The following is a 71,202-nucleotide window of genomic DNA, read 5'->3' on the forward strand; positions in this document are numbered from 1 at the left end:
CGCCCTTTGACCGAGTCTGTGTAGTATGTGGTCTCACCAGTCCCGTTTGTAATTGAAGACACCCATTCCAGTCCTTTCCCCGCAGACCTCCATGCCCAGTGCCAACTGTGGCTAGTGTACGTGTAGCCAGACACTTGACAGGAGAGTTTTGCAGAGTCTCCTGGCTTTTTAACTTCTGCTCCGGACTGGCTTAACTGGATTTATGACCAGACACCTGCAAATAGACAAATATTAAAGATCTAGGTTCTGATTCAGCAAAGCACCTAAGTACGTTCTTCAGTGCTTATTAATACTAAAAAGGGGGGGGGGGGGAACCCAACTGGTTTCAAGACTGAGCTTGAAAAATTTATGGTGGGTGGTGGTATGACGAGATGGCCACATGCCATTGTAGGCACATCTACAACTGCTGGTAGCAAATATCCCCAATGGCCAGTGATGGGAGACTAGGTGGGGCGGGCTCTGAGTTACTACAGAGAACTCTTTCCCCAGTGTCTGGCTGGTGGGTCTTGCCCACATTCTCAGGGTCCAACTGGCTGATATTTGGGGTCATGAAGGGATTTACTGCTACCTCCCCCTGCCAGAGCCTTTCGCTGCCGGGTTTAGCTACACAGACAGTGAGTGTGGAGGCAGCCTATGTATTACAGACCATGTCTCCAATTTGTCAAGTTCATGTTGAATTCTAATTCTGGTCTCTAAAGTGCTTGCAACCCCTCCCAGATTGGTATAATCTGAGAACTTTATAATGTTCTCTCTCTGCCATTATCCACGTCATTTAAGGGGCTATTGAATAGAAGTCGACCAAGGACAGATACCTGTGGGACCCCACTCGATATTCCCTTCCAGCTTGACTGTGAATCATTCATAACTATTCTCTGAGGACATTTTCTAACTAGTTCTGCACCTATCTTATAATAGGATCATCAGTCTATATTTCCCTGGTTTGCTTATGAGAAGGCTATCTGAGACTATATGAAATGTCTGACTAAAGATGAGATATACCACATCTACTGTTCTTGTCCCCGCCCCCATCCCCTAGTCTTGATGCCCTGTCAAAGGAGGATATGAGGTGGGTTTGACGTGATTTGTTCTTTACAAATCCATGTTGACTGTTAGTTGTCACCTTATCTTCTGGGTGCTTGCAAACTGATTATTTCCTCCATTCTTTCCGGGTACAGAAGTTAAATTTTTGGATTATAATTCCTGGGTTGCCCTTATTCTGCTTTTTGTTGAAAGGTACCACTTGCCCTCTTCCAGTCCTCTGGGATCTCTCCTGTCCTCCGAGAGTTCTCAGAAATAAATTGTTAATGGCTAAGGTCTCTTTGGCCCGTTCCTTAAGTATTCTCTGGTGTATTTCACCTGGCCCTGCTCACTTGAGGACGTCAAACTTGTCTACGTAATTCTTAACTTGTTGTTTCCCTATTTTAGGCTCAGATCCTACCCCATTTACACTGATGTTCACTGTTAGTCCTCTGATTACTGCTAACCTTTTTGGTGAAAACCTAAACAAAAATGGCATTTAATATTTTGGCAATTGCTGCATTGTCTTGTGACTGTTTCCCTCCTCTTTGAGCAGTTGTCCTTCCCTGTCCTTCATCTTTCTTTTGCTTCTAATGTATTTGTAAAATGTTTTCTTGTTACCCTAAATACTTCAATGGTTGTGATGCTCAAACACTACAGTAATGTGGATAATATAAAAACCTAAGATAGCTTGAGGGCTCGAGCTCAAACATGGCTTATAAAAAAAAAAAAGATATGCCAATGCATATCCTTAATGTCCTGCCTAAGTCATTTAATAGCTCTGCACCTGCATGGCTAGGACACAAGGAGGGGTCTGGGCAGCTAATATCTATACATCATGAGCACTTTATCCAGCATCAACCCCATATTTTGGCTGAATTGTCTCTTCAGTCTAGTGGCCTGTAAAGGAATTATGGTTTCTGACATTTTCTGGAGATATTGGGGAATATTGTGCATTATGGGCCTGATGCAAAGTTCACTAAAGGCAAGGGGAGGACTTCCATTGGTCTGAGTGGGATTTGGAGCAGGGCCTACTGGAATGTTGATTGACATTTTGAAGGGGACTTACGTAATGGGGTATCTAATTCCCCTTGACTTTACCCTTTGAAAATTCCAGATGTGATTCATGATACTTTTTCCCCCACTTGGAGCTCTGTCAAAGGTCCAGCTGGTGGAGTCTGGAGGGGATGTGAAAAAGCCCGGAGCCTCTCCTGCAAAGCCTCCGGCTTCTTCATCAGTAGCAACTGGCTGGATTGGATCCGTCATGTTCCTGGGAAGGGACTGGAGTGGGTCTCCAGCATAGATAGTGCAGGTACCCCATATTACCTGGACTCAGGGAAAGGGCAATTCACCATCTCCAGAGATGCCTCCATAACCTGGTGCATTTGCACATCAGCAGCCTGAAACCTGAAGATGCCAGTTTGTATCATTCTGCTAGACATATGGGATCCCACAGTGATTTACTTCACTACGAATAACTTCTGCCCCGGACTGGATTAACTGGATTTGAGGCAAGAGACACCTGGAAATAGACAAATATTAAAGATCTAGGCCATGATTCAGCAAAAACGTTCTTCAGTGCTCTAGAGAATCAACGATTCTTTTTGGCTGCATTTGTTTCCTTCTTTTATCCCAGGTGCCTCTGAGGTTCTTACCTGAGAAAGCTGCCAGCAGGGAAATAAAAATGAAACACAAATTTATTTTTGAATCAGAAACCTACCGGAACAGACGAAGGAATACAGCACAAAGTAAGTTACTTGGGGTGTGCCGGAGAAGGAGAAATTCTCTGGCTCTTAAAATAAAGAGGTTGCCCTCCTTAATTTGCATGAGGCCTGAGGCAGTTCAAAAAGCCTTTAAAGCCAGGCAGCAAACAAAGGGACAGGAGAGAGGGAAGAGGAGGTAACAATAGGGGTAGGTTTCCAGATGACTTGGGTTAAGATTTCCAAAACTGCCTTTCTTCCTAATATAAAACAGGCACCTAAATGCTTTTAGGTGGCTTTGAAAATCTCAGCCAGAATTAAACTAAAACATGGGGAGGGGGAACCGAACTGGTTTCAAGACTGAGCTTGATAAACTTATGTGGAGAGGGATGGTATGATGAAGTGGACACATCGACAACTGCTGGTAGCAAATGTCCCAAAAGGCCAGTGATGGGAGATTAGGCGGGGAGGGCTCTGAGTGACTACAGAGAACTCTTTCCCAGGTGTCTGGCTGGTGGGTCTTGCCCACATGCTCAAGGTCCAACTGACTGATATTTGGGGTTGGGAAGGAATTTACTGCTACTTCCCCCATCAGAACCTTTCCTTGCCGGGTTTAGCTACACAGACAGTGAGTGTGGAGGCAGCCTATGTATTTCAGACCATGTCTCCAATTTGTCAAGCTCATTCTCAATTCTAATCCTGGTCTCTAAAGTGCTTGCAACCCCTCCCAGATTGGTATAAGCTGCAAACTTTATACTCTCTCTGCCATTATCCAAGTCATTTATGGAGCTACTGAATAGAAGTCGACCCAGGACAGATCCCTGTGGGACCCTTCTCCGTATTCCCCGCCAGCTTGACTGTGAATCATTGATAACTACTCTCTGAGAATATTTTCTAAGTCATTTTGCACCTACCTTATAATAGCATCATCAGTCTATATTTCCCTGGTTTGCTGATGAGAAGGCTATCTGAGACTTTATGAAATGTCTGACTAAAGATGAGATATACCACATCTACTGTTCTTGTCCCCGCCCCCATCCACTCATCTTCTTACCCTGTCAAAGGAGGATATGAGGTGGGTTTTGTACGGGGAGACTTTGGAAAACCAGAAAAGTGCCTGAAACCACTATGGCTTATTGCTAAAAGCAGCTAAGTCAGCAGGCTGTAAATTGGCTATTCAGCACTCTCAGTTTAACCAAGGCAGGAGCTGGAGGGGGGGAGTTTTGTGTGCCACAGAGAGGGCAGCTTGACCCCATGTCCTTCCTGATAAGAATTGTGTTGAAGTTGCTGATACATGCACCTTAGAAGAGCAGAATGTGCCTCAGGAATGTCTACTGGGGCCTCGAGTCTGCAAACTCTGGAAAAACCCACACCTGGTTAATTGATAATCAGAAGGAACCTCTCGCTTGACCATTGAAACTGCTTACTTAACAAGTTTGCTTTAAGGGACATGTCATTCTATTACTAAGGTATAAATAAGGGGGGAAAGTTTTTATTGACTAACACCACCTCACACAAAGTAAAAGTTACCAAGATTTTTGGGTTGAAAGAACCCCGGGTAACAGGTTTGACGTGTTTTGTTCTTTACAAATCCATGTTGACTGTTAGTTGTCACCTTATCTTCTAGGTGCTTACAAATTGATTAATTGCTCCATTCTTTCCGGGTACAGAAGTTTAAGTTGAGTGACTTATAATTCCTGGATTGCTCTTATCTGCTTTTTATTGATAGGTACCACTTGCCCTCTTCCAGTCCTCTGGGATCTCCCCTGTCCTCTGAGAGTTCTCAAAAATATTCTTTAATCGCTAAGATCTCTTTGGCCAGTCCCTTAAGTATTCTCTGGTGTATTTCATCTGGCCCTGCTGACTTAAGAATTACTTAGACAAGATAGACATCCTCAACTTGTTGTTTCCCTATTTTAGCCTCAGATTCTACCCCATTTACACTGATGTTCACTGTTAGTCCTCTGATAACTGATAATCTTTTAGGTGAAAACCTCAACAAAAATGGCATTTAATATTTGGGCAATTCCTGCATTGTCTTGTGACTGTGTTTCCCTCCTCATTGAGCAGTTGTCCTTCCCTGTCCTTCATCTTCCTCTTGCTTCTAATGTATTTGTAAAATGTTTTCTTGTTACCCTAAATACTTCAATGGTTGTGATGCTCAAACACTACAGTAATGGGGACAATATAAAAACCTAAGATAGCTTGAGGGCTAGAGCTCAAACATGGCTTATTAAAAAAAGAGAAAAAAGATATGCCAATGCATATCCTTAATGCCCTGCCTAAGTCATTTAATAGGTCTGCACCTGCATGGCTAGGACACAAGGAGGGGTCTGGGCAGCTAATGCGGAGACACCATGAGCACTTTATCCAGCATCAACAGCATATTTTGGCTGAATTGTCTCTTTAGTCTAGTGGCCTTTAAAGGAATTATGGTTTCTGACATTTTCTGGAGATATTGGGGAATATTGTGCATTATGGGCCTGATGCAAAGTTCACTAAAGGCAAGGGGAGGACGTCCATTGGTCTGAGTGGGATTTGGAGCAGGGCCTGCTGTCAATCAACATTCCATTTTTGAAGGGGACTTAGGTAATGGGGTATCTAATTCCCCTTGACTTTACCCTTTGAAAATTCCAGGTGTGATTCATGAATATTCCCCCCTGCTCCCCGCCCCAGGAGCTCTGTCAGAGGTCCAGCTAGTGGAGTCTGGAGGGGATGTGAAAAAGCCTGGAGACTCTCTCAGCCTCTCCTGCAAAGCCTCCGGCTTCTTAATCAGTAGCAACTGCCTGGATTGGATCCGTCATGTTCCTGGGAAGGGACTGGAGTGGGTCTCCAGCATAGATAGTGCAGGTACCCCATATTACCTGGACTCAGGGAAAGGGCAATTCACCATCTCCAGAGACGCCTCAGGTAACCTGGTGCATTTGCACATCAGCAGCCTGAAAACTGAAGATGCCGGTGTGTATCCTTGTGCTAGAGATATGGGATCCTACAGTGATTCACTTCATTACAAATACCCTAATGGGATCCTGTGCTGGAGGAAGTCCCTACAGAAAGTGAAGTACTCTGACTGCCTTCTGCTTTAGTCACAGAGTACAAGAAATTCAGAGAATCCTAGAAAGGTAGGGCTGGAAGAGGGAGTGCAAGAGGTCAGTGAGCCGACCCCCCTGCACCGAGGCAGGATTAGATATACCGAGACCACCCCTGGTGGAACCTTTCCTCATCTGTTCTTAAAAACCTCCAGTGATGGGGATTTCACAACCTCCCTAGTTAACCGGTTCCAATGCGGATAGTTAGATCTGCTTATCCTTAGGAAGTCCTCTTCCCCCCCCCCCCCCCCCATATCTAACCTAAATCTCCCTTGATGGATTTTGCATTTGTTTATTTTCTAAAAGACACAGAATCATAGAGACGATAGTTGCTCGTGACGGAGAATCCACCATGACTCTTGATCAGTTGTTCCAATGGTTAATTCACCTCAATGTCTTTTAAAAAATCACCTTCTTTCCAGCTGGACATTATCTAGCTTCAGCTTCCAGCATCGGATCCTGTTGTACCCTTTGTCTGCCAGACTGAAGAGCCCGTTATCAAATTTCTCTTCCCCATCTAGGATCTACAACAGGCACCAGTGTAAAGACTCCTTGTTTATTCCCCCAGCCAGGGGACGGAAGAATAATCTAGTGGCTATAGCTTGAGTCTCGGTATGAACATTCCTGGGGTCTTTCCCACACACCCAGGGATGGGACCCGGGAGAGCCAACGTGCCAGGTCTCCGAGGGGAGAGCGACTCAGAACAGGACTCACTCCGGATTGCAGTTCACAGGTGAAGCGAGGGGTCTCTGCACCGCAGTTCAGCAGGGCTCTGGGCAGGAAGGGGAGAGACATTGCCCGGGAACCGAGAGTGGTAGCGGGCGGTGCCTTTGGGCTTCAGGCCGGTCATTTTCAGATGCAGCAGGTTGTTGGGATTGTCTCTGGAGATGGTGAATCTCAGTCAGTGGGAGCTGCGCTCTGTGACCCTCCTGCTCTGCACAGGCCTCTGCTTCTCCCTCGGCAGCCGCCTCCCTCTGAGCGACCCCATTAAATCCCACCGTGTCCCTGTCCACAGCCCTTAGCCCCCTGACTGTCCCCAGTGCCCGGCAGGCCAGCGCTGGGCTGAGTGATGCCATCGGGGCTGAGGGGGGGGCTTTTATCTCCATGGTGACTCTGTGACATGGGGGCACTGTATTGGGGGCAGGATCCTGAGCTGCACCGTTTACACAGGGGCTGTGATTTCCAGCTGTCAAATGGATTGGAAAAAATGCTCGAGTCTCTTTGGAAAGTCCCGGCAGTGCCACATCCCCAGGCGCAGGGGAGCGGGGTTTATTCCGGGGCCGGGTGATCTCTGCCCCCCAGCCTCGCCCGGACCCTGAATGGCCCATTTTCACACCCCGACCTCCATCTCTGGGGTAGGGAAATGGGCCATTCAGAGTCCGGGAATGGAAGGGTTAAAACTGGAGGGAGATTTGTGTTCTGTTCCCCCGGGTGCCGGGTCTCCTGCCCCAGCCCGAAGCGGGGGGTGTCGCTGCTGCCCCCGCGCGGCCGCCGGGAGAAGGGCGATTCCGCAGCCTGGGTTTTTGTACGATCACAAACCGGTTTCGTTTCACTGTGTCTCCCGCACAGTAATAGCGGGCGGTGTCCTCGGGCTTCAGGCCGGTCATTTGCAGATACAGCTCACTCTTGGAGTTATCCCTGGAGATGGTGAATCGCCCTTTCACTGAATCAAGGTAGTATGTAGTACTCCCATCATAGCTTATAGCAGCGACCCATTCTAATCCTTTCCCGGGAGCCTGGCGGACCCAGCTCATGTCGTAGCTGCTGAAGGTGAAGCCGGAGGCTTTGCAGGAGAGGCGGAGAGAGTCTCCGGGCTTTTTCACACCCCCTCCGGACTCCACCAGCGTCTGGGACCGGACACCTGGGAATAAAGACAGGTCATTAATATCGGTATAAAAAGAGCGAGAACACAATATTCTTCAAACTCTGCCAGGTCTTCAGAGGAGGAAAATACCTTCCAAAGCGGCTACAGCGACAATGACAAGGAGCAAAAATCCCATTTTGCCGGGTGCTGGAGGGGAAAGTTCTCAGGGGACTGGCTGGTGACTGCACAGAGCCAGGGGGCTGCGGATTGTGTCTCCGGCTGCAGCCTGGGGAGAGAGACTCAGAGATTTAAACAGGAAACTGTCTCCCTCATTTGCATGCCCCGCTTTATAAGAGACACAAACTCCTGCTGCCGGTGATCGGATTGACTCGCCCCAGGGCTCCGGCTGCAGGAGTCAGAGTGTCCCGTCCGGAGTGTCTGTGCAGAGCCGGGCACAGGGTGCTGGGGTCCCCCTCATACTTTTGCACACCTGGGAGGAATGAACAGCTCCCTGCAGTGACTGTATTTCCTCACATAGGAACTAAGGGCCTGACTACTGTAATGTGATATTGTGGATTTGGGGGGGATGGGTGGGTATTATCAGCTCTGAAGCCCCGTTCCACGCGCACAAGGGATATGCAATGTCCGGTCAGTGGGGTCAGTGTCTGGTGGCGGGGGGTCGTGTCCCAGGGATCCATTCGTCTGGGCCCCCACTGGAGAGGGAAGATTTCCCATGACGCCGGGAGGGATTTTGGAGGGAAGCCCCTTTCCCTTCCCAGTAGTGACCAGATACATTGACATGATCCATGACACAAGGAATGTAACCTTAGCAAGCCTGGCCCGTGGTTTGGACCAGGTCTGGGGACCCGCCTGTGGGTGCAGGTGGGAGAAGCTGGGCGGGGGGAGAGTCTGAGGACAGAGCTAAGGTTTTGCAGCGGAGCCTCTCTGACGTTAGAGGGCCGAGAGTGGCGTGTCTGAGAAGTTTTCTTGAGGGGGGAGTCGAGGATTCAGGCAACAGTGAAGGAAGATTATGATCCACTGTTGATATTTATATTCCTGTTTATATTCCTGTTCCCAGTCACACTCCACTTCCCATTTACACTCGGATTGCAAACTCGGTGGGACTGAGAGAAGTTTTATGGTCTGTGTTTTTACCGTGCCTAGGACTATGGGATCCTAGACTATAATTAAGAACATAAAACGGCCAGACCGGGTGAGACCAAAGGTCCGTCTAGTCCGCTATCTTGTCTCCCGGCAGTGGCCAACGCCAGGTGCCCCAGAGGGAACGAACAGAACAGGGAATCACCGAGTGATCCACCCCCTGTCGCCCACTCCCGGCTTCTGGAGACCCTGGGCACTGGGACCACAACCAGCACCAAATCCATCACCGCTGAGCATCATCATCAAGATCATTTACTTCGTTAATTATTAATTAGCAATAAAGTGCAGACAGAAGTTTTCTCCTGGTTGTGTTTAAAGAACTTGTGTGATAGGAACGCTACGTGTTTTCACAACATCCCCGTGATGTAATATTGAGGGATAACAACAAAAAGAACAAAACTATTTCCATTCCCACTTCCATTCAGACAAGTATAAGCATTCACACTGAAACACAGATTTCCATTCCCATTACCACTCATGTTCCCTTTCATATCCCCAAACTCATTCACACACACTGGGTAGGTAGATAGATAGATAGATAGACAAATGTCTCCAACAATGATAACATTCCTTAGGGGCATTTGTCACTGAACTTTATGTGCTTCATTACTGCTTATATTTCCTGCATTGGTAGCTCCAGAGCAATGATCCCTGCAAGAAGCAAAGGAATATAGAACATGAAACGATTTTATACAGTCCTCGGGACGTTCAATCAAATTCTAAATATTTCAGCTTCTCCATTCTGTAAAATAAAACTGAGCACAAATCGGTGCCTTTGGCATAACGTTGACTATTGGGGTTCATTCCTGTCTTTTCTTAGATTTGCCCATTTTAAAACCCAGACGCGGTGTGAACCCACCGTTGGTTTTGGTGATGGCCTTTGTGACTCTGGTCTAGTCTCTCACACAGTGATTCCGGCCTGTGTCCTCGGGTCTCCGGCTGCTGGTTTGTAAATACAGCCGGTTGTTGGGATTGTCTCGGGAGGCAATGAATGGCCCTTGTTTCGCTGAATCGGTGTCGTGTGAACTCTTTCCCGTGTACTCTGCCCTGGAGACCCGCTCCAGACGGACCCAGCGCTGAAGTGGAACCCGGAGACTTTACAGGCGAGGCGGAGTCAAAGGGCACCGGCGGGTCCTATGTCCAAAGCAGCAGTTTCTGTAGGTGCAGAGTTGGAAAATGATGTTTCTCAACCTCCGGTGCCCCTTTTCCGTCTTGTCCCCCAGGTTGGGCTGTGCTCTTTGCTCATTGCAGCCCCTGGTGGCGGACGGGAGAAGGGGCCTCTGCAGCCTTCCCTCTCTTTCTCTCACTGACCCCCTTCTTGTATTGCCATTTAAACCAGAAAATGAATAGTTTTGGAGTTATTTATTTATTCGTTTAACCCCGGATTTGTTTTCTCCTAGGAAAATGTTTCTTGTGCCAGAAAAGCCAGCTTTGGTGGGAAAAGTATTCAACTAACCAAAGGGGAAAAATCAATCAAACAAACAAAAGTTGGTGTAGACTGGTTCCCAAATCTGAGAGTTCAGGGTCCTTCTGCTCGAATGTGTCACTGACCGTGCTGATACTAAGAGGGTGCGAGACTGAACCCGAATGAACCAGGTTGAGGCTCTATGGCCTGTGTTATGCCGGAGGTCAAACTAGTTTATCATACTGCTCCTTTCCGGCTTGGAAGTCTATGCATCTGTGACTATCCGGGAGACTGGGGGTGGGTTCAGAATTTGTCCCCGGCAGAGGAAAGAAGGAGGAAGGGTCCCAAAAAAGAACGTTCTGTCTTTGTGGAAAGGTGTCAACTCCTTCACCTGCGGTAAAATTAAGGAGGAGGAACAATAATAAGAATAAAAAGGGTTTGTTGTTACTAGCCCCTTTCCCAGAACTGATCTCATTTTCACTTAGAGGCCTTGGGCGCCCCCAACACCAAACTACTTCTCTCATTACTGCAGGGGAAGCCTTTTGTCTGAGTTGAGACCGGCTTCCCTCACTGTGTCTCTCGCACAGTGATACCGGGTGGTGTCCTCGAGCTTCAGGACGGTCATTTGCAGATACAGCTCACTCTTGGAGTCATCCCTGGAGATAGTGAATCGCCCTTTCACTGAATCGAGGTAGCGTACAGGACTCCCACCGCTGCTGATATAAGCGACCCATTTTAATCCCTTCCCGGGAGCCTGGCGGACCCAGTTCATCCCGTAGCTGCTGAAGGTGAACCCGGAGGCTTTGCAGGAGAGGCGGAGAGAGTCTCCGGGCTTCTTCACATCCCCTCCAGACTCCACCAGCTGGACCTGCGACTGGACACCTGAGAATAAACCATGTTATAAATTATATGAGTACCCATAGCAATAATGCAATATTCCTCTGCCGCTGCAATGCATTTCGGGGGAGAAATTACTTTCCAAAGCTGCTATAATGAGAAAAAAGTGGAGCCAAAGCCTCATTTTCCCTGGTGTTGGAGAGGAAAGTTCTCACCGGATTGGCTGGTAAATGGACAGACACAGGGAGGCCGTGGATTGTGAATCTGGGTGTAGCCGGGCCAGAGAGAGGCTCAGATTTAAACAGGAAACTGACACCTTTATTTCCATATCCACTTCCTTATAAGAAACAGCAACTCCTTCCCCGAGTGGTCACACTGTCTGGGGCTGGGGATCGAAGACAAGGAGGAAGACCCGTAACTAGAGAAATAAGGATAGATAGATAGATAGATAGATAGATAGAGGGGGTGGATGGGGATAGATAGATAGATAGGAGCTAGTGTCATAACATAGTGTCCAGCTAGTGTCTTAACAAGGGACCAGGCGATTCTGGTCCTTCTATTTTGCCTGTTGCTGTGTGTTGCTGGGGGTCTGGCAACTCTGTTTAACCAGGTTGATATCATGACCAGGGCACCAGGAGAGCATGAAGATGATTTGACTGTGCTACCCACTGACAGTGTGGAAAATTTTAACACGAAGGAAATAATTCCAAAGCTTGTGTGTGTTGAGCTTGGTAACTTGCAGTGTTGCCAGCAAGAAGGGCTGCAAAGGGAAAGAGAGCGCCTCTAACCTTTTAACTATGGAGTCTAGCAGCTTGCCTGAAAGGGGGTTGTATAAAAATCCTCTAGATGGGCCAGAGGTGATTCTGGGTTTAAATGAAATTCAGAAGGAGTTGGTTGTGGCTCAGCAGAGCAATGCGTCTGTGGAGCAAGATAAAGGGGAATTGTTGCTTAAAGAAGCTCCTAAGGAGAAGAATCCTCATGGTAGTTTTTGCCATGGTAGATTTTGTGAGCAGTTTGCTGTAACTGAGAGGTGTGGAAGTGATTTGATTAAGGGACTTTCAGTTCCTAACTGCCAGAGTCTTTCAGATATGTATGGATCCATGACCTCGATTTTGAAAAATCCAGTGTGGATAGCCAAAAAGGTCTCAGATGGAATAAAAATTGTTTGGGATGTTGAACAGCCCTATAACCAAGTGACTGAGCTTGGCCAGCCTGTTGGGGAAACAATGTTGTTGGAACAGGAATGTCACCATGTTGACTCTTGGAGGGAAGAGTCTGTGTCTCAGGTTCGGAGAGAAGACTGCGTAGCTGAATCTACAGACCAAGACAGCGGTGAAGTTAATCTCTTGAGAACACAGGGGATAGCAGGCAAAATTTCATCTCTAAATACTTTAGATATATCTTTCGGTCTCTTAGTGAACCTAACATCTGATTCATGTGGAAGCAGAGGTTGGTAATGGAAGGACAAAAGAACCTTGGGTCTAACATGCTAGTGAAAATGGATGGTATCTCTTTAAGACAGAGTCCAGCCTTGGAATTGTTATTAGTTAAGGATCTGAAAACCAGCCAACAAATTAGTGTCTGTGCTGATGCAAATTGCCTGACAGACAGGGGGAGAAAGACTTGCCCACAGGCCTCAGCAAAGAGGACACACCCAGGCAGACAACGGATTCTGTTACACAAAAGAGCTCAGATTTTGACACCCGCCTCCCCCCCTCCCCTTCCCCCTCCCCCCAGAACAGGGGAGGAAGGGAAAGACTAAACCTTTCAAATAAAAGCCACCGGTTAACCCTAAAATGCCAAAACCCCAATGGTACTGAGCCAAAGGCGTGGCATGACAAAAATGATTGGAAACGTACACTTGTAATTAATTTAATGTTCATATTAATGCTAATGTTAATGCTTGTGACTAATGTTTTGCTGATACCAAAAACTGTGAAAATGTACAACGTGCCTAATCTTTTGGAAAAACCTTTGAACATGTTGGAAGTGATACATAAGAGCACACTTTGTGTTAAAAGACCTTGTGATATTGATATTTCACAGGTAGTGCCTGTAACTAGTCTTGAAACTGTACACAGGAGAAAAGACATTGCAGACCTAATGTGCTGTATGAAAAGGGAAACTGAGGCATGTTACCATCTTGCTTCCATGACTAAATGCCAAGATTCCTACACTACACTTTGGAGAACATTAATATCTACATTGACTTGATATGAATTGGGTTCCAAACATTTGCCAGAACTTGTATAAATAAATTAGCTATTTTCATTAGCTTAGGGCAAGATCACATGAAACATACAGGAATCATGCTGCAAGAGCAGATCCAATCCACTATTGATCTAACCAAGTTTTACCTTGGGTTTGTAAAGAAATTCAATCACCTCGTTACTTCCATAATGAACCTTACAAAGAAACATCCTGTTTTAGTCAAACATGATTTTAATAAGCCATTTGGCTAATTATCTTAGGTGCATGTACAGGAAAGCAAGAAGCCTGGGAAACAAGCAGGAAGAATTGGAAGTCCTGGCACAATCAAGGAACTATGATGTGATTGGAATAACAGAGACTTGGTGGGGCAGTTCACATGACTGGAGCAGTGTCACGGATGGGTATAAACTGTTCAGGAAGGACAGGCGGGGAGGAAAGGTGGAGGAGTTGCATTGTATGTAAGAGTTGCATTGTATGCTCAGAGCTCCAGTTTGAAAATGGAGAAAAGCCTGTTGAGAGTCTTTGGGTTAAGTTTAGAGGCGAGAGCAACAAGGGTGACGTCGTGGTGGGCGTGTGCTATAGACCACTGGATCAGAAGGATGAGGTAGAGGAGGCTTTCTTCAGACAACTAACTGAAGTTTCCAGATTACAGGCCCTGGTACTACTGGGGGACTTCAATCACCCTAACATCTGCTGGGAGAGCAATACTGCAGTGCACAGACAATCCTGGAAGTTTTTGGAGAGTGTTGGGGACAACTTCCTGGTACAAGTGCTGGAGCAACCGACTAGGGGCCGTGCTCCTCTTCACCTGCTGCTCACAAACAGGGAAGAATTGGTAGGGGAAGTAGAATTGGGAGGCAACGTAGGCAGCAGTGACCATGAGATGGTCGAGTTCAGGATCCTCACAAAAGGAAGAAAGGAGAGTAGCAAAATACGGACCTTGGACTTCAGAAAAGCAGACTTAGACTCCCTTAAGGAACTTAAGGATCTCCTGGGAGGCTAATATGAGGGGGAAAGGAGGCCAGGAGAGCTGGCTGTATTTTAAAGAAGCCTTAGTGAGGCGCAGGAACAAACCATCCCGATGTGCAGAAAGAATAGCAAATATGGCAGGTGACCAGCTTGGCTTCACAGTGAAATCTTCGGGGAGCTTAAAAGCAAAAAGGAAACTTACAAGAAGTGGAAATTTGGACAGATGATGAGGGAGGAGTATAAAAATATTGCTAGAGCAATGTAGGGGAGTAATCAGGAAGGCTAAGGCACAATTGGAGTTGCAGCTAGCAAGGGATGCGAAGGGGAACAAAGAAGGGTTCCTATGTTAGGAACAAGAAGAAGGTCAAGGATGTATGGGACCCTTCCTGAATGGGGGAGGCAACACAGTGACAGATGATGTGGAAAAAGCTGAAGTACTCAATGCTTTTTTTGCCTGGGTCTTCACAAATATGGTCAGCTCCCAGAATGCTGCACTGGGCAACACAGTATGGGAAGTGGGTGAGCAGCCCTCACTGGTGAAAGAACAGGTTAAGGACTATTTAGAAAAGCTGGACATGCAGAAGTCCCCGGGTCCAGATCTAATACATCCGAGGGTGCTGGGGGAGTTGGCTGATGTGATTGCAGAGCCATTGGCCATTCTCTTTGAAAATTTGTGGCAATAGGGGAAGGTCCCGGGCGATTGGAAAAAGGCAAATATAGTGCCCACATTTTAAAAAGGGAAGAAAGAGAACCCAGGGAACTACAGACAGGTCAGCCTCACTTCAGTCCCTGGCAAAATCATGGAGCAGGTCCTCAAGGAATCCATTTTGAAGAACTTGGAGGAGAGGAAGGTGATCAGAAACAGCCAACATGGATTAACCAAGGGGAAGTCATGCCTGACCAACCTGATTGCCTTCTATAATGAGATAACTGGCTCTGTGAATATGGGGAAAGCAGTGGATGTGATATATCTTGACTTTAGCAAAGCTTTTGATACGGTCTCCCACAGTATTCTTGCAGGCAAGTTAAAAAAGTATGGCTTGGATGAATGGACTATAAGGTGGATAGAAAGCTGGCTAGGTTGTCGGGCTCAGTGGGTAATGATCAATGTCTTGATGTCTAGTTGGCAGCCGGTATCAAGCAGAGTGCCCCAGGGGTCAGTCATGGGACCAGTTTTGTTCAACATCTTTATCAATGATCTGGATGATGGGATGGATTGCACCCTCTGCAAGTTCTCAGATGACACTAAGTTGTGGGGAGAGGTAGATACACTGGAGGGTAGGGATAGGGTCCAGAGTGGCCTAGACAAATTAGAGGATTGTGCCAAAATAAATCTGATAAGGTTCAACAAGGACAAGTGCAGAGTCCTGTACTTCAGAAGGAAGAGTCCCATGCACTGTTACAGGCTGGGGACCAACTGGCTAAGCAGCAGTTCTGCAGAGAAATACCTGGGGATTATAGTGGATGAGAAGCTGGATATGAGTCAGCAGCGTGCCCTCGTTGCCAAGAAGGCCAACGGCAAGTTGGGCTGTATTAGTAGGAGCATTGCCAACAGATCGACGGAAGTGATTATTCCCCTCTATTTGGCACTGGTGAGGCCACACATGGAGTATTACGTCCAGTTTTCTTCCCCCCACTACAGAAGGCATGTGGACAAATTGGAGCGAGTCCAGCGGAGGGCAATGAAAATGATTAAGGGGCTGGGGCACATGACTTACGAGGAGAGGCTGAGGCAACTGGGGTTATTTAGTCTGCAGAAGATAAGAGTGAGGAGGGATTTGATAGCAGCCTTCAGCTACCTGAAGGGGGGTTCCAAAGAGGATGGAGCTAGGCTGTTCTCAGTAGTGGCAGATGACAGAACAAGAAGCAATGGTCTCAAGTTGCAGTGCGGGAGGTTTAGGTTGGATATAAGGAAACACTGTGTCACTAGGAGGGTGGTGAAGCACTGGAATGGGTTACCTAGGGAGGTGGTGGAATCTCCATCCTTAAACGTTTTTAAGGCCCGGCTTGACAAAGCCTTGGCTGGGATGATTGAGTTGGTGTTGGTCCTGCTTTGAGCAGGGGATTGGACTAGATGACCTCCTGAGGGCTCTTCCAACCCTGATCTTCTATGATTCTATGATTTCTGTTGTACACTAACACTTCTACTCTTGGGCTAGAAGCTGTAGTAATACAGAACTAAGAATGGGAAGATCCAATGATGCATTCAGCAGTGCCTGGGACACCCCTTCCTGCATCAATTTTGCGTTGGGGGTGTGACGTTATCTGGATTTTATTTGATGAAATTGTTTTAAAGAACCACTCATCTTTAAGTCTAGTGGTTTTGGTGGTGATACAAGCACTGGAAAAGCTAAGGAAACTGCTTTTCTGACTTCTTGTCAGCTAGTGTAGTGAAACATCAGTTTACTTTTGTTGCTGGTTTGGTATATCTTATGAGATAATAACTACCAGTTTTAGGGTGTATGTTCCCTATTTCTCAGCAGTTTGTCCTGAATTTGGTATTCTCAGATGTGACCCACCAAGGCACGGTTATAGCCAGATCCCCAGTGAGTGTAAATCAGGAGTAACTCAAGTCTAGTTGAAGAGGATCCTAAAGGGAGCGGGAAAGAATCCGCTGATCGTCCTTCATGTGGGAATAAATGATACCGATAGATTCTCGCTGGAACATATCAAGGGAGACTATGTCAGGCTGGGGAAGACGCTTAAGGAAATCGAGGCTCAGGTGATCTTCAGTGGGATTCTGCCTGTTCCTAGAGAAGGGCAACAAAGGTGTGACAAGATTATGACTATCAACAGATGGCTCAGGCAGTGGTGCTGTAAGGAGGGCTTTGGGATGTATGGCCACTGGGAGGCATTCGTGGACAGAGGACAGTTCTCTCGGGATGGACTTCATCTGAGTAGGGAAGGAAATAGACTTCTAGGATGGAGGCTGGCATAACTAATTAAGAGAGCTTTAAACTAGAAGTTTGTGGGAGATGGTTGGTTGGGGGATGTCCAGGTAATTTCCATGCCGGATTTTAACGTTGAGAGGGAAGAAAACAACAAAGTAAGAAAGGGTACAGCCGTGGGTAGGAGAATGGACACAAGGAGGAAGGGCAGTGTGGGTACCAGTCTAATAGGTCACACTGGCTGTAGAATGACCGTGCCTAATCGGGTAAAGAATGTGAGCGAGGCCAAACAGCAAAAATTAAGATGTTTGCACACCAATGCGAGGAGCCTGGGTAACAAAATGGAGGAACTAGAGCTACCGGTGCAGGAAGTGAAACCAGATATTACGGGGAGAACAGAAACAGGGTGGAATAGTCGTCATGACTGGACTACCGCTATTGAAGGGTATGTGCTGTTTAGGAAAGACAGAAATAAAGGCAAAGGCGGTGGAGTAGCATTGTCTATCAAGGATGAGGTAGAATGTAAAGAAATAAGAAGCGATGGGATGGATAAGACAGAGTCTGTCTGGGAAAAAATTACATTGGGAAAGAAAACTACTAGAGCCTCCCCTGGGATCGTGTTTGGGGTGTGCTATAGACCGCCAGGATCTAATTTGGATATGGATAGAGCCCTCTTTAATGTTTTTAATGAAGTAAATACTAATGGAAACTGCGTGATCATAGGAGACTTTAACTTCCCAGATATAGACTGGAGGACAAGTGCTATTAATAATAGGGCTCAGATTCTCCGAGATGCAATAGCTGATGGATTCCTCTGCAACTAGGGTTTCTGATTTCAAAAGGGCTGACTTTCAAAAATTAAGGAAATTAGTTAGGGAAGTGGATTGGACTGAAGAATTTATGGATCTAAAGGCAGAGGAGGCCTGGGATTACTTTAAGTCAAAGCTGCAGAAGCTATCAGAAGCCTGCATCCCAAGAAAGGGGAAAAAATTCATAGGCAGGACCAAGCTGGATGAGCAAACATCTCAGAGAGGTGATTAAGAAAAAGCAGAAAGCCTACAAGGAGTGGAAGATGGGAGGGATCAGCAAGGAAAGCTACCTTACTGAGGCCAGAACATGTAGGGATAAAGTGAGAAAGGCTAAAAGTCAAATAGAGTTGGACCTTGCAAAGGGAATTAAAACCAATAGTAAAAGGTTCTATAGCCATATAAAAAGAAAACAAAGAAAGAAGAAGCGGGACCGCTAAACGCTGAGGATGAAGTGGAGTTTAAGGATAATCTAGGCATGGCCCAATATCTAAACAAATACTTTGCCTCAGTCTTTAATGAGGCTAATGAGGATCTTAGGGATAATGGTAGCATGACAAATGGGAATGAGGATATGGAGGTAGATATTACCATATCTGAGGTAGAAGCAAAACTCAAACAGCTTAATGGGACTAAATCGGGGGGCCCAGATAATCTTCATCCAAGAATATTAAAGGAATTGGCACATGGAATTGCAAGCCCATTAGCAAGAATTTTTAATGAATCTGTAAACTCAGGGGTTGTGCCATATGACTGGAGAATTGCTAACATAGTTCCTATTTTTAAGGAAGGGGGGGGGGAAAGTGAGCCAGGTAATTACAGTCCTGTTAGTTTGACAACTGTAGTATGCAAGGTCTTGGGGAAAAAAATTGAAGGAGAAAGTAGTTAAGGACATTGAGGTCAATGGTAATTGGGACAAAAGACAACATGGTTTTACAAAAGGTAGATCGTGCCAAACCAAATTGATCTCCTTCTTTGAGAAAGTAACAGATTTTTTAGACAAAGGAAACTCAGTGGATTTAATTTACCTAGTTTTCTGTAAGGCATTTGATACGGTGCCACATGGGGAATTATTAGTTAAACTGGAAAAGATGGGGATCAATATGAAAATTGAAAGGTGGATAAGGAATTTGGTTAAAGGGGAGACTACAGTGGGTCATACTGAAAGGTGAACTGTCAGGCTGGAGGGACGTTACCAGTGGAGTTCCTCAGGGATCCGTTTTGGGACCAATCTTATTTAATGTTTTTATTACTGACCTCGGCACAAGAAGTGGGAGTGTGCTAATAAAGTTTGCAGATGATACAAAGCTGGGAGGTATTGCCAATTTAGAGAAGGACCGGGATATCATACAGGAGGATCTGGATGACCTTGTAAACTGGAGTAATAGTAATAGGATGAAATTTAATAGTGAGAAGTGTAAGGTCATGCATTTAGGGATTAATAACAAGAATTTTAGTTATAAGCTGGGGACGCATCAATTAGAAGTAATGGAGGAGGAGAAGGACCTTGGAGTATTGGTTGATCACAGGATGACTATGAGTCGCCAATGTGACATGGCTGTGAAAAAAGCTAACGCGGTCTTGGGATGCATCAGGCGAGGTATTTCCAGTAGAGATAAGGAGGTGTTAGTACCATTATACAAGGCACTGGTGAGACCTCATCTGGAATACTGGGTGCAGTTCTGGTCTCCCATGTTTAAGAAGGATGAATTCAAACTGGAACAGGTACAGAGAAGGGCGACTAGGATGATCCGAGGAATGGAAAACCTGTCTTATGAAAGGAGACTCAAGGAGCTTGGCTTGTTTAGCCTAACCAAAAGAAGGCTGCGGGGAGATAGGATTGCTCTCTATAAATATATCAGAGGGATAAATACCAGGGAGGGAGAGGAATTATTGAAGCTTAGTACCAAAGGACACAAGAACAAATGGATATAAACTGGCCATCAGGAAGTTTAGACTTGAAATTAGTCGAAGGTTTCTAACCATCAGAGGAGTGAAGTTCTGGAACAGCCTTCCAAGGGAAGCAGTGGGAGCAAAAGACCTATCTGGCTTCAAGATTAAACTCGATAAGTTTATGGAGGAGATGGTATGATGGGATAACATGATTTTGGCAATTAATTGATCTTTAACCATTCATGGTAAATAGGCCCAATGGCCTGTGATGGGATGTTAAATGGGGTGGGATCTGAGTTACTACAGAGAATTCTTTCCTGGGTATCTGGCTGGTGAACCTTGCCCACATGCTTAGGGTTCAGCTGATCACCATATTTGGGGTCGGGAAGGAATTTTCTTCCAGATCAGATTGGAAGAGGCCCTGGGGGTTTTTCACCTTCCTCTGCAGAATGGGGCACGGGTCACTTGCTGGAGGAGTCTCTGCACCTAGAAGTTTTTAAACTATGATTTGAGGACTTCCATAGCTCAGACATTGGTGAGAGGTTTATTGCAGGAGTGGGTGAGTGAGATTCTGTGGCCGGCATTGCGCAGGAGGTCAGACTAGATGATCATAATTGTCCCTTCTGACCTTAATATCTATGAGTCTAGTGAAAGCAGTTGCAGAGACTTTACACTAGCTGAAGATTTGGCCCCATGAGGAATTCGCTCCATCCGTTGGGTGTGTTACAAACCCGAAGGAGGGCAAGAGGATGAATCCCGTTGTCTCTGATAGGCACTGGATCAATCCCTCAATGCTCTTGTCTTCTGTACACCGACAGGAGGGGTTCTGTGAGTCTGACACAGAGACGGGCCCCAGGAGAGCCAAGGCACCGGGTCTCCGAGGGGAGAGTGATTCAGAACAGGACTCACTCCGGATTGGGGTTCACAGATGAAACGAGGGATCTCTGCACCCAGCAGGGCTCTGGGAAAGAAGGGGAGAGACATTGCCCGGGAACGGAAGGGTTAAAACTTACGGGAGGTTTGTGTTACATTCATCTGGTTGCTGGGATGTGATAACAGTTTGCAAGTACGTAAAAGGAGGAGTACAAGGAGGAGGGAGACAAATTACTCTCTTTAACCTCTGAGGATAGGACAAGAAGCATTGCGCTTAAATTGCATCAAGGGAGGTTTGACATTAGGAAAAACATCCTAACTGGCAGGGTGCTTAAGCACTGGAATAAATTTCCAGGGAGGTTGTGGAATCTCCATCAGGGAAGATTTTTAAGAGCAGTTTGGACAAACACCTGTCAAGGATGGTCTAGAGAATACTGAATCCTGCCATGAGTGCAGGGGGCGGGAGGAGATGACCTCTCGAGGTCCCCTCCAGTCCCAGGAGTCTATGGCTCTATAGATGGATATTGAGCTCTGAAACCTGAGCACGGATTTGTTTTTCACTCTGGTTGTAGGTCCCGTTCCTGTGCCCAGGGCTGGGCTGTTTGTGGCAGTGCTGCCCCCGCACGGCGCACGGGAGAAGGGCGGTTCTGCCGCTCGGGTTTTTGTGTGAGCCCTGTCGGGATTCCCCTCGCTGTGTCTCTCGCTCAGTGAGACCGGGCGGGGTCCTCGGGCTTTGGGCCGGTCATCTGCAGGAACAACAGGCTGTTGGGGTCATCTCTGGAGACGGTGAATCGCCCTTTGACCGAGTCACTGTTGTCTATGCTCGTGCTGTAAATGCTGGCGGTCCCTTCCCAAGAGCCTGGTGGACCCAGCTCATCCCATAGCAGCTGAAGGGGAACCCGGAGGCTTTGCAGGAGAGGCGGAGAGAGTCTCCGGGCTTCTTCACATCCCCTCCGGACTCCACCAGCGTCTGGGACCGGGCACCCGGGAATAGCAATTAATTATGGGGAACAAGAGGACCTCGGGAAATAGCACAATAACCCCCCGCCTCCCCCGTACATCCAACCCATGGAAAGGAGAATGGACCTTCCGGAGATGCTTCAATGAGAACCAGGTACAACCAAAGTTTCATTTCCCCTGATGCTCAGCGGTGTGGGGTTTATTCCGGAGCTGGGTGATCTCTGCCCCCAGGACCAGCTCTAGGCACCAGCAAAGCAAGCTTACGTGCTTGGGGTGGCAAAAAACCTAGAGCCGGCCCTGCCAGCGAGCCACCGCTGCAGAGGCAGAGGGAGGGGCCGGGCCCGGGGCCACCCCCGAGAGGAGGAGACACCGCCCGTGGCACGGGGCTGAGCGGCCTCCTCCGGCCCTGCTGAGCCAGACTTCACTGCAAACAGCTGGCCTGGCGCACAGAGCTGCCCCCGGACTCGGGACTGACCCGTCCAGAGCCGCTTCCCCCCGCCAGGCCGACTCGCCTGGGACTGGTCCAGCATTGGGACCCGGGTGTCTCGACACCAGCCCGCCCCCAGGCTCTGGGCACCATCCCTGCTCCCCGGCTGTTCTGGCACTGCGGGACTCAGCTCTGCCCTCCGAGCCCTGGGGGCTCCACGAGGCTCCATGTCGGTGGAGTTTGGCTGAAGGTGCATGGCCAGGTACCCTTTTGTGGGTCTTAAATGAGCAACTGCAGGGGCTGGTTTTGGATGCCCCTGGACCAGTGGCTCCTTCCCTCCAGTTAGGTGCCAGAGGACTGGAGAAAGGTTTGACATTTGCCATCTTCAGGAAGGGGTCCAATGAAGCATCAGTCAGCCCAACTTCGATCCTGGAAAGGGCCTGGAACAAATGACTAAACAATGCATTTGTAAGCACCTGGTGGATGTCGAGGACGAGCCAGCATGGATTTGCCAAACCAGCTGAATTTCCTTCTTTGGCAGGGTCACTGGCCCAGGGGATGGGGGAAGCAGCAGCTGGGCCATCTCTCCATTTTCGCCAGGCTTTGGTGGCTCCAAGGGGGGGAGTGGAAGCTCCTTTGCTGGGGCGCTGGTGTTAATGAGTACACTAGTAGGAAATTGTTTTATTTCACTAACTACACATTCTGTTTTCATTTTTTAAAAATTTTAAACAGTCAAAACAAAAAAAAATGCAAAGTGGAAATGTGTAAAAGCCAAAAAAAGGGGGAGCAGCCAAAAATTTTTTTGCTTGGGGAGCACAAAACCGAGAGCCGGCCCTGTCTGCCCCACAACCCCACCCGGACTCTGAATGGCCCATTTCCATATCCCAGCCGCCATCTCTCTCTGCCTCAGTCCCACTTTTTGAACCAGGGGCTGTGATAGTTCCCGGGCCTCACAGCGGCGTTGTGGGGATAAAGGCAATAAACGTTTGTGAAGGGCGGAGATGCCACGGGGAGGGGCCCCACATCGGTTATAATTAACTAATCACCTTCTGCTGCATTAATGCCATAAACATCCCTAGTGTAAATCAGGAGTAACTCGAGTCTAGTGAAAGCAGTTGCAGTGACTTTACACTAGCGGAGGATTTGGCCCCAGGGGCAATTTGCTCCATCCCTTGGGTCTGATGCAAACCCCAACGCACTTGTCCCCTTTACGCTGACCGACGCTGGCCTGTGAGTCTGACACCGAGGTGGGCCCGGGAGAGGCAAGGTGCCAGGTCTGCGAGGGGAGAGTGATTCAGAACAGGACTCACTCCGGATTCCAGTTCACAGATGAAGCGAGGGATCTCTGCACCGCAGGCCCAGTGAGGCTCTGGGCAGGAAGGGGAGATACGTTGCCCGGGAAAGGAAGGGTTAAAAGTGACCGGAGGTTTTTGTTCCATTTCCGCGGGTGCCGGGTCTCCTGCCCGACCCTGAAGCAGGTCCTTTCGGACCCTGGGAGGAATGAGCAGCTCCCTGCAGGGACTGTATTTCCTCGCATGGGATCTGAGGGTCTGTCTTTTTTGACCTGATATTGGAGATTGGGGGGACTCAGCTCTGGAGCCCGGTACCACAAGTATAAGGGACATGCAACGTCCGGTCAGGGGGCTCAGTGTCCAGTGTCTTGTGGCGGCGGGTCGTGTCCCAGGGATCCATTCGTCTGGGCCCCCCTCTGGAGAGGGAAGATTTCCCATGGCGCTGGGAGGGATTTGGGAGGGAATCCCCTTTCCCTTCCAAGTAGTGACCAGATACATTGACATGATCCATGGCACTAGGAACGTGATCTGAGCAAGCCTGGCTCGTGCTTTGGAGCAGGTCTGGGGCCCCGCGTGTGGGTGCAGGTGGGAGAATCTGGGCGGGGGAGGCAAGTCTGAGGACAGAGTTAAGTTTTTCAGTGAAGCCTCCCTGACATTTGTGTGCCAAGAGCAGCGTCTCTGGGTGTTTTTCTTTAGGGGAGAGTCGAGGAGGATTCAGGCTACAGTGAAGGAAGATTATTATGCACGGTTGATATTTATCTCCCTGTTTATATTTCCATTCCCACTCCACTTCCCATTTACACTCAGATTGTAAACTGGGCAAGGGGGGTCCCGTCCTCTGTGTGAGCTGGAATTGCCTGGGTCAGTCAGAGTGTGGCAGAGCTAAGGGGGTAAAGGTAGTTGGAGTGAGGACTCAGATCCTTTCACTAGCCCATTTCACCCGGGTAGTGTAAAAGCCAGGAAAGTTCCCCACAGTAGCTGGACCATTCCCCCGCTTACATAATTGGCATCACGAACAGGATCCTATCCACAGGGTCCACCCCATTGGTTTCCTGGTTGAGTTCTGACAGAACTGTCCAGGCCTGGTCAAGAACCCTGGTCAAGAATGGCTGGAATTGAAGAACTATGGGCCCACTTTGCTGAACATGTGCGCAGATGATCAGACCAAACTGAGGCATTACAACAAGCTAGAAAGGAACAGAGAGAAGCCTTATCACTGGCTAAGGCAGTAATAGACCATCAGGCAGCAGAAGCAAAGAAACCCCCTACTATTTGTGTCCTATGGGAGCAGAAAGTCACAGAGTTTGGTGGCTTCCCAAGAAGACCAGGAGACATTACAGTAGAGGAGTGAGTCAAGTCTGTGAAGGCAACTCTGCGTGTGCTAAGAGTACCTGAAGAGGATCATATGGACTTCATAGAGGAACACCTCAAGGGCCAGGGCCAAGGCCACGGTTAAGCTCATGGCAATGGCAGACAAGAAAGATGTGGAAAAGGTATTTGAACTCCTCCTAGAAGTGTACGGAGACAAGGTGTCACATCCACAAAAAATAGCCTCATGGGAATGTCCCAGAGATGATAAAATTGCCCCCCATGAGGTCTCCTGGGTAAGCACCAGCATTGTATATTGCAGCATTTACCCCCAGCAGCTAAGGCAGGCTCCCTGCCTACCTGGGCCCCACACTACTCCTGGAAATGGCCAACACACTCCTGTGGCCCCTGGGGTGGGGGTGAGGGGGGCGGCACATGGCTCCGCATGTTGCCCCTCTCTGCAAGCACTGCCCCTGCAGCTCCCATTGGCTCCCGACAAATGGGAGCTGCGGGGGTGGTGCTTGCAGGTAGGAGCAGTGTGCGGAGGGAGATTCCCCCTGCCCCTCTACTGAGCTGGGCATATTCCCAATAATTTAATGGACATAGGAGCTCAGTGGATAATTTTCAAGTATTTTTCATCTAGACCCTAGAACAATTTCTTAGGCCTTGCTTCAGGAAAGCACTGAGGCATTTGCTTAACCCCATCTCTGTGCAGGACACCTTTTACATTTAAGCACAATTCTTAGTCCCATTGATTTGACTTTACATTTCATTCTCCGTAGTGTCATTGGCTGTACAAGACCTGAAAGAATATTTTCTCATATTATTAATAAACATAAAAATCCCTAAATATTTACCTGCTGCTTTGTGCACAAACATGCCCTTTAATACTTGTCCTTGAAATAGTTTACTCTAACAGTATTTCATTGTAATTCACTGCTGCCCTCTGCAGTGTGTTGGCAAAGTTTGTGCCATTTCACCTCGTTTTTTCTTCTGGGCTTAATAGCTTTCTGCTCTCAGTATTTCAGGCCAGTCATTTGCAGATACAGCAGGTTGCTGGGGTTGTACCTAGAGATGGTGAAGCGTCCCTGTGCGTCACTGATGGTAGTTGAAGTTGGGTGTATTTCCCCTCTGCACTCCACTCCAGTCCCTTCCCAGGAGCCTGTCTGACCCAGCTCATTGAGTAGCTGCTGAGGGTGAACCCGGTGGGTTTGCAGGAAATACAGAGAGAGTCTCTGGGCTTTTGCACATAAGCTTGTGACTCTGGGATCAGAGACTGAGACTGGGCACCAGGGAATAAAAAGATATTATCAATCAGATCAATCGTAATAGCGATAATAGACTGCTCCTTTGCCCCGCCAATGCTTTCCAGGGGAGAGGATACCTCCCAGAGCTGCTACAATGAACACTAAATGGAGCCAAAGTTTCATTTTCCCTGGAGTTGGAGGGAAAAGCTGTCAGGGGATTGGCTGGTAAGTGCACAGACCCAGGGGGCTGTGGATTGTCTCTCTGGGTGCAGCCTGGACAGAGAGAGGGACAGATTTAAACAGGAAAGTGTCACTCCTATTTGCATATCCTGCTCCTTATAAGAGACACAAACTCCTTCCCTGAGCAATCAAATGTCTTGCCCTTTGATTCTGAGGAATGGGTGAAGAAAGTGTGTAACGTTCAGACCCAAACCTCCCTGAACTGAGAAGGGACGTGGCCTTGACTGCCATTGACTTTGGATCAGCTCCTCCACGGGAAGCAAAGATTTAATCCTGGGCTCTTTGATCTGATAAAGAAAAGGTATAACAGGAACAAACGGCTGGAAGTTGAAGCTAGACCCATTCAGACTGGAAATATGGTGCAAAAATCTAATGAGAGTAACTGGCCATTGGACCAACTCACCAATGGTTGTGGTGTGTTCTCCAGCACTGACCATTTTTAAACCAAGACTGCACGTTTTTTCCCTAAAAGATCTGCCCACAGGATTGTTTTTGGGGAAGTTCTCTGGCCTGTGGAGGTCTGATTAGATGTTCAGCATGGTCCATTCTGGCCTTGCAATCCATGACTCTATGAGCGACCTGCACTATGTGGATAATGGTGCTGACCTCCCTGTAAAGCGCTCTGAGGTCTAAGGGGAAGTGGTGATGATGATGACTGTTCCCAGTCACTTGTCTCTGACCCCAATCATTGTCATCTGCTTCAGAAAATGAGGCAATGCATCCCCTGTGGGCAGCTGAGACTTTGCACTCCATATGCTTTACAAAAATATGTTTTAAGGATGAATATGATGTAACTGGAATTTTCTTTATGCCAAAGGTCTCTTGTAAGGTACGATTACAAAGCTTATGATCTACTGAGTGTGTTCATCCCATTTGTATGACTGTATCATTCTTGTCTCTGAAGCTAGAAATATGAAGTCTTACTCTAAAGGCCTAGTGTCATTATGCAAGGTGTGGGCCATTAATGGTGGTTTAGAATCTTGATGGCTCCCGTTGACCAGGACAATTGGTTGTAAATGGCTCTGTTTCCTTTTAAACCTTCCTGTGTTCCTGTGAGTAACGCCAGGCAGCCTTGGAAGAATAAAGAGTAGGGGTCTCACAGGACATGGGACTATGTCATCTGGTCCTGGAATCCATCTTAAACCTGGTGCTTTTCCATTTAGAAGGTGGGGACGGGGACCCAGAGAGAAACAAAAGATTCCCACCTTGTGCCAAAGCTGTAAAAGGGGGTGGAGCAAGACAAGGAGGGTCCCAGCCTGGTGTTCGAGGGGGATTAGCTGGTAAGTGCACAGAGTCAGGGGTCTGGGCAGAGAGAGTGACAGATATAACCAGAAAGAAAAGGAGTACTTGTGGCACCTTAGAGACTAACCAATTTATTTGAGCATGAGCTTTTGTGAGCATCCAATGAAGTGAGCTGTAGCTCACGAAAGCTCATGCTCAAATAAATTGGTTAGTCTCTAAGGTGCCACAAGTACTCCTTTTCTTTTTGCGAATACAGACTAACACGGGTGCTACTCTGAAACCTGAGATTTAACCAGGAAACTCTCACCCTTATTTGCATATCTCACTGCTTATAGGAGAGACAAACCCTTTCCCCAAATGCTCGGAGTTATTTGGCCGATGGCTCTAAAGGAGGGAGTCGGACTGGTGCTAACTCTGTGTCTGGGCCGGGCCCAGCGAGTGCGGGGCCATCTGACCATACTGGTGCACAAAGAGCTCCCTTGAATTCTCTCACACCCCTCCAGGTGTAAGGGCTGAGCTACAATCTGTTGAAGGGAATGGAAAGACCCACCACTGGCTTTAGCGGACTGTGGGTCAGGCCCTTCGAGAGAAGAGTATCCGGCTAGTGACCAGGGCAGCAGCATGTGAAAATCTGTGTTCGTGTTGAGGGCAGAGGTGGTTGGAACCTGATGTATCCTTTCAAGAGAACGTTAGAACTATTGCTGCGTTTTGTTATTTTTCAAAGGAAGCTGAGAGCGTTTGTACCTATTTCCCAACAAACTGCGATAGGATTTTGACACCTGGCACTTTCAGGGATCTTTGAAGTCCAAGTCCCAGTTATTACACCTTGAACAACCAAGACCCCAAATATTCCTCCTCTGCGCTGTGCATTTTTTCTCTGTTTTCAGATAAGTTCCACATTCAGACATGTGACTATTCAAGACTCCCCCGTTTTGATGGACACATGATCATAGCTGGGTATAGAGGTCGGGCACCTGCTGACAGATATTTCTTCACTCCCTCTGTCGATCCCGTTACTGTGCCTCGTGCTGGATTGTTTGTGGATGTGCTGCCCCCACGCGGTGCACAAGAGAAGCACAATTCTGCAGCTGGAGTTTTTGTGTTAGCAGCATGGGGATTCCCTCACTGTGTCTCTCGCACAGTGATACCGGGCGGTGTCCTCGGATTTCAGGCCGGTCATTTGCAGGTACAGCAGGCTGTTGGGGTCATCTCTGGAGACGGTGAATCGCCCTTTTACCGAGTCACTGCAGTCTGTGCTAGTGCTGTAAATCCCGGCGATCCACTCCAACCCCTTCCCGGGAGCGGGCGGACCCAGCTCATCCAGTAGCTGCTGAAGGTGAAGCCGGAGGCTTTGCAGGAGAGGCGGAGAGAGTCTCCGGGCTTCTTCACATCCCCTCCGGACTCCACCAGCTGAACCTGCGACCGGACACCTGAGAAGAAAGATGAATTATGGGAAAAATTAGTATCTAGGGCAACAGAATAACAGTCTCCTGACTCTACAAGATATGGAAAGGGAGAAAATACCTTCATATGCTGCTGCTTCAATGAGAACGAGACACAACCAAAGCCTCATTGTCCCTGTGTTTGGAGAGGAGAGTGTTCAGGGGGGTTGTCTGGCGACTGCCCAGAAACAGGAGGCTGCAGATTGTCAGTCTTACAGCTGTGGAAGTGAGAGAGACAGCTTTAAACAGGAAACTCTCACCCTATTTGCATATCTCCCTTCTTAAAAGACAGGTTTCAGAGTAACAGCCCTGTTAGTCTGTATTCACAAAAAGAAAAGGAGGACTTGTGGCATCTTAGAGACTAACCAATTTATCTGAGCATAAGCTTTCGTGAGCTACAGCATCCGATGAAGTGAGCTGTAGCTCACGAAAGCTTAAGCTCCAATAAATTGGTTAGTCTCTAAGGTGCCACAAGTACTCCTTTTCTTCTTAAAAGAGACTCCAATTATTTCCTAGAGCGAACTCTGTTTCTTTGTGTGTGGCTGAGAGATGGGCCGGCAGTTTTTCTCTGGGGTACCCCCCTCTCCCAGTCGGGGTGCGAGCACCACTGGATTAGAGCTTCCTATATGTCTATAAGGAGTCCAGTTCGCATCTTCTTTCTCCTCTCCCTAACTCCCACATTTAACCCTAACCCTTATAATAAACCCTCACCTTAGCCTTTATATTGATCTGAACCTGAAAGCTAAAGGAATACCTTAGTTCTATCCCTAAATCCTGACTTCTTCCCTGAAGAGAATTCTAACCGTCAGTGTAAATTCTAACCCTGACTTTTAATAGCCGCCCTCATTCTCCATCACAGCCTTGAAACTAACACTAAAGCCCAACCTAAACCTAACAATAAAGATAAAACCATCCCCAAAATTCAACACGTACCTGAACACAAACCTAAATTTGTACTCTGTCCCTATTTCTAAGGGTAACAAATAACCTTAATCTTTAACATTTACCCTAACCCTAACCTTAAATGTATAAACTGACCGTAATGCTAAAATTGGCCCTAATATTAATCATGACATGTTACATTAACCTTTAACTGTAACCTGAACCTCCAATTTATAATCTGTCTCTAAATCCTAACCCTATTTGTAACCATAAACGTGAACTGTAACCCGAAACCAAGAGCTAATCTTAATCCTAAATTTTAATCCTACCCGGAGGCCTGAAGTCTTGCCGTAACCCTAAAGTTTATACCATAAACTGTAGCCTTAATGCATAGGTGGACAGGACTTACATGTTAATGTTAATGGAGATGGGGCAGAATAAATAGAATCACATAATGTTTAGAAGCCTTGGAGGCAGAAGTGTCAATAGTCCATTGTGGTTTATTGAAAACTGCTGTAACGTTTGAAGCCTTCATTTTGAGTTTGAAAGGAGTTTCCTTCTCCTGCATGCAGGCTGTTGGGCTCCATAGGGAAGCTTGTGATCTGGATTTTTAACAGTCACTTTTCGAAGAGCCATGGTAGATCAGGATGGGGATGGGTTGTGCCACTCTCCCTTCAGGAGCAGCCTGCTTTGTCTCTCTCTGCCTTTGGTTCTGGTGTGTTAGGGGGTCTGGATTGTGAACAATAATAAAGTACTATAAAGTTGCTGCCTTTCAGGAAGAATATTGTATGTGTGTGTGTGTGTGTGTGAGAGAGAGAGAGAGAGAGAGAGAGCTAACTGTTCTGTGTGCATGTCCTTTAGAGTGCTGATGTGTAAATAGAGATGGAGCTGTCTTTGGAGCTTGTGACCCCTCCCTGCTCCCTCCCCCGGGGTTGTAGGCCAGTAGCTGTTGGTATAGGAAGTATAAGAGTAAAGTGTCCACTCCCACGTCTTCGTGGAAGCCTTTTGGATCCAAAGCATGATGTAGAGGTTCATCTTACATCCATCAACAGCGCATGTCCAACTTTTTCACTGCTGGGTTAGATTGGGTCAGGACAATAGAAGAAAAGATGCCATGGAGAGGAAAGCAATTGGTGAAAAGTGATATGAATAGTGAATAATTAAATTAAAAAGGTCTGGGGCCCGACTCTGCCTTGATGTGAACCTCATGAGGCCATTCCCAGCTGTCCAAAGAGGAGGGAGGAATGATTTGCACCCACTTTGCTCTTACATTCCTTAGGTGTTAGAGGGGTTGTAGGTGGGTTTCATTTGTGTCAAATCAACTTCCTGGGCCAGTCCCTTGAGTTAGAGCAGGGAAGACTCTGTCCTCTAAACTGTAGTTCAACTGTATGTTCAAAAACTCAACGTGAGAGTCCAGTCAGTCAAATGAAGTGTCATAATGCAAAGAGCATGGTGGTGGGGCGGGAAGGGAGTCCCCAGTGAGTCAGCTCTTTTGTCTGAGGTGCTACTGTCAATATTTAACCAGGAAGTGGGAGCTGTCAGCTTTGTATACACTGGATTGACCTGAAGGGGTTTAAACCAGGAAGGAGGGAGTGTGTGGGGCCTGGGTAGGTGTATGGAGCGCTGGGTTCGGGTGGGTGGCCAGAAAAATCGAGCAAAGGCTGGGAGGGTCTCTCTTTAGTTTAATACATTGTCTGATACTTGATCAGAGATCACACCCACTATGGAGCGATGGGCAACAAGATGGAATATTGTCTGGTATTTATATAGATAAAACCTGATTTTACTCAGGGCCTGGTGACCCTTCCTATTCCTGTGCCCAGTGGGGTATTGGTTATGATCTGCAGCCCTTTGCAGCCCATGGGATAAGGGGGAATCCACAGCTGGTGTTTCTGTATGATCATTTGTAGGTTTTGGTTCACTGTGCGCCTTGCACAGCAATACCAGGCGGTGTCCTCAGTCTTCAAGTTGCTCATTTGCAAATAAACCATGTTGTTGGGATTGTCTCTGGAGATGGTGAATCCACCTTTGACGGAATCAGCGTCCTACGTAGAGGTGACTTGAATGTGGGCAACCCACTCCAGGCTCTTTCCAGGAGCCTGGCAGACCCAATTCATTTCATAATCACTGAAGGTGAACCCGGAGGCTTTGCAGGAGAAGCGGAGAGGGTCTTCAAACTTTTTCACATCCCCTCTGGACTCCAGCAGCTGGACGTGGGACCGGGCACCTGGGAATAAGGACACGTTTAGAAATGGTACTGAGAACAAGAATACAATATCTCCCCTTTCTCTGCAATGCATTTAAGAGCGGAGACTACCTTCCAAAGCTGCTAGAATGAAAACCGAATGGAGCCAAAGTCTCATTTTCCCCGCTGCTGGAGGGGAAATTTCTCAGGGGATTGGCCGGTCACTGCACAGACCCAGGGGTCTGTGGACTGTGTCTCCAGGTGCTGGGTGGGCAGAGAGAGGGACAGATTTAAACAGGAAATTTCTCAACCTATCTGTATATCCCCTTCCTTATAAGACACAAGCTCCTGCTCTTTGCTTTACTCTCAGTCTTGAAGAAGAGGCCTCAGCGGGCCCCTTATCCTGTGTTGTGAGGCGGCTGGGCTGGGGGATCATGTCTGCGCTTTTACCTAAGGGAGAAGTAAAATGATGTCAAATCCCAAGACATCCTTCCCTGGCCAGACACAGTGTGTTCTTGGGTCAGGGAAAAGCTTCCCTTATTCCTCATTGCCTTTGGGTTAGACTGTGGGGGACAAGAGTATTTGGCAGCAGGACCAGAATCTGAGAAACTCTCTGAGGACAAGGGGAAGCAGGTTCAGCGTTTTGTAGCCATGGGAGACCTGACAGTGACAATTGGCTGACAGCTAATGCGGGATGGGAATGTCACACAAGACTTTGGGGAGGCCGGAGCCAAATCTCATTCAGTGGCAGCTGCGTTCTGTGACCCTAGTGCCCCCCGATCCCCCACCCATGGGCCTCTGCTTCTCCCTCAGCAGCCGCCTCCCCCTGAATGACCCCATGAAATCCCACCGTGTTCCTGTCTATAGCCCGTAGTCACGTGACTGTCCCCAATGCCCTGTGGGCCAGTGCTGGGCTGAGTGATGCCATCGGGGCTGAGGGGCGGGGTCTTTTATCTCCATGGTGACTCTGTGACATGGGGGCACTTTATTTGGGGTTGAGATGTCTCAGCTCCACCCACTGACACCAGCGGAGGGTCCGGGCTGGGATTTCCACAGGGCAGTTGGTGAAAACAACCCAGGAGCCACTTTGGAAAGTCCCGGTGGTGCCACATCCCCCGGCGCAGCGGAGCAGAGTTTATTCCGGCGCCGGGTGATCTCTGCCCCCCAGCCCCGCCCGGACCCTGAATGGCCCATTTCCACACCCCGGCCTCCATCTCTCTCTGCCTCAGTCCCCCTCTGACCCAGGGGCTGTGATAGTTCCCCGGCCTCCCGGCAGCGTTGGGAGGATAAAGGCAATAACCGCATGTGAAGGGCGGAGACTCCACGGTGAGGGGCCTCCAGGGCTGGTGTAACCACTCGGTGAACTAGGCGGCCGCCTAGGGTGCCAAGATTTGGGGGCGCCAAAAAGGGGTGCCCAAAATTTTTTTTTACACTATTGCTTAGGGGCAGGTACCTGTCAGTCTCCAGCGCTCGGGCCACGCCAAGGCCAGCAGCCTCTTCACCTCAGAGTCTCCCCCACTTGCCCAGGGGCCACCCCTCCTCTCAGGCTCCCCTGCCGTTGCCACCACGGCCGCCTGGAGGACATGGGCAAGGGGCACTGCCTCAGAGGAGATGCAAGGGGCCGGGCTAGGGTGGGGCCCACATCTACCGGCCGAGAGCAGCAGGAACTGGGCACCGCTCGGTGGGAGCCAGGCGGCCCACGCCCAGGGCAGCAGCAGCCTCCGCAGCAGCAGGGGCAGGCGGGGAGCGTAGGTGCCCTGGGCTCGGGCCACCCGGCTCCTCCTGAGTGGTGCCTGGTTCCTGCTTCTCTCAGCCGGCAGGTGTGGGGCCCCAGCCAAGCCCAGCCCCTTGCATCTCCTCCGAGGCAGCACCCCCCGCCTGCGTCCTCCTGGGTGGCTGTGGCCGGGGAGCCTGAGAGGAGGAGCGGCCCCCGGGCAAGGGAGGAGATTCCGAGGTGAAGAGGCTGCTGGCCCTGGCGCGGTCCGAGTGCTGGAGACTGACAGGTACCTGCCCCTGCCCTATCCCGGCACCGCCTGCCCCCCAGCCCAGTGAGTGTTACCTGCCCCACCAGCCTCAGTGCCCTGCCCCATACTGCCAGACACCCCAAGCCCACTGTGACACCAGCTCCCCTTGGCAAAGGGCCCCCGATCTTCACAAACAGCTGTTACCGCAAGCCTGACAAACTCACTGCACCCCACAAGTGTCTTACAGGGCACTGACCCACAAAGAGGAACGTGGAAGGGATCTACACAAAGCTGGTAAGTTGCCAAGAGTGAGAATCTCTGTGAGATGTGTGCATGGGTAATATTGTGTATTTACCTTAAAAGTCTGCTTTACAGACTTGAAGTAGAAATTAGTCTCCAGGGGATAATGGCCCTTTGGGGCAAGGGGGATTTGTCACCCGGCTAACTTGGCTGGTGATGCAATGCAAGGCTCAGTTGTTTAGCTTTGCACAGACTTCGAATGGGGCACCATCAGAGGCGATGGCAAACAACTGAAACGCCTTAAAGGTAAAAAAGAAACAATACAAGAGCCGTTACCCATTCTGAGAGGCTGTTTATAATGCTATGTTTACTAGTTTTTAGAGGTTGGGGGCTGGGACGGCACAGTGGAGGGGGAGGAGGGTCGCAAGGTGGAAGTTTCGCCCAGGGCCCAAAATATCCTTGCACTGGCCCTGGGGGCCTCACATCGGTTATAACGAGCTAATGACCTTCCGCTTCATTAATGGGATAAACATCCCAGTTTGCTGAAAGGGCCAGAGCCTCCCTGGTGTAAATCAGGAGTAACTCGAGCCTAGTGAAAGCAGTTGCGGTGTCTTTACACTGGCGGAGGATTTGGCACCAGGAGCAATTCTCTCCACCCGTTGGGTCTGATGCAAACCCCAAGGGCGCTTGTCCCCTTTACACTGACAGACGCTGACCTGTGAGTCTGACAGCGAGACTGGACCCGCGGGAGCCAAAGTACCGGGTCTGCGAGGGGAGAGCGACTCAGAACAGGACTCACTCCGGACTGGAGTTCACAGATGAAGTGAGGGATCTGTTCACCCAGCGGGGCTCTGGGCAGGAAGGGGAGACACAGTGCCCGGGAACGGAAGGGTTAAAACTGACGGGAGGTTTGTGCTCCATTCCTGCGGGTGCCGGTCTCCTGCCCGAGCCTGAAGCGGGGGGGGGGGGGGGTGGCTGCTGCCCCCGCGCGGCCGCCGGGAGAAGGGCGATTCCGCCGCCTGGGTTTTTGTATGATCACAAACCGGTTTCGTTTCACTGTGTCTCTCGCACAGTAATAGCGGGCGGTGTCCTAGGGCTTCAGGCCGGTCATTTGCAGATACAGCTCACTCTTGGAGTCATCCCTGGAGATGGTGAATCGCCCTTTTACCGAGTCACTGTAGTATATGCTAGAGCTGTAAATGTAGGCGATCCACTCCAGTCCCTTCCCGGGAGCCTGGCGGACCCAGTTCATCTCATAGCTGCTGAAGGTGAACCCGGAGGCTTTGCAGGAGAGGCGGAGAGAGTCTCCGGGCTTTTTCACATCCCCTCCGGACTCCACCAGCGTCTGGGACCGGACACCTGGGAATAAAGACAGGCCATTAATATCGGTATAAAAACAGCGAGAACACAATATTCTTCTAACTTTGTCAGTTCTTCAGAGGAGGAAAATACCTTCCAAAGCTGCTAGAGCGACAATGACAAGGAGCAAAAATCCCATTTTCCGGGGTGCTGGAGGGGAAAGTTCTCAGGGGACTGGCTGGTGACTGCACAGACCCAGGGGGCTGCGGATTGTGTCTCTGGGTGCAGCCTGGGCAGAGAGAGGCAGAGATTTAAACAGGAAACTGTCTCCATCATTTGCATGCCCCGCTTTATAAGAGACACACACTCCTGCTGCCAGTGATCGGATTGACTCGCCCTAGGGCTCCGGTGGCAGGAGTCAGAGTGTCCCGTCCTGTGTGTCTGTGCACCGCCTGGCACAGGGCACTGGGGTCCTCCTGACACTTTCAGACCCTGGGAGGAATGAACAGCTCCCTGCAGTGACTGTATTTCCTCGCATGGGAACTGAGGGCCTGGCTATTGAGAGGGGATATTGGGGACTGGGGGGACTCAGCTCTGGAGCCGCTTTCCACCTCTGGTCAGGGGAGTCAGTGTCTGGAGAGGGGTCGTGTGCCAGGGATCCATTGGTCTGGGCCACCCGCTGGAGAGGGAAGGTTCCCATCACATCGGGAGGGAAGCCCCTTTCCCAGCAGTGACCGGCTACACTGAAATGATCCATGTGTAGAGGAGAGTTAGGTGCTTGATACAGGGATTTGCAAAAGCCAGCACAATGAGTGGAGAGCTGCCTGACCTACCCCTTCGGAAATGCTGAGGAGGGGTTGGGTCCTAAGTACCACCTGTTAAAGGGAGTTAGGTGCCTATCTCCAGCTGGGATTCACAGCCCTGTCCTGGAGTTAGTCCCAGGTATTTACATTCAAAAACACGCCCAAACCCCCTAGTGCTGGAGAAGGATTTGTTGGTGCTTCCCTTAGCTTTTAGCCTAGTGGTTAGAGCACTTGCCTCTGACATGGTAGAGCCAGGATCATTTCCTGCCCCTCTGCCTGATCTGGAAGCAGGGACTTGCGCCCTGGTCTTGCACTGTCAAGGGCAGGGTGACATTTGGGGTACAGATACCCCCAGCACATCCCTTTCTCTTTCAGACCAAATAAGTATTAAGTAAGTAATGGTGGAACAGCATGAAGAGGAGAGATTGAAAGACCCCTCCCCAAATACCCCATAGCCCATTTCCAGGGAGTTCACCCAGGACCGTTTTGCCGCTGTGACAGGCGACTGTTCACAGGAGCCTAATTCATATTTTGAGAATTGACTTTGGAGAGGAGAAAAATCTATTGACAGTGACGTTTAAGTAAGATAGGAGCCAAAGACGTTTGGGGAGGAATAACCCCCTGTCTGTTTAGATGGGCAAATGCTCTCTGGAGGGACTAAAGGCTCCTGTGTTATTCAAAGCAGTGTTAATGTTTCTAATTATATTGTGTTTAATTTTTCATAAATTACGCCCAGTGTTTTCCTTCCGTTGACGCACAGCCGGGAACAATGAATTGTGTTCCAAACAAATGCCTCCTCCTTTGCAGTGTTGTGATGCGCATTTCATCTGAAAAAAGCTGCCATTGTCACAGCCACCTGGATGGGGCATCTATGCCAACCGGGGAAAGTGTTATGCTATGTTACTAATAAAGCCCAAAGCCACTACTGGCTGCTGGATGCAATTGTTGCCACCATAACAATTGTGTTTGTAATATATTGCTTCTTATGTAAAAAACCAACAGTCACCCTAGCCACTGTGTCAGAGGGAGGGTAAAAACCTAAGTGGTGACTCCTCACAACACAATGTTAATTCGGAGTCAGGGGGAAAATGCCACAACCCAATGGCCCCCTCCCTCAGGGGGACCCCTGGAACGGCAAATCAGCATTGTACGTCGCTAACGCTGTCGCAGGCATCACAAGGCATTTTGAGAAGGGTTAAAGGTGTAAAGGTAAAGTAACAGGTCCCTTTGCAGTTATGAGAGGCCGTAGAGGGAGAAAGGAAAAAAGAAATGGGTTAACTCGATGCTCCAGCTAGGTCCAAAGATAAGACGCTGACTCCAGCCCAAGGCCACAGCACACAACCCACTCTCGGCTGCCTGCCAAGAAAGAAGGGGGCCTGAATTCAAGCCCCATCGAGCTGTAAAAAAAAAAAAAAAAATCAGCTAAACAAAACTGTAGGGGCTGCAAAAAGAAGTAAAACGGCAAAGGTCAGCAAGTAAAAAATAACCATCTCGCTTCCCTAAAGCCGGTGTGTTTTAAAAAAGCGGCGAAAAGCAGGTTTGAACTGGTACAAAAAGCATGGGGGACAGAAGTCCCTCAACAGAAGGCCCCCCAAAAAACCCAGGTCTTAAAAATCCTCCCAAAAGCCAGGGCAGGTCAGAGATCAACAGCGAACTCTGGGCAGCCTGTGCACAGAACAAAACTCCCGCCCACCCTTCCCCCTCTTCTTCTTACATTTCACCCGGGCTTGGCCAGCCTCAGGTAGTGCGTGTGTAAGTATAAAAGGGGGCTAGGGCTTGGGGCACTAACGCTTTCTTCTTTTTTCTAAGTAACTTAAAAAGCACCCATCACTCTCCGCTGTTGTTTTACTTAATTTTATTAATAAAGCTTTAAAACGTAGTCACTTGGTGTGCTCCTTCATCTCCTCTCCTAACGATCCTGGGGCCTCAGCCTAATCACCTAATGCTCCAGGCAAATTAATAACATAAATCTGTCACAATGGATGCCTGGTGCATTCTATAAATCAGTCCCTGTCAAGTCACTTTTTTGTAGGACACCGCAGTGCTTGTGTTTCACTTTTGGGGTGTGCAGATACATTTCCAGTTACAGGGTGCAATGAGTCGTATAAATAGAATACAGACTCCAGTTTCCAGCTGCCCCAAGGGCTCCCTTGTGCTCAGGAGATTGTGGTTTCCTCTGCAGACCGTTTTTCCACGACTCTGACTGGGTTTCCTTTTGCTGTGCTGCTCTCATGGTAATACATGGTGGTGTCTTCACTTCTGAGCCCACTGATCCCTACTTAGGCTGTGCTGATGGAGTTGTCTCTGGAGAGAATGAATCGCCCTTTCTATTTGTAGGCATAGCCAATTCCTCCATTATTTGGCTTAATCCTGTTGAATCCAAGACAGCAAGTGGCTAGTAAAGCTGTACCCAGATGGTTTACAGGACAGCTTCTCTGACGCTCCAGGCTTTTTAATCTCAGCACCAGGCTGGACCCGTTGGATTTGGGACCAGACACCTGCAGATAAGGGACAAGAATGCATGAGTCTGAGTACCCTTCTTGTTGACTCTTCTTTCTCCTGCACACCCCAGATCTCTCTGAAATTCACTTACCCGGGAAGGCTGCCAGCAGGAACAGAAAAGGTAGCAAATATTTAATGTTTGTTTCTACAACACCCTCCACCTGGCAAAGCAAGGTGACTTCTTTCGATGGTGATTTTCTCCCATTGCAAACTTTAAACAGGGAGTATAATTACTTTGTTTGCATATTCAACATCAAAGATGCCTCAAAAGCTCCAAGGAGCTGAACGGGAATCAGAACGCATAAACTGTGCTTGGATCTGGCATCTGCCATTCTTCTGGTTCCCCAGAACGGGGGAAGTCCCAGATGACTGGAAAAAGGCTAATGTAGTGCCAATCTTTAAAAAAAGGGAAGAAGGAGGATCCTGGGAACTACAGGCCAGTCAGCCTCACCTCAGTCCCCAGAAAAATCATGGAGCAGGTCCTCAAGGAATCAATCCTGAAGCACTTACACGAGAGGAAAGTGATCAGGAACAGTCAGCATGGATTCACCAAGGGTAGGTCATGCCTGACTAATCTAATTGCCTTCTATGATGAGATTACTGATTCTGTGGATGAAGGGAAAGCAGTGGATGTATTGTTTCTTGACTTTAGCAAAGCTTTTGACACGGTCTCCCACAGTATTCTTGTCAGCAAGTTAAGGAAGTATGGGCTGGATGAATGCACTGTAAGGTGGGTAGAAAGTTGGCTAGATTGTCGGGCTCAACAGGCAGTGATCAATGGCTCCATGTCTAGTTGCAGCCGGTGTCAAGTGGAGTGCCCCAGGGGTCGGTCCTGGGGCCGGTTTTGTTCAATATCTTCATAAATGATCTGGAGGATGGTGTGGATTGCACCCTCAGCAAATTTGCGGATGATACTAAACTGGGAGGAGTGGTAGATACGCTGGAGGGCAGGGATAGGATACAGAGGGACCTAGACAAATTGGAGGATTGGGCCAAAAGAAACCTGATGAGGTTCAATAAGGATAAGTGCAGGGTCCTGCACTTAGGACGGAAGAACCCAATGCACAGCTACAGACTAGGGACCGAATGGCTAGGCAGCAGTTCTGCGGAAAAGGACATAGGGGTTACAGTGGACGAGAAGCTGGATATGAGTCAGCAGTGTGCCCTTGTTGCCAAGAAGGCCAATGGCATTTTGGGATGTATAAGTAGGGGCATAGCGAGCAGATCGAGGGACGTGATCGTTCCCTTCTATTCAACATTGGTGAGGCCTCATCTGGAGTACTGTGTCCAGTTTTGGGCCCCACACTACAAGAAGGATGTGGATAAATTGGAGAGAGTCCAGCGAAAGGCAACAAAAATGATTAGGGGTCTGGAACACATGACTTATGAGGAGAGACTGAGGGAACTGGGATTGTTTAGTCTGCAGAAGAGAAGAATGAGGTGGGATTTGATAGCTGCTTTCAGCTACCTGAGAGGTGGTTCCAGAGAGGATGGTTCTAGACTATTCTCAGTGGTAGAAGAGGACAGGACAAGGAGTAATGGTCTCAAGTTGCAGTGGGGGAGGTTTAGGATGGATATTAGGAAAAACTTTTTCACTAGGAAGGTGGTGAAACACTGGAATGCGTTACCTAGGGAGGTGGTAGAATCTCCTTCCTTGGAAGTTTTTAAGGTCAGGCTTGACAAAGCCCTGGCTGGGATGATTTGATTGGGGATTGGTCCTGCTTTGAGCAGGGGGTTGGACTAGATGACCTCCTGAGGTCCCTTCCAACCCTGTTATTCTATGATTCTATGATGAACTCATCCGAATCTATTTTTAATTAAATCTCTTGCAGTACCACATCAGGAGAAGGCCCCGATTCTATTGTGAGCTGCAGTTTATTTAGGTAAAATATTCAAAATGGGATTCAAGGAAAAGAATTAGCATTTAAAGGGAAACACAAAACAGAGGTAGAGGCTGAACTTTCCTGAGCTGTCCAAGGGATTTGGATACCCAGTTCCCTGTCAAATCGATGGGGACTTGAGGTGGCTATTTCAAAGGTAGAAATGCTTGGGCATCAAAATCACATTGATTTACAACTGAGTTAGTGTCTAAGTGCCATTTGTGCCTTTGAATATTTAACCCTTGGAGTCTAAATCCCCTAGACAGCTTTGAGACTCTCAGCACTTGTCTACACACAAAAGGTGTACCACTGGAACTATAAAGGTATAATTCAGGGGGTACAACACACTCCTCCCCTAATATGGACACAGACATACCAGTGTTACACAGGAGGGCAAAGTAAATTATGAAGATCTTCCCTTCTGGCCTTGAAATCTGAGTCTATGAATCAGTATAAAGTTCCTTCAACTCGTGTGGCTGTTCTTGGGTGGGAAGGAGAATGCAATATCCCGGTATAAGGCACATTTCAGCAGCTATACCTGTGTCCAGTCTAGGGAGCGTATTGATACAACTATTACAATCACACACACTACAGAAACCCTTCCCAAAATCTAATACTTGTACAATATCCATGGGCCAAGGAGGCCTCAGGCATGATCTGTAAACAAGGGATCTAAAGAACAGGCCTGGGTTCTCCTCCCGGCGTTGCAAGTGGACCTGTTGGTTCACCTTGGGATGTAACATCAACTCTCTGAGCCTCTGCTGGTGTCTGCCTGGTGTATTTGGATTGTGAACTCTTCAGCGCTGGGACTGCCTGTCCCCAAGGCGAAGTGCGGCACCCGGCATAATGGGGCCCTGGACGCCGTTAGGGTGTGTGAGACAGACCCCCACGGCGTGACCGCACAGCTGTATAACTGATGTTTAAACAGACCGGGATTTTTGAGAGCTGCTGAGTAGATTAGTGTAGCTGGGTCCCCTTGATCGAAAAGGTATTTTGGGTTTCAAATCTCAGCCCCAAAGAGTCATTCGCAGGCAGACACTGGCTGTGATTTCCAGAGGGGCAGAGGAAAAGAGGACTTGTACTGCGGAGGCAGCTGGATGTTATGAAAACCCCACACCGAAATCCCCTTTGGTTTCATTGGGATTTTGGCACCTAATTCCCTTCATCTCCATTGACAATTTCGGCCACTGGCTGCTCTGAGAAGTGTGACATTTCAGTGACGGCTCCTGTCTCCTCGCCTCCGATGTCCTTTTACTGGGCTAGATTGCGTATCCTCTCCTCATGGGGAAAACACTTAGGCACTCGGGGACTATTTGTTAAGGGAGTTAGGGACCATTCTCAGGTACTCACTGGTAAAACAAGACGACCTGCCCCCCACAGAAGTGGTGGGGAACATAAAGACGGAGATGGAGCAGATCTATTAAAAATGCCCAGGTGTTTATTTCACTCGGATTTCCCTTCAGTGGCTCTGAATCCCACTGACCCCATAAGTTTTCAGAGCTCAGTGAAATCAAAGTTTTTTTCCTCTGAGGTGTCCGTGTTCTCCTGAAGAAGGGAAGCCCCGGCCTGTGAGCCCAAAGTCAGTGCGACCTTTCTCGGGGCTGCCTCTCTTCGCTGGGGCAGGACACAGGGACCTGGCCTTCTTTAAGCACCCCTCTTCTCAGGGGAGGCGGGCGGCAGGTTAGTAGACATTTTGGTGGTGCTCAGAATGCCCAGAGCCTGCCCCCCAACAAACTCCGCCCCCCACAAACTCCATCACCCACCTGCCTAAGGCTCTGCGAGGGAGTTTGGGTGGGGGGAGGAGGTCTGGGGTGCAGGCCCTGGGCGGGGACAGGGGATTGGGGTGAAGGAAGGGTGCAGGCTCTGGGAGGGAGTTTGGGTGAAGGTTCTGGGCTGTGCTGGGGGTGCAGGATCTGGGAGGGGGTGGGGGGTACTGCGCTTATCTGGTGCTCCTAGGCAGGGCGAGCCGCGTTTCCTATTGGCTGCAGGGGCGCTTGGGGCAGGACCAGACTGCAAGGACACAGACTCGACCCACCCCACCCAGGGGCTGCAGGGCGGGGCCGGCAGCCACGTGGAGCGAGCAGGCAGGACCCCGCTCAGCTCCGCTGCGCTGCCGGTGGTGGGCGGGGGCCCCGGGGCCATTTTAAATCACCCGCCGGGGAGCGCCCGGGGGCAGAAGGCGGGGCCGAGGGAGAAACCCGGCCTCAGACATTGCTGGAGCCGGGCCCCGGGCCAGGACTATTCCTGGTGCCCAGGCACCACAGGCCCATAGACCTCGCCGCCCACCCATCCCTTCTGCCCTCCCTCCTTAGCACTCCCTGGGTAGCCCCCTCTCCCCAGGGCTTGCTCTCCTCCCACAGAGGGAGTTAAAGGCGCCTGTTTTGGGGGGGTCCTTAGTCTCCTCTCACTCCCAGCGAGTTTCGCTAACAGGGTCTAATAGCCGGGGCTCCCTTCCCTCCCGGGAGCTGTGGGCGAAGGCAGGGGGTCAACACCCCGGTAACGGGTCCAATCCTGTGGCAGACACACGCTTCCTGGCACACCCAGCTTCTCCCAGGGCTGTGATTGTTCTGGTCCCCTTCTCCTCTGGTTACTGTTGACTGTGTCCCGGGAACAGGGTCCTAGCTTGAAAAGTGATTTAGGCACTTAAGGATCTAAATCCCATTAACTTTCATTGATCCTAAGTCACTAGGGGCTAATTACCCAGAGTCTGTTCACAGGGGTCACCGTTATCCGGGGGGGCTGAGGGCTGCAGTGTTCGCAGGAGACCCGGGTTCTCTCACTCAGGGTTTTTGAATTGGTCCAGATGTGGTTTGTGTCACTGTGTCCCGAGCACAGTAATACGTGGCTGTGTCATCGGTTCTCAGGCTGCCCAGCTGTAGATAGGCCGTGCTTATGGAGGTGTCCCTGGTGATGGTGAATCGCCCCTGGAAGGCCTGGGCGTAGCTAGTGCCACCGCTACTGGGATTGATATATCCTATCCACTCCAGTCCTTTCCCGGGAGCCTGCCGTACCCAGTTCATGCCATAGCTGGTAAAGGTGTAGCCGGAGGTTTTACATGTCACCTTCGCAGACTCTCCAGGCTTCTTGATTTCTGCCCCAGACTGGGTCAGCTGGATCTGGGAGCTGACACCTGTAAATAAATAAGAAGAAAAAATACACTTTATTTCCCTCTTTTCCCCACTCCATTTCCTTCATGTTTCCAGGTCCTTCTATTGCCCCTTCCTCTGCCCCTCGCAGAATTATCTGAGTTCCTCGTGTACTTATGAATTTATCCCCACAACACCCTGCTGAGGTAGGGATGTGCTGTTACCCCGTTTTACCGATAGGAAACTGAGTCACAGAGATTCAGCCTGGGATTGTCCATGATGCCTAAGAGATTTTGACACCCACTTTGCAGTAGAACCAAGAATTTGGCATCCAGATCCCTTAGGTACATTTTCACTTTAAATGACCGGTTTCAAGGCACATGTGAAAGAAACAGGATTTGAACACAGAATGATTGAGATGCAGTCCTACATCTTAACCAGAAAGCCATCATGTGCAACCCCAGCCGTCCGAGCTAGCTGCCTGTCAGTTTACTCCACTTACCCGAGAAGGCTGCCAAAAGGACAAGGAACCCCAGACACGCCATTTTAATTCTACCCAACCACCTTGTGTGGTGCAAACAACTGTGAACTGTCTGGCTGCCCCGGCAGATTTCCAGTGAGGCTCAGTCGCTCTCCTTTATCAGGAAGTGTTCTTACTTCATTTGCATGTGGTCATTGCTAAGGCATTTGAATAAACCGCAGCGGCACCGACCTTGGCAAATAAACGACTTCAGAACCCGGAGTGACAGACTGAAGGGGAATCAGTAGGTCACTGCAATGGAATTTATGCCCCGATTCAGGAAAGCATACGTGTGTTGATATCAAGGGGACCAAATTAATATCATTTGGGCCCCAATCCAGGAAACCACTAAATCCACTTTGACATCAGGGCACTTCAGTGTGAGTTTACAGATAATTGGTAAACTCGTGTGTTAAGGCGCCTAATAGTGGGTTACCAAAGTGTAACACCCAATGGATATAAAATTGAAATACCATAGGATCAATCATAGAATCATAGAATCATAGAATATCAGGGTTGGAAGGGACCCCAGAAGGTCATCTAGTCCAACCCCCTGCTCGAAGCAGGACCAAGTCCCAGTTAAATCATCCCAGCCAGGGCTTTGTCAAGCCTGACCTTAAAAACCTCTAAGGAAGGAGATTCTACCACCTCCCTAGGTAACGCATTCCAGTGTTTCACCACCCTCTTAGTGAAAAAGTTTTTCCTAATATCCAATCTAAACCTCCCCCATTGCAACTTGAGACCATTACTCCTCGTTCTGTCATCTGCTACCATTGAGAACAGTCTAGAGCCATCCTCTTTGGAACCCCCTTTCAGGTAGTTGAAAGCAGCTATCAAATCCCCCCTCATTCTTCTCTTCCGCAGACTAAACAATCCCAGCTCCCTCAGCCTCTCCTCATAAGTCATGTGCTCTAGACCCCTAATCATTTTTGTTGCCCTTCGCTGGACTCTCTCCAATTTATCCACATCCTTCTTGTAGTGTGGGGCCCAAAACTGGACACAGTACTCCAGATGAGGCCTCACCAGTGTCGAATAGAGGGGAACGATCACGTCCCTCGATCTGCTCACTATGCCCCTACTTATACATCCCAAAATGCCATTGGCCTTCTTGGCAACAAGGGCACACTGCTGACTCATATCCAGCTTCTCGTCCACTGTCACCCCTATGTCCTTTTCCGCAGAACTGCTGCCTAGCCATTCGGTCCCTAGTCTGTAGCGGTGCATTGGATTCTTCCATCCTAAGTGCAGGACCCTGCACTTATCCTTATTGAACCTCATCAGATTTCTTTTGGCTCAATCCTCCAATTTGTCTAGGTCCTTCTGTATCCTATCCCTCCCCTCCAGCGTATCTACCACTCCTCCCAGTTTAGTATCATCCGCAAATTTGCTGAGGGTGCAATCCACACCATCCTCCAGATCATTTATGAAGATATTGAACAAAACCGGCCCCAGGACCGACCCCTGGGGCACTCCACTTGACACCGGCTGCCAACTAGACATGGAGCCATTGATCACTACCCGTTGAGCCCGACAATCTAGCCAGCTTTCTACCCACCTTATAGTGCATTCATCCAGCCCATACTTCCTTAACTTGCTGACAAGAATACTGTGGGAGACCGTGTCAAAAGCTTTGCTAAAGTCAAGAAACAATACATCCACTGCTTTCCCTTCATCCACAGAACCAGTAATCTCATCATAAAAGGCAATTAGATTAGTCAGGCATGACCTTCCCTTGGTGAATCCATGCTGACTGTTCCTGATCACTTTCCTCTCATGTAAGTGCTTCAGGATTGATTCTTTGAGGACCTGCTCCATGATTTTTCCAGGGACTGAGGTGAGGCTGACTGGCCTGTAGTTCCCAGGATCCTCCTTCTTCCCTTTTTTAAAGATGGGCACTACATTAGCCTTTTTCCAGTCATCCGGGACTTCCCCCGTTCGCCACGAGTTTTCAAAGATAATGGCCAATGGCTCTGCAATCACAGCCGCCAATTCCTTCAGCACTCTCGGATGCAACTCGTCCGGCCCCATGGACTTGTGCACGTCCAGCTTTTCTAAATAGTCCGTAACCACCTCTATCTCCACAGAGGGCTGGCCATCTCTTCCCCATTTTGTGATGCCCAGCGCAGCAGTCTGGGAGCTGACCTTGTTAGTGAAAACAGAGGCAAAAAAAGCATTGAGTACATTAGCTTTTTCCACATCCTCTGTCACTAGGTTGCCTCCCTCATTCAGTAAGGGGCCCACACTTTCCTTGGCTTTCTTCTTGTTGCCAACATACCTGAAGAAACCCTTCTTGTTACTCTTGACATCTCTTGCTAGCTGCAGCTCCAGGTGCGATTTGGCCCTCCTGATATCTTTCCTACATGCCCGAGCAATATTTTTATACTCTTCCCTGGTCATATGTCCAACCTTCCACTTCTTGTAAGCTTCTTTTTTATGTTTAAGATCCGCTAGGATTTCACCATTAATGAATGTATAAACACAAGCGCCCTTCACTGGTGAAATACGGATGTGAGCTGTGATTTCCCAAACCTCGGAGGAGCGCTGGATACTCAGTTCCCGCTGATTGGAAAGGGGTTTTTGTGGGCAAACCCTGACTTTGAAAATTCCAGCCTTCGGTGCTGTGGACAGTAATTCCTGGGCATTGTTCCCGGGCTCAGTCTCTGGATAGAAATGTTTCGTAATCGAACATGACACTTTGCTGCTCCCATGTGGGCTTGTCCCTTTGATAAACATAGAAGCGGTTTCCCCCTCTTCTTCCTTTCGGTTTAATAACTTGGTCATTTTTGTTTCCTGTAAGCCCTGCAGGGGGGTGAGGTGGGAGGATTTTTCTGTGTGTGCTGATTTGGTGTTAGAACTGTTTCCAGGGGTTTTCACTGAACTGCAAGAAGTCCATCCCTCTGCCTATTCACGAGACATCTCTCTCTGAAGAGCCTTTTACTGCTGTTCTCTGGAAGCTGGCTACACTAAGAAGGATGGGTGTGAAGTCAATGAGAAGGTTTGATATGAGCAGTCAGTGAGCAGGTGTTATGATGTTACAGGACCGTGTTATCCACAAACCGGAGGTGAGACTAGATGTTTGTAATGTCCTGATCTGTCCCTAGGTTGTCTGAAGCAAGGGAGTCCTCTTCAATGTACTGAGTACGTAGGAATGTCTGTGTGTGTCCTATGAATTAACAGAAAAACAGTGCAATGTCAAGTGTTCTCAAGAATGTCCACTTGTCTTGTGCTTGGCCACTTCTACACTACGAAATTAGATCGAATTTATAGAAGTCGAGTTTTAGGAAGCAATTTTATACAGTCGATTGTGTGTGTCCCCACTAAGCGCATTAAGTCAGTGGAGTGCATCCACAATACCATGGCTAGCATCGACTTTCAGAGCGTTGCACTGTGGGTAGCTATCCCACAGTTCCCACAGTCTCCACTGCCCATTGGAATTCTGGGTTGAGCTCCCAACACCCGGTGGGGCAAAAACATTGTCACAGGTGGTTTGGGGTACATTGTCAGTCTCCCCTCCCTCCATGAAAGGAATGGCAGGCAATCGTTTCTTGCCTTTTTTCTGTGCAGATGCCATACTGCTGTCAGCAGACGATGGAGTAGGACTGCTAACCGTCATCATCCTCCACCGCTTCCGCTGCAACTCTGCTCTGCTGCTTTGTCTCAATAGCGAATTTCTCCGTGTTGTCTGGCATGGGATCCCGGGTATGTGTGTTCTTCCTCAGGAAATGTGCCCCGTGCTAACTGTCATCCTCCACCACTTCCACTGCAACTCTGCTCTCCCGCTCTCATGAATCCACCTCGCAGGTCCTCTCATCGTTCTCTATAAATATCTATTCTTCTGGCATCCATCATCAGCCACCGCTTCCACTGCAACTCTGCTCTCCTGCAGATGCCATACCACAGCAAGCATGGAGCCTGCTCAGATCACCACGGCAGTTATGAGCATTGTAAACACCTCTCACATTGTCCTGCGGTATGTACAGAACCAGAACCTGCAAAAGCAGACGAGGAGGCGATGGTAGCGCGGTGACGAGAGTGAGGAGGACATGGACACAGACTTCTCTCAAAGCACTGGCCCCAGCAATTTGGACATCCTGGTGGCAATGGGGCAGGCTCATGCTGTGGAACACCGATTCTGGGCCTGGGAAACAAGCACAGGCTGGTGGGACCGCATAGTGTTGCAGGTCTGGGATGATTCTCAGTGGCTGCAAAACTTTTGCATGCGTAAGGGCACTTTCATGGAATTTTGTGACTTGCTTTCCCCTGCCCTGAAGCGCATGAATACCAAGATGAGAGCAGCCCTCACAGTTGAGAAGTGAGTGGCGATAGCCCTGTGGAAGCTTGCAATGCCAGACAGCTACCAGTCAGTCAGGAATCAATTTGGAGTGGGCAAATCTACTGTGGGGACTGCTGTGATGCAAGTAGCCAACGCAATCACTAAGCTGCTGCTATCAAAGGTAGTGACTCTGGGAAATGTGCAGGTCATAGTGGATGGCTTTGCTGCAATGGGATTCCTTAACTGTGGTGGGGCAATAGACGGAACGCATATCCCTATCTTGGGACCGGACCACCTTGGCAGCCAGTACATAAACTACAAGGGGTACTTTTCAATGGTGCTGCAAGCACTGGTGGCTCATAAGGGACATTTCACAAACATCAACGTGGGATGGCTGGGAAAGGTACATGGCACTCGCATCTTCAGGAACTCTGGTGTGTTTGAAAGCTGCAGGAAGGGATTTACTTCCCAGACCAGAAAATAACCATTGGGGATGTTGAAATGTCTATAGTTATCCTTGGGGACCCAGCCCTCCCCTTAATGCCATGGCTCATGAAGTCATACACAGGCACCCTGGACAGTAGTAAGGAGCAGTTCAACTAGAGGCTGAGCAAGTGCAGAAAGGTGGTAGAATGTGCATTTAGACGTTTAAAAGTGTGCTGGCGCAGTTTACTGACTCAGTTAGACCTCAGCGAAACCAGTATTCCCACTGTTATTACTGCTTGCTGTGTGCTCCACAATATCTGTGAGAGTAAGGGGGAGATGTTTATGGCGGGGTGGGAGGTTGAGGCAAATCACCTGGCTGTGATTACGTGCAGCCAGACACCAGGGTGATGAGAAGAACACAGCAGGGTGCGCTGAGCTTCAGAGAAGCTTTGAAAACCAGTTTCATGACTGGCCAGGCCACAGTGTGAAAGTTCTGTTTGTTTCTCCTTGAGGAAAACCCACCCCCTTGGTTCACTCTATTCCTCTGTAAGCCACCTGCCCTCCCCTCCCCCCTTCGATCACCGCTTGCAGAGGCAATAAAGTCATTGTTGTTTCAAAATCATGCATTCTTTATTAATTTGTCACACAAATAAGGGGATAACTACCAAGGTAGCCAGGGAGGGGTGGGGGAGGAGGGAAGGACAAGGCCACACTTCACTTCAAAACTTATTGAATGCCAGCCTTCTGTTGCTTGTGCAGTCCTCTGGGGTGGAGTGGTTGGGTGCCCGGAGGCCCCCCTCCACACCACGTTCTTGGGCATCTGGGTAAGGAGGATATGGACCTTGGGGAGGAGGGTGGGCAGTTACACAGGGGCTGCAGTGGTGGCCTGTGCTTCTGCTGCCTTTCCTGCAGCTCAACCATACGCCAGAGCATATCAGTTTGATCCCCCAGTAGCCTCAGCATTGCATCCTGCCTCCTCTCATCAAGCAGCCGCCACCTCTCCTCTTGCTCCCGCCACATCTCCTCTTGCTCGTCCCTCCTGCCCTCGCATTCATTTTCTGCTTTCCTGGACTCTGACACTGTCTGCCTCCATGCATTGTGCTGGGCTCTTTCAGCGTGGGAGGACTGCATGAGCTCAGAGAACATTACATTACTAGTGCATTTTTTTCACCTTCTTATCTGCACTAGCCTCTGGGAAGGAGATGATAGGGGGAGCACTGAAACATTTACAGCTGCGGGAGGAAAAACAGGGAGAGTAGTATTTAAAAAGACACGCGAACAGCTCAGCGTGAACTGGCCCGCCCCCTTCCGCACCCCCCCCCCCCCCCCACATGGCTAACAGCGGGGATGATTTATTTTCCGCCACAGGCAAACAGCTCAGCAGGAATGGCCACCTCTGAATGTCCCCTTAATAATGTCCCTGGAGGATTTCCGCTCCTTCCCAGACACGTTAACAGACTTTTCCAGTAGCTGTACTGGCCGCGAATGCATCCCAAGTCTTCAGGACAAATTAATCATTAAACACGCTTGCTTTTAAACCGTGTATTATATTTACAAAGGTACACTCACCAGAGGTGCCTTCTCCGGCTTCACGGTCCAGGAGCCCTCCTTGGGAGGGTTGGGAGGGTAGTGGCTCCAGGGTGATAAACAGTTCCTGGCTGTTAGGAAGAACAGTTTCATCCTCCTCCTCTTCATCATCCCCAAAATCCTCATCCCTGTTGTGTGAGACTCACCCCTTGCAGGAGTCCATGTACGGGGTGGGGTAGCGGTAGGGACACCCCCTAGAATTGCATGCAGCTCATCATAGAAGTGGGTGGAAGAGAACAAAGGGGGCTGCCAGTCATGAGAACACCCCTGCTTCCCACCTAAGATGTCTTCTGGAACTAACAAGGATTGTACCAGGGGAAAGGATTGGGCCCAGACTAGGAAGGAGTCTGGTCTGTGAAAGGTTTCACAGTAGCAGCTGTGTTAGTCTGTATTCGCAAAAAGAAAAGGAGTACTTGTGGCACCTTTGTTAGTCTCTAAGGTGCCACAAGTACTCCTTGGTGTGTGAAAGAAGCTTATTGGAAGATCGCTGAGGGTGAGATTTACCTGTATTCAGTTTCTTAATGTTTTAGGCTTAGACTTGCATGTTTTGCTTTATTTTGTTTGGCAACTTACTTTGTTCTGTCCATTATTACTTGGAACCACTTAAATCCTACTTGTTATACTTAATAAAATCACCTTCATTTGCCCATGACTTTGCAGCTATTCCTCAGCCTCACTGATGAGCTGGGTACTTAGGAGCTCATTAGTGACCCCAGCTGCATGTAATGGGGCTTCATTAGAAAGACTGAGCCCGGCTGTGGCGATGAGGGAGGGTGAGCATTGCTTCAAGAGAGCTGGGAGCTCAGCAGAGGCCTAGAGGATGGGGATCTAGGCAGAGTTGCTGGAGGAAGGTCTGGTTGGTGTGGGACAGGCTGTGGACAGAAAGCAGAGCTACGGGAGTGGGGTGAACTCCTGGGGGGCTAGAGTGAGACGGAGCCCTGAGGTAGGGTTTGTGAGGACCAGGAAGTGAGCTAGAAGGCCATGAAGGGTGGAAGGCTAGTTTAAATGGTACTTGGGCTCCCAGTGGGAGTAGCCGAGGGGCCCTCTACACTCATAAGAGGAGGAACTGAAGTGAAGCTCAGAGGGGTGGGGAAGGACCTTTGGTTCAGAGCTGAATTGGGACAGGGATTGGAGCCCATATTTTCCATTGTCAAAGGGAGGGTGATATTAGGGTGCAGACACCCCCTTTCTTTTTCAGGCCTCATGAGTATTAAATTATTCACAGTGGAACAGCTTCAACAGGAGAGATTGAAAGACCCCTCCTTAAAATACCCCATAGCCTGGTGCTTAGGCCATTAGCCCAGGACAGTTTTGCTGCTGTGACAGGTGACTGTGTCACAGGAGCCTAATTCATATTTTGAGAAGTGACTTAGTATCTAGAAAAAAATCTATTTACCATGAGGCTTAAGTGAGTGAGGAGCCTAAGAAGTTTGGGGGAAATTACCCTCAGTCTGTTTACGTGGGTAAAAGCTCTCTGGGGTAACTAAAGGCTCAACCAGTGTTCGTTGGAGACCTGGGTTCTCTCACTGAGGGTTTTAGAATTGCTGTAGATGTGGTTTGTGTCACTGTGTCCCTAGCACAGTAATACGTGGCTGTGTCGTCGGTTCTTAGGCTGCTCAGCTGTAGATAGGCCGTGCTTATGGGGGTGTCCCTGGTGATGATGAATCACCCCTGGAAGGCCTGGGAGTAGCCAGTTCCACCGCTACTGGGACTGATATATCCTACTCACTCCAATACTTTCCCAGGAGCCTGCCGTACCCAGTTAATGTAATAGCTGGTAAAGGTGTAGCCGGAGGTTTTACATGTCACCGTCACAGACTCTCCAACAAAGAAAATAACAGAACGCCACTAGCCATCACCTTCACCCCCTACTAAAACCTCTCCAGCGCATCATCAGAGATCTACAACCTATCCTGAAGGACTACTCATCACTCTCACAGATCTTGGGAGACAGGCCAGTCCTTGCTTACAGACAGACCCCCAACCTGAAGCAAATACTCACCAGCAACAACACACCACACAACAGAACCACTAACCCAGGAACCTATCTTTGCAACAAAGCCCGTTGCCAACTGTGTCCACATATCTATTCAGGGGACACCAACATAGGGCCTAATAACATCAGCCACACGATCAGAGGCTCGTTCATCTGCACATCCACCAATGTGATATATGCCAACATGTGCCAGCAATGCCCCTCTGCCATGTACATTGGTCAAACTGGACAGTCTCTACGTGAAAGAATAAATGGACACAAATCAGACGTCAAGAATTATAACATTCAAAAACCAGTTCGAGAACACTTCAGTATCTCTGGTCACTCGATTACAGACCTAAAAGTGGCAATTCTTCAACAAAAAAACTTCAAAAACAGACTCCAACGAGAAACTGCTGAATTGGAATTAATTTGCAAACTGGATACAATTAACTTAGGCTTGAATAGAGACTAGGAGTGGATGGGTCATTACACAAAGTAAAAATATTTCCCCATGTTTATCCCCCCCCCACCCCCACCCACCACTGTTCCTCAGACCTTCTTGTCAACTGCTGGAAATGGCCCACCTTGATTATCACTACAAAAGGTCCCCCCCCCCCGCTCTCCTGCTGGTAATAGCTCACCTTAAGTGATCACTGTCATTACAGTGTGTATGGTAACACCCATTGTTTCATGTTCTCTGTATATATAAATCTCCCCACTGTATTTTCCACTGAATGCATCCAATGAAGTGAGCTGTAGCTCACGAAAGCTTATGCTCAAATACCTTGGTTAGTCTCTAAGGTGCCACAAGTCCTCCGGTTCTTTTTGCGAATACAGACTAACATGGCTGCTACTCTGAAATATATCATTTTGCTTTCCCTGTGTAAAGGTGGAGGTGGGTGAGAGGATGGTGTTCCACAGAGGATTTAATATTCATTCAAAAGGGAGAGAATTTAGAATTCAGATTTTCCTTGTACTGTGGGCTTCTCATCTGACACACAAGCAGAGGATCCTGGGAAATGACCAATTGCTTTTCTTTTGCACCCAGAGCACTCCTAGCCAGAGCTTTTCTAGTGCTTTAATCAGTGCAGCTCTAGGCCGTTTCTCTGGGTATTTGCCCACCTCTGCACAGTGCTACAAACCCAGAGAGACGTAGGCTGCTGTACAAACTGCTGGGTAATTCTTGCGCAATCTTCCTCTTTCCCTGCCAGCGGCAGCTTCTGAATGTGGAACAGGAGCTTGGTCAGCACACGACTGAGCCGGGCTGTAGGATAGAAATTTTGAAACACAAGATCAGGCTGAGAAAAGCATTTCAATTGGGGGAAAGTGGCAAGAATCCAGTTCTGCTGATTTACCACTGCCCCATGGACTTCAAAGGAGCTCTGGGGGATGGACACTGGCTGCATGGCCACCCTCTAACGTTAACTGGGCAGTGCTGATTTCAGCTGAATGGGATCTGGCCCATTCACTTCAATGAAGTCACACCTCTTGACATCCTTTGAGCACCTGGCCCGCTGGTTCCAGGAAAGCTGGGCTGATTCACACTAGCTGTGGATCTGGCTTTCTCTGCCCACCGGCACCGGCTGCAGTAGACAGCATTGGGGCAGGTAGGAGCTAAGTGGCTGCAATTGTTTGTCCCACAAGTGCGTTAAAAGGCTCAGTTCTGCAAGGGTCAAAATTCAGTCCGTGTGAATGGGAATGGAGGGGTCTGAACAGCTCCTTTTGAGATGCGTTTCGCAGCATGTGCTCTGCGGGGTGGGTTGCTCAGAGGAGGTTCCTGTTTTTGTCCCAGCCCTCACTGGTTTCTATTCAGTGTGCGTCTCCTACAATAATACGTTGCAGTGTCTTCATTAGTCATGGAGACGAGCTGGAGATAGTACGCGTTCTTGGCTGTCTCTGGAGAGGCTGAGCCGGCTTTGGAAGGACTGGGAGTACACTGAACCTCCGTCATTCTTGATAAGCCCCAACCATTCCCATGCTTTCCCTGGATGCTGCCTTATCCAGTGCCACCAGCAGCACCCATCAGTGATGGAGACCCCAGAAACAGCACAGGTCAGTTTGAGAGACTCGGAAGGTTTCATCAGTCCCTGGCCGGATTGAACGAGTGTCACTTGAGAAGAGATGCCAGGAGAGAGAGAGAAAGAAAGAAATTAATTCAACATCGTGTAGTCCTTTAACTAAATAAACTCAGTATTGCATCGCTCCCCGTAGCCTTACTTGTAGGGAAAACCAAAGCGAGAAGAGAGAGGAGTAGCAACTTGAGAGTTGGGTGAGAAGTCCAATCGAGAGTGAACGTCCTCATTGAAGGAACAGAGGAGCAGAGCGCCGTATATGAACAGGGAACCAGGAGCGGAGATTTGCATGAAGCATATTGATGTCTCAAAGGGCACAAAAGGTCCCTTAGGACGAGGATAGCCCCTGAGCTTAAGGTGAGCACAAGGCTTCAGCACTTTAAATGAGCTTTGATTGTGAGGTGTGCAGACACCAAAGGGTGTTGGGAGACATTCGTCCCAGAGCATCCACTGAGGGCCAGTCCCTGCCTTTTAACAGGGTAAAGGGGCTCCCTCTTCATTTGCATAGGGAGGCTGCGCCACCCTCCAATGTATAAAACCAGACACTTAGAAGGAGTAAGGCTGGGCACTTGCATGATAAACTCAGAGAGGTCCATGCACTCTGGCCCAGGGAGCGAGGTCCGCCACAAATTTCTCTCTCCACTACTTGTATGGCCCCATCACTGTAGAATCTGATCATCTACAGTCTGTGATGCATGCACGTCTTTGAAATAGGGGGTATCATTCCTGCCTGCCTGCCTCAGTTTCCCCACCTATGCACTGAGCTAAAGTGACCTGCTCAAGGTCACACAGGAACTCGCTACCAGGGAGTTGAAGCAACGTCTCCCAAATTCCAGGTGAGTTCTAACCACTGGACCATCCTTCCTCTCCGTCCTGCAGAGATTTAAGAATGTGCTGCACTTTGTGCAAGTGAGTAATCTTATTAATTTAAATGGGACTACTCGTAGGAGTAAATTTAACTATGAGCTTTGTCTACAGGGTGGAGTAATGTGCTCTGCAGGGGGTTGACTTCTGTCTGAAACAATAAGAACACAAGTATGGCCACAATGGGTCAGACCAAAGGTCCATCTAGCCCAGTATCCTGTCTTCCAACAGTGGCCAATGCCAGGTGCCCCAGAGGGAATGAACAGAACAGGGAATCATCAAATGATACATCCCCTGTCGTCCATTCCCAGCTTCTGGCAAACAGAGGCTAGGGACACCATTCCTGCCCATCCTGGCTAATAGCCATTGATGGACCTATCCTCCATGAATTTATCTCTGTCTCTTTTGAACCTTGTTATAGACTTCAAAGAAGAACTAGATAAATTCATGGAGGATAGTACTACGTTAAAGTGCACTACAGAACATTTGTAGACCCTTCTGGTGCACATTACAGACCAATCCATGTGGAATACATTGGTGTTCTTTAGAAATCAAGCCCCATATGCTTAGATCTTTGTATAGTTTAGGTTTAAGAATGGATTTTCAAAAGGCCCCTCTCTCTAAAATTCAAGGCAGTCTGTGTATTGCATTCCCTAAGTCCCTTTGAAGACCCAGTCTAATTCCCTGTTGCCTGGACTTCCTTGTGAACTAAATTTCCACCAGGTGTCTCTGCTGTTCTCATGTGCTGCAGGGAAAATGGAATGATGAAGTACGAAGTCATGTTGCGTGAGGAGTAACAAAAGATTTGGAGGGGGAAGAGCATCAGATTGTTATTTTTACAATAGTGCCCAAAGCCCCACACCAAAACAGACACCCCTTTGTGTAAAGTACCGTGTGCACCCCTCGGAAGAACCTGCGGTGAGGAGTTTAGGGAGCCTTGTCAAAGGCATGAATGGGAGCTAATAGGACAGTTCACATGGATTTTTAATTTCAATGCACTTTGGGCCTTTGAAATTCTCCCCCTGAAAATTTGAGGTTATGGTTTGCAAGGAACCCTAAGACAGCTAAGTGCCCAAATCCCGTAATTGGACTGGGTGCCTAACTCCCTTTGGCCCCTTTGAAAAATCCTACCCTAAAGAGACAAGACAGACTAGTACATACCTTTTTAAGCACCAATTTTAGCAGTGGTTGAGATTTTTGAAAGAACAGAAAGGAGATACGCTGGCAAATTCCATTGCACTGAAGATGAAATTAATAAGCAGCGGGTTTCATACTAAAGAAGAGGCAATACTTTTTCATGCAGTGCACAGCTAACCTGTGGAACTCATTTCCATGGGATGGTTTGATAGCCAAAACTATAACATGGTGGAAAATGGATAAATTCATGGATAAGTCCATCAATAGCTATTAGCCGAAACACTCAGGGATGCAACCCCATGCTTGGGTTGACCCTAAACCTCTGACTACCTGAAGCTGGGAGAGGAAGACAGGGATGAAGCAGAATTGCCCTGTTACGTTCACTCCCCCTGAAGCTCTGGTATAGGCCATTGTCAGACAGGATACTGGGCAATGCGGGCCGGGGTCTGCACCATAATGGCCGCTCTTATGCTCAATAGGATCTGGGTTTCTCACTCTGTTGGGTTTGTCTACACAGGGATAAACCCGCTGCTGGCCTGGGTCAGCTGGCTGGGCCAAGCGGTGAAAAATGGCTGTTTAGACATTCAGGCTTGGGATGGGCCTGAGATCTGGGACCCTGTGAGGATGGAGGTTCCTAGAGCTCAGGCTCCAGCTCCAGCCCGAATGTCTACACAGCAATTTTTAGTCCCTCGTCCCAGCCAGCTGACCCAGGCCAGACACAGTCATGCCACAGGGCTTTTATCCCCCTGGATACGGACCTTTAGACTCTTCTGGAAATGCGAAGCAGAAAGGCTTGCTGAATCAGGGCCTTTATCTCAACCCTTCAAGATGCTCCAAATTCTGGAGCCCTGTTGACTTCCACTTGAAGGATCAGGGACTTGGTCAAAGGAAAGGTGCAAGAGGGGAAGGACACAAAGTAAGGGGTAGGTCTTGGGGAGCAGGAAGAAGAAGTAAGAATAATCTAAACATGTCTGTCTGTCCACTCCTTGCCTTACTGAAGTGGAATCCTTCTATTGAAAAAGGGCAAATAATTAGGGCTGGCCCAAAACTTTCAATCCAAACTTTAAGAGAATTGGGGTTTTGGCTAAACAAAGATGTTTGCAGAAAGTGTCTGCTTTCCTCAATATTAAATAAACCTTTTCATTGACGGAAAGTTGAATTTTTCTGCTGAAAATTTCAATAAAAAGAGAGTTGAAATTTTCAGCGGGAGAGAAAAGCATTCTCGCATTAGCCCCACGAATGATGTTTTACCCAGTGCTGTCATTAAGAGATGGCCCTGCATCTAGGACAGGTATCATTCTGAGCTGTGGTGAGGTCTTTACCTGGCGTCTCCTAATGTGGGCCACTGCTGCCATCTGCTGGAGAGATGACCTGGAATCTCCCACTAAGGAGTTTTTGAGTGAACAAGGGTACGTTCTCCGACACTGTGTTCACCCCGTCTGGCACAATAACGCACATCTGTGTCCTCCGGCTTCAGCCCATCCATTTGCAAGAACAGCAGGTTCTGGGTCTTGTCTCTGGAGATGGTGAATTGCCCTTTAACCGAGTCTGTGTAGTATGTGGTGTTACCAGCCCCGTTTGTAATTGAAGATGCCCATTCCAGTCCTTTTCCCGGAGATCTCCGTGCCCAGTGCATACTGTGGCTAGTGTACGTGTAGCCAGACACTTGACAGGAGAGTTTTGCAGAGTCTCCGGGTTTTTTAACTTCTGCTTTGGACTGGCTTCACTGGATTTGTGAACAGACACCTGCAAATAGACAAACATTAAAGATTTCGGCTGTGATTCAGCAAAGCATCTGAGCAAGTTCTTCAGTGCTCTGGAGAATCAACCATTGAACTGAAAGTTGGTTTTGGCTGCATTTATTTCCCTCTTTTATCCCAGCTGCCTCTGAAGTTCTTACCTGAGAGAGCTGCCAGCAGGGAAAGAAAAATGAAACACATGGTATTTATTTTTGAATCAGAATCCCAACGGAACAGACGAAGATACACAGCACAAGGTAGGGTATTTGGTGTGTGTCCGAGAAGGAGATGTTCCCTGGCTCTTCAAAAAGCAGTTGCCCTACTTAATTTATATGAGGTAGTTCAAAAAGTCTTTAAAGCCAGGCAGCAAACAAAGGGGTAGGAGAGAGGGAAGAGGAGGTAACAATAGGGGTAGGTTTCCAGTTTACTTAGGTTAAGATTTCCCAAACTGCTTTTCTTCCTAATATAAACCAGGCATCTAAATGCCTTTAGGTGGCTTTTTAAAATTAAATCTCAGTCAGAATTAATACTAAAAAGGGGGGGGGGGGGGGGAACCCAGCTGGTTTCAAGACTGAGCTTGATAAATTTATGGTGGGTGGTGGTATGACGAGATGGCCACATGCCATTGTAGGCACATCTACAACTCCTGGTAGCAAATATCCCCAATGGCCAGTGATGGGAGACTAGGTGGGGAGGGCTCTGAGTAACTACAGAGAACTTTCCCCAGTGTCTGGCTGGTGGGTCTTGCCCACAGGCTCAGGGTCCAACTGGCTGATATTTGATGTCATGAAGGAATTTACTGCTACTTCCCCCTGCTAGAGCCTTTTGCTACTGCGTTTAGCGACACAGACAGTGAGTGCCGAGGCAGCCTATGTATTCCAGACCGTGTCTCTGGTTTGTCAAGCTCATGTTGAATTCTAATCCTGGTCTCTAAAGTGCTTGCAACCCCTCCCAGATTGGTATAATCTGCAAACTTTATAATGTACTCTCTCTGCCATTATCCAAGTCCTTTATGGGGCTATTGCATAGAACTGGACCCAGGAGAGATACCTGTGGGACCCCACTCGGTATTCCCTTCCAGCTTGACTGTGAATCATTGATAACTACTCTCTGAGAACATTTTCTAACTCGTTGTGCACCTACTTTATAATAGGTTCAACAGTCTATGTTTCCCTGGTTTGCTTATGAGAAGGCGATCTGAGACTGTATGAAATGTCTTACTAAAGCTGATATATAACACATCCACTGTCCCCATCCCTGCCCCCATCCTCTCATCTTGTTACCCTGTCAAAGGAGGATATGAGGTGGTTTTGACGTGATTTGTTCTTTACAAAGTCATGTTGACTGTTTGTTGTCACCTTATCTTCTAGGTGCTTGCAGATTGATTATTTGCTCCTTTCTTTCCAGGTACGGAAGTTAAGTTTAGTGGTTTATAATTCCTGGGTTGCCCTTATTCCACTTTTTATTGATAGGCACCACTTGCCCTCTTCCAGTCCTCTGGGATCTCTCCTGTCCTCCGAGAGTTCTCAGAAATAAATTGTTAATGGCTAAGATCTCTTTGGCCAGTTCCTTAAATATTCTCTGATGTATTTCATCTGGCCCTGCTGACTTGAGGACGTCTATCTTGTGTAAGTAATTCTTAACTTGTTGTTTCCCTATTTTAGCCTCAGATCCTACCCCATTTACATGGATGTTCACTGTTAGTCCTCTGATTACTACTAACCTCCTTGGAGAAAACCTAAACAAATTGGCATTTAATACTTGGGCAATTGCTGCATTGTCTTGTGACTGTGTTTCCCTCCTCATTGAGCAGTGGTCCTTCCTTGTCCTTCATCTTCCTCCTGCTTCTAATGTATTTGTAAAATGTTTTCTTGTTACCTTAAATCAGAGGTGGGCAAATTACGGTGTGTGGGCTACATCTGGCCCCTGAGCTCCCGGCCAGGGAGGCTAGCCCTCGGCCCCTCCCCGGCTGACCCCCCTCCCCGGCAGCCTCAGTGCACCGCATCGCAAGAGCTCCGGCCCGCCGCTCCTGCTGGGCAGCGTGGCTGCGAGCTCCTGCACTATGAGCGGCATGGGAAGGGGGTTTGGGGAGCCAGGCGGTTGGATAAGGGGCAGAGGGTTCAAGGGGGCAGTCAGGGGACAGCGAGCAGGGGGGATTGGATAAGGGTTGGGAGTCCCAGGAGGCCTGTCAGGGGGCAGGGGGGTGGATAGGCTTCGGGGCAGTTAGGGGAAAAGGAGCGGGGGGGGGGGGGGGTTGGATGGGTCACAGATTCTGAGGGGGGCAGTCAGGGGGTGGGATGTGGGAGGGGGTGGATAGGGGGTGGGGGCCAGGCTGTTTGGGGAGGCACAGCCCTCCCTACCTGGCCTTCCGATGTGGCCCTTGGGCCAAAATGTTTGCCCACCCCTGACATAAATGCTCAAACAGTACAGTAATGGGGACAATATGAATACCTAAGATAGCTTGAGGGCTAGAGCTCAAACATGGCTTATTAAACAAACAAACAAAAAAAGATTTGCAAATGCATATCCTTAATGCCCTGCCTAAGTCATATAATAGCTCTGCACCTGCATGGCTAGGACACAAGGATGGGTCTGAGCAGCTAATGCCTGGACACCATGAGCACTTTATCCAGCATCAACAGCATATTTTGGCTGAATTGTCTCTTTAGTCTAGTGGCCTTTAAAGGAATTATGGTTTCTGACATTTTCTGGAGATACTGGGGAATATTGTGCTCTATGGGCCTGGTGGGAAGGTCACTAAAGGCAAGGGGAGGACTTCCAATGGTCTGAGTGGGGTTTGGAGCAGGGCCTACTGGAATGTTGATTGACATGTTTGAAGGGGACTGAGGTAATGGGGTATCTAATTCCCCTTGACTTTACCCTTTGAAAATTCCAGATGTGATTCATGATACTTCTGCTCCCCCCCCCTCCCCCAGCCCAGGAGCTCTGTCAGGAGCTCTGCCGCCTCCCCCTGAGCGACCCCATTAAATCCCACCGTGTCCCTGTCCACAGCCCTTAGCCACGCGACTGTCCCCAATGCCCTGCGGGCCAGCGCTGGGCTGAGTGATGCCATCGGGGGCTGAGGGGCGGGGCCTTTTATCTCCATGGTGACTCTGTGACATGGGGGCACTTTATTGGGGGCAGTATCCTGAGCTGCACCGTTCACACCAGGGCTGAGATTTCCAGCTGTCGAATGGATGGAAAAAATGCTCGAGTCTCTTTGGAAAGTCCCGGCGGTGCCACATCCCCAGGCGCAGCGGAGCGGGGTTTATTCTGGCGCCGGGTGATCTCTGTCCCCCAGACCCGCCCGGACCCTGCATGGCCCATTTCCACACCCCGGCCTCCATCTCTGGGGTAGGGAAATGGGCCATTCAGAATCCGGGAACGGAAGGGTTAAACTGGCGGGAGGTTTGTGTTCCGTTCCCCCGGGTGCCGGGTCTCCTGCCCGAGCCCGCAGCGGGGGGTGTCACTGCTGCCCCCGCGCGGCCGCCGGGAGAAGGGCGATTCCGCCGCCTGGGTTTTTGTACGATCACAAACCGGTTTGGTGTCACTGTGTCTCTCGCACAGTAATAGAGGGCGGTGTCCTCGGGCTTCAGGCCGGTCATCTGAAGATACAGCTCACTCTTGGAGTTATCCCTGGAGATGGTGAATCGCCCTTTCACTGCATCAAGGTAGTATGTAGTACTCCCACCGGTGTATATAAGAGCGACCCATTCCAGTCCCTTCCCGGGAGCCTGTCGGACCCAGCTCATATCATAGCTGCTGAAGGTGAAGCCGGAGGCTTTGCAGGAGAGGCGAAGAGAGTCTCCGGGCTTTTTCACACCCCCTCCGGACTCCACCAGCGTCTGGGACCGGACACCTGGGAATAAAGACAGGCCATTAATATCGGTATAAAAACAGCGAGAACACAATATTCTTCTAACTCTGCCAGGTCTTCAGAGGAGGAAAATACCTTCCAAAGCTGCTAGAGCGACAAAGACAAGGAGCAAAAATCCCATTTTCCCTGGTGCTGGAGGGGAAAGTTCTCAGGGGACTGGCTGGTGACTGCACCGACGCAGGGGGCTGCGGATTGTGTCTCCGGGTGCAGCCTGAGCAAAGAGAGGCACAGATTTAAACAGGAAATTGTCTCCCTCATTTGCATGCCCCGCTTTATAAGAGACACACACTCCTGCTGTCAGTGATCGGATTGACTCGCCCTCGGGCTCCGGCTGCAGGAGTCAGAGTGTCCCGTCCTGTGTGTCTGTGCAGCATCGGGCACAGGGCGCTGGGGTCCTCCTGACACTTTCAGACCCTGGGAGGAATGAACAGCTCCCTGCAGTGACTGTATTTCCTCACACGGGAACTGAGGGTCTGGCTATTATGAGCTGATATTGGGGACTGGGGGACTCAGTGCTGGAGCCCAGTCCCACAAGCATAAGCGGCATGCAACGTCCGGTCAGGGGGGTCAGTGTCCGGTTGGGGGGAGGCGCGATGTCTTGTCTCAGGGATCCATTGGGCTGGGCCCCCTGCTGGAGACGGAAGATTTCCCATGGCGCTGGGAGGGATTTGGGAGGGAAGCCCCTTTCCCTTCCCTTCCCGGCAGTGACCGGCTACATTGAAATGATCCATGACACTCGGAGCGTGATCTGACCAACCTGGCTCATGCTTTGGACCAGGTCTGGGGGCCCCCCGGTGGGAGAAGCTGGGGTACCGGAGAGTCTGAGGACAGAGTTAAGTTTTGCAGTGAAGCCTCCCTGACATTAGCGTGCCAAGAGCGGCGTGTCTGGGTGTTTTTGTTTAGGGGAGAGTCGGGGAGGATTCAGGCTACAGTGAAGGAGGATTATTATGAACGGTTGATATTTATATTCCTGTTTATATTTCCATTCCCACTCCACTTCCCATTTACATTCAGATTGTAATCTTGGCAAGGGGGGTCCCGTCCTCTGTGTGAGCTGGAATTGCCTGGGTCAGTCAGAGTGGGGCAGAGCTAAGGGGGTAAAGGTAGTTGGAATGAGGACTCAGATCCTTTCGCTAGCCCATTTCACTGGGTTAGTCTATAAGCCAGAAAAGTTTCCCACAGTAGCTGGACCATTCCCCCGTTTACATAATTGGCATCATGAACAGGATCCTATCCACAGGGTCCACCCCATTGGTTTACTGGTTGAGTTCTGACAGAACTGTCCAGGCCTGGTCAAGAACCCAACTATGGCTGGAATTGAAGAACTATGGGCCCACTTTGCTGAACTTGTGCGCAGATGATCCGACCGAGCTGAGGCATTACAACAAGCTAGGACAGAACAGAGAGAAGCCTTATCACTGGCTAAGGCAGTAATAGACCATCAGGCAGCAGAAGCAAAGAAACCCCCTACTATTTGTGTCCTATGGGAGCAGAAAGTCACAGAGTTTGGTGGCTTCCCAAGAAGACCAGGAGACATTACAGTAGAGGAGTGAGTCAAGTCTGTGAAGGCAACTCTGCGTGTGCTAAGAGTACCTGAAGAGGATCATATGGACTTCATAGAGGAACACCTCAAGGGCCAGGGCCAAGGCCACGGTTAAGCTCATGGCAATGGCAGACAAGAAAGATGTGGAAAAGGTATTTGAACTTCTCCTAGAAGTATACGGAGACAAGGTGTCACAGTCACAAAAAATAGCCTCATGGGAATGTCCCAGGCATGATAAAATTGCCCTCCATGAGGTCTCCTGGGTAAGCACTAGCCTTGTATATTGCAGCATTTACCTCCAGCGGCTAAGGCAGGCTCCCTGCCTACCTGGGCCCCACGCTACTCCTGGAAATGGCCAACAAACTCCTGTGGCCCCTGGGGTGGGGTTGAGGGGGGCAGCACATGGCTCTGCATGTTGCCCCTCTCTGCAAGCACTGCCCCTGCAGCTCCCATTGGCTCCCGACAAATGGGAGCTGCGGGGGTGGTGCTTGCAGGTAGGAGCAGTGTGCGGAGGGAGATTCCCCCTGCCCCTCTACTGAGCTGGGCATATTCCAAATAATTTAATGGACATAGGAGCTCAGTGGATAATTTTCAAGTATTTTTCATCTAGACCCTAGAACAATTTCTTAGGCCTTGCTTCAGGAAAGCACTGAGGCATTTGCTTAACCCCATCTCTGTGCAGGACACCTTTTACATTGAAGCACAATTCTTAGTCCCATTGATTTAACTTTACGTTTTATTCTCTGTAGTGTCATTGGCTGTACAAGACCTGAAAGAATATTTGTCTCATATTATTAATATACATAAAAATCCCTAAATATTTACCTGCTGCTATGTGCACAAACATGCCCTTTAATACTTGTCCTTGAAATAGTTTACTATAAGAGTATTTCATTGTAATTCACTGCTGCCCTCTGCAGTGTGTTGGCAAAGTTTGTACCATTTCAGCTCTTTTTTTCTTCTGGGCTTAATAGCTTTCTGCTCACTATATTTCAGGCCGATCATTTGCAGATACAGCAGGTTGTTGGGGTTGTCCCTTGAGATGGTGAAGCGTCCCTGTGCGTCATTGATGGTAGTTGAAGTTGGGTGTATTTCCCCTCTGCACTCCACTCCAGTCCCTTCCCAGGAGCCTGTCTGACCCAGCTCATTGAGTAGCTGCTGAGGGTGAACCCGGTGGGTTTGCAGGAAATACAGAGAGAGTCTCTGGGCTTTTGCACATAAACTTGTGACTCTGGGATCAGAGGCTGAGACTGGGCACCTGGGAATAGAAAGATATTATCAATCAGATCAATCGTAATAGCAATAATAGACTGCTCCTTTGCCCCGCCCATGATTTCCAGGAGAGAGGATACCTCCCAGAGCTGCTACAATGAACACTAAATGGAGCCAAAGTTTCATTTTCCCTGGAGTTGGAGGGAAAAGCTGTCAGGGGATTGGCTGGTAAGTGCACAGACACGGGGGCTGTGGATTGTCTCTCTGGGTGCAGCCTGGGCAGAGAGAGGGACAGATTTAAACAGGAAAGTGTCACTCGTATTTGCATATCCCGCTCCTTATAAGAGACACAAACTCCTTCCCTGAGCAATCAGATGTCTTGCCCTCTGATTCCGAGGGATGGGTGAAGAAAGTGTGTAACGTTCGGATCCAAACTTCCCTGAACTGAGAAGGGATGTGGCCTTGACTGCCATTGACCTCCGATCAGCTCCTACATGGGGAGCAACGATTTAATCCTGGGCTCTTTGATCTGACAGACAAAAGGTCTAATAGGAACCAACGGCTGGAAGTTGAAGCTAGACCCATTCAGACTGGAAATAGGGTGCAAAAATCTAAGTGAGAGTAACTGGCCATTGGACCAACTCACCAATGGTTGTGGTTTGTTCTCCAGCACTGACCATTTTTAAACCAAGACTGCACATTTTTTTCCCTAAAAGATCTGCCCAGAGGATTATTTTTGGGGAAGTTCTCTGGCCTGTGGAGGTCTGATTAGATGTTCAGCATGGTCCATTCTGGCCTTGCAATCCATGACTCTATGAGCGACCTGCGCCCTGTGGATAATGGTGCTGACCTCCCTGTAAAGCGCTCTGAGGCCTAAGGGGAAGTGGTGATGATGATGACTGTTCCCAGTCACTTGTCTCTGACCCCAATCATTGTCATCTGCTTCAGAAAGTGAGGCAATGCATCCCCTGTGGGCAGTTGTGACTTTGCACTCCATATGCTTTACAAAAATATGTTTTAAGAATGAATATGATGTAACTGGAATTTTCTTTATGCCAAAGGTCTCTTGTAAGGTACCATTACAAAGCTTATGATCTACCGAGTGTGTTCATCCCATTTGTATGACTGTATCATTCTTGTCTCTGAAGCTAGAAATATGAAGTCTTACTCTAAAGACCTAGTGTCATGATGCAAGGTGTGGGCCATTAATGGTGGTTTAGAATCTTGATGGCTCCCGTTGACCAGGACAATTGGTTGTAAATGGCTCTGTTTCCTTTTAAACCTTCCTGTGTTCCTGTGAGTAAGGCCAGGCAGCCTTGGAAGAATAGAGAGTAGGGGTCTCACAGAACATGGGACTATGTCATCTGGTCCTGGAATCCATCTTAAACCTGGTGCTTTTCCATTTAGAAGGTGGGGACGGGGACCCAGAGAGAAACAAAAGATTCCCACCTTGCACCAAAGCTGTAAAAGGGGGTGGAGCAGGACAAGGAGGGTCCCAGCCTGGTGTTCGAGGGGGATTAGCTGGTAAGTGCACAGAGTCAGGTGTCTGGGCAGAGAGAGGGACAGATTTAACCAGGAAACTCTCACCCTTATTTGCATATCTCGCTGCTTACAAACCCTTTCCCCAAATGCTCGGAGTTATTTGGCCGTTGGCTCTAAGGGAGGGAGTCGGACTGGTGCTAACTCTGTGTCTGGGCCGGGCCCAGCGAGTGCGGGGCCATCTGACCAGACTGGTGCACAAAGAGCTCCCTTGAATTCTCTCACACCCCTCCAGGTGCAAGGGCTGAGCTACAATCTGTTGAAGGGAATGGAAAGACCCACCACTGGCTTTAGCGGACTGTGGGTCAGGCCCTTAGAGAGAAGAGTATCCGGCTAGTGACCAGGGCAGCAGCACGTGAAAATCTGTGTTTGTATTGAGGGCAGACGTGGTTGGAACCTGATGTATCCTTTCAAGAGAACGTTAGAACTATTGTTGCGTTTTCTTATTTTTCAAAGGAAGCTGAGAGCATTTGTACCTATTTCCCAACAAACTGCGCTAGGATTTTGACACCCGGCGCTTGGAGGCACCTTTGAAGTCCAAGTCCTAGTTGTTACACCTTGAACAATCGAGACCCCAAATATTCCTCCTCTGCGCTGTGCATTTTTACTCTACTGTCAGATACGTTCCACATTCAGACATGTGACTATTCAAGACGCCCCCGTTTTGATGGACACATGATCATAGCTGGATATACAGGTCGGGCACCTGCTGACAGATATTTCTTCACTCTCTCTGTCGATCCTGTTCCTGTGCCTCGTGCCGGATTGTTTGTGGACGTGCTGCCCCCACGCGGCGCACAAGAGAAGCACAATTCTGCAGCTGGAGTTTTTGTGTTAACAGTATCTGGATTCCCTCACTGTGTCTCTCGCACAGTGATACCGGGCGGTGTCCGCGGGCTTCAGGCCGGTCATTTGCAGTTACAACAGGCTGTTGGGGTCATCTCTGGAGACGGTGAATCGCCCTTTTACCGAGTCACTGTAGTCTGTGCTAGTGCTGTAAATCCCGGCGATCCACTCCAGCCCCTTCCCGGGAGCCTGGCGGACCCAGCTCACGTAGTAGCTGCTGAGGGTGAAGCCGGAGGCTTTGCAGGAGAGGCGGAGAGAGTCTCCGGGCTTTTTCACACCCCCTCCGGACTCCACCAGCTGAACCTGCGACCGGACACCTGAGAAGAAAGATGAATTATGGGGAAAATTAGTATCTAGGGCAACGGAATAACAATCTCCTGACTCTACAAGATATGGAAAGGGAGAAAATACCTTCACACGCTGCTGCAATGAGAACGAGACACAACCAAAGCCTCATTGTCCCTGTGTTTGGAGAGGAGAGTTTTCAGGGGGGTTGTCTGGCCACTGCCCAGAGACAGGAGGCTGCAGATTGTCAGTCTTACAGCCCTGGAAGTGAGAGAGACACATTTAAACAGGAAACTCTCACCCTATTTGCATATCTCCCTTCTTATAAGAGACTCCAATTATTTCCTAGAGCGAACTCGGTTTCTTTGTGTGTGGCTGAGAGATGGGCCGGCAGTTTATCTCTGGGGTACCCCCCTCTCCCAGTCGGGGTGCGAGCACCACTAGATTAGAGCTTCCTATGTATCTATAAGGAGTCCAGCTCGCATCTTCTTTCTCCTCTCCCTAACTCCCACATTTAACCCTAACCCTTAGGATAAACGCTCACCTTAGCCTTTATAATGATCTCAACCTGAAAGCTCAAGGAATACCTTAGTTCTATCCCTAAATCCTGACTTCTTCCCTGAAGGCAATTCTAACCCTCAATGTAAATTCCTACCCTGGCTTTTAATAGCCACCCTCCTTCTCCATCACAGCCTTGAAACTAACACTAAAGCCGGACCTAAAACCTAACGATAAAGATAAAACCATACCCGAAATTTAACACTTAACTGAACACAAACCTAAATTTGTACTCTATCCCTATTTCTAAGGGTAACAAATAACCTTAATCTTTAACATTTACCCTAACCCTAACCTTAAATGTATAAACTGACCGTAATGCTAAAACTGGCCCTAATATGACGTGTCACATTAACCTTTAACTGTAACCTGAACTTCAAATTTATAATCTGTCTCTAAATCCTAACCTTATTTGTAACCATAAACCTTAACTCTAATCTGAAACCTAGAGCTAATCTTAACGCTAACTTTTAATCTTACCTGGAGGCCTGAAGTCTTCCCATAACCCTAAAGTACATACCTTAAACTGAAGCCTTAATGCAGGGGGGGACAGGAGTTATGTGATAATGTTAATGGAGATGGGGAAGAATAAATAGAATCACATAATGTTTAGAAGCCTTGGAGGCAGAAGTGTCAATAGTCCATTGCGGTTTATTGAAAACTGTTGTAACGTTTGAAGCCATCACTTTGAGTTTGAAAGGAGTTTCCTTCTCCTGCATGCAGGCTGTTGGACTCCGTAGGGAAGCTTGTGATCTGGATTTTTAACAGTCACTTTGCAAAGAGCCATGGTAGATCAGGATGGGGATGGGTTGTGCCTCTCTCCCTTCGGGAGCAGCCTGCTTTGTCTCTCTCTGCCTTTGGTTCTTCTGTGTTAGCGGGTCTGGATTGTGAACAATAATAAAATACTGTAAAGTTGCTGCCTTTCAGGAAGAATATTGTGTGTGTCTGTGTGTGAGAGAGAGAACTAACTGTTCTGCGTGCTTGTCCTTTAGACGGCTGATGTGTTAATAGAGATGGAGCTGTCTTCGGAGGTTGTGAGCCCCTCCCCCGTCCCTCCCCGGGGGTTGTAGGCCAGTAGCTGTTGGTATAGGAAATATGACAGCAAAGTGTCCACTCCCACGTCTTCGTGGAAGCCTTTTGGATCCAAGGCATGATGTAGAGGTTCATCTTACATCCATCAACAGCGCATGTCTGACTTTTTCACTGCTGGGTTCGATTGGGTCAAGACAATCGAAGAAAAGACGCCATGGAGAGGAAAGCAATTGGTGAAAAGTGATATGAATAGTGAATAATTAAATTAAAAAGGTCTGGGGCCCGACTCTGCCTTGATGTGAACCTTATGAGGCCATTCCCAGCTGTGCAAAGAGGAGGGAGGAATGATTTGCACCCACTTTGCTCTTACATTCCTTAGGTGTTAGAGGAGTTGTAGGTGGGTTTCATTTGTGTCCAATCAACTTCCTGGGCCAGTCCCTTGAGTTAGAGCAGGGATCATAGAATCATAGAATAACAGAGTTGGAAGGGACCTCTGGAGGCCATCTAGTCCAACCCCCTGCCCAGAGCAGGACCAATCCCAACTAAATCATCCCAGCCAGGGCTTTGTCAAGCCTGACCTTAAAAACTTCTAGGGAAGGAGATTCCACCACCTCCCTAGGTAACGCATCCCAGTGTTTCACCACCCTCCTAGTGAAACAGTTTTTCCTAATATCCAACCTAAACCTCCCCCACTGCAACTTGAGACCATTACTCCTTGTCCCGTCATCTGCTACCACTGAGAACAGTCTAGATCCATCCTCTTTGGAACCCCCTTTCAGGTAGTTGAAGGTCCCGGTGGTGCCACATCCCCCGGCGCAGTGGAGCGGGGTTTATTCCGGCGCCCGGTGATCTCTGCCCCCCCAGCCCCACCCGGACCCTGAATGGCCCATTTCCACACCCCGGCCTCCATCTCTCTGCCTCAGTCCCCCTCTGACCCAGGGGCTGTGATAGTTCCCCAGCCTCCCGGCGGCGCTGGGGGGATAAAGGCAATAACCGCGTGTGAAGGGCGGAGATGCCCCAGTGAGGGGCCCCACATCGGTGATAATGAACTAATCACCTTCCGCTGCATTAATGCCATAAACATCCCAGTTTTCTGAAAGGGCCAGAGCCTCCCCGGTGTAAATCAGGAGTAACTCGTGTCTATTTTGAAAGCAGTTGTGTGACTTTAAACTAGGGGAGGATTTGGCCCCAGGGGCAATTTGCTCCATCCATTGGGTCTGATGCGAACCCCAATGCGCTTGTCCCCTTTACACTGACAGATGCTGTCCTGTGAGTCTGACACCGAGACGGGCCCCGGAGAGCCAACGTGCCAGGTCTCCGAGGGGAGAGAGACTCAGAACAGGACTCACTCCGGACTGGAGTTCACAGACGAAGGGAGGGATCTCTGCACTCAGCAGGGCTCTGGGCAGGAAGCGGAGACACTTTGCCCGGGAACGGAAGGGTTAATACTGCCGGGAGGTTCGTGTTCCGTTCCCCCGGGTGCCGGGTCTCCTGCCCGAGCCCGAAGCAGGGGGTGTCGCTGCTGCCCCCGCGCGGCCGCCGGGAGAAGGGCGATTCCGCAGCCTGGGTTTTTGTATGATCACAAACCGGTTTCGTTTCACTGTGTCTCTCGCACAGTAATAGCGGGCGGTGTCCTCGGGCTTCAGGCCGGTCATTTGCAGATACAGCTCACTCTTGGAGTTATCCCTGGAGATGGTGAATCGCCCTTTCACTGAGTCGAGGTAGTATGTACTCCCACCAGGGTTTATAGCAGCGACCCATTCCAGTCCCTTCCCGGGAGCCTGGCGGACCCAGCTCATCCAGTAGCTGCTGAAGGTGAAGCCGGAGGCTTTGCAGGAGAGGCGGAGAGAGTCTCCGGGCTTTTTCACACCCCCTCCGGACTCCACCAGCGTCTGGGACCGGACACCTGGGAATAAAGACAGGCCATTAATATCGGTATAAAAACAGTGAGAACACAATATTCTTCTAACTCTGCCAGTTCTTCAGAGGAGGAAAATACCTTCCAAAGCTGCTACAGTGACAATGACAAGGAGCAAAAACCCCATTTTCCCGGGTGCTGGAG

At 49.0% G+C, this 71,202-nt stretch overlaps 1 pseudogene and 5 gene segments (V, D, J or C); all 6 read right to left on the minus strand.

The window, feature by feature from the left end:
• Positions 1-6,213: 6,213 nt before the first annotated feature.
• LOC119567989 lies at positions 6,214-32,134 on the minus strand. The segment is given in 4 exon segments: positions 6,214-6,330; positions 7,336-7,667; positions 7,761-7,854; positions 32,105-32,134. Coding segments are annotated over 3 exon segments (495 nt in total).
• LOC119567987 lies at positions 21,358-32,093 on the minus strand (annotated as a pseudogene).
• Positions 32,135-35,140: 3,006 nt separating the features above from the next.
• Positions 35,141-35,666, minus strand: LOC119567819. The segment is given in 2 exon segments: positions 35,141-35,441; positions 35,535-35,666. Coding segments are annotated over 2 exon segments (315 nt in total).
• Positions 35,667-43,331: 7,665 nt separating this feature from the next.
• Positions 43,332-44,257, minus strand: LOC119567986. The segment is given in 2 exon segments: positions 43,332-43,696; positions 44,155-44,257. Coding segments are annotated over 2 exon segments (393 nt in total).
• Positions 44,258-61,619: 17,362 nt separating this feature from the next.
• LOC122462625 lies at positions 61,620-62,325 on the minus strand. The segment is given in 2 exon segments: positions 61,620-62,107; positions 62,201-62,325. Coding segments are annotated over 2 exon segments (534 nt in total).
• An 8,257-nt stretch (positions 62,326-70,582) lies between these two features.
• The window catches only part of LOC119567985, a 704-nt gene continuing 84 nt past the window's right edge, over positions 70,583-71,202 (minus strand). The window contains 2 exon segments of the V gene segment in view: positions 70,583-71,046; positions 71,140-71,202. The exon segment at positions 71,140-71,202 is cut by the window's right edge and continues 84 nt beyond it. Coding sequence covers positions 70,583-71,046; positions 71,140-71,185 — 510 coding nt within the window.

Source organism: Chelonia mydas, chromosome 13 (genome assembly GCF_015237465.2).
Source record: "Chelonia mydas isolate rCheMyd1 chromosome 13, rCheMyd1.pri.v2, whole genome shotgun sequence".
NCBI lineage: Eukaryota > Metazoa > Chordata > Testudines > Cheloniidae > Chelonia > Chelonia mydas.